General features: G+C 40.3%; 2 protein-coding genes across 2 annotated transcripts; both read right to left on the reverse strand.

The window, feature by feature from the left end:
* Positions 1-23766: 23766 nt before the first annotated feature.
* Positions 23767-24279, reverse strand: LOC138889560 (uncharacterized). Its single transcript, XM_070172886.1, has one exon. It carries the CDS (start codon positions 24277-24279, stop codon positions 23767-23769), a length of 513 nt encoding a protein of 170 aa, XP_070028987.1.
* Positions 24280-24695: 416 nt separating this feature from the next.
* LOC138889561 (uncharacterized) lies at positions 24696-25331 on the reverse strand. Its single transcript, XM_070172887.1, has 2 exons — positions 25266-25331; positions 24696-25151 (listed from the first exon to the last, which is right to left on the reverse strand). The coding sequence occupies exons 1-2, from the start codon at positions 25329-25331 to the stop codon at positions 24696-24698; spliced, it is 522 nt and encodes a 173-aa protein (XP_070028988.1).
* Between the last annotated feature and the right edge of the window lie 46758 nt (positions 25332-72089).

The raw sequence follows: 72089 nt of genomic DNA on the forward strand, positions 1-72089 counted from the left end.
TGGATATATTTTTACATTCAGTGGACGAGCAGTGTCTTGGAAATTGTCCTAACAAACGTGCATTTCCGCTCTACAATGGAGGATGAGTTTATAGCTTTAGACAAGGCCAGTGAATAAGTTGAATGGATCTGGAATATCTTGAAGAAATTTCATCTTAGCCCAACATATTGGCACCTATATGCATACATTATGATGGTCAAGTGACAATAGGAAGGGCCGGGAGCATTATGTATAACAAAATATCTTATCATATATGACGAAGACAACCTTTAGGCAATTACTCTCTAGGGGAATTATCATAATTGACTATGTGAAGTCAAGCGATAATGTGTCGGATCTATTTACAAAGGCCTAACTAGAGAGGTAGCTGAAAGATCATCGAGGGGAATGGGACTATAGAAGAGGACAAGTTATTATGGAGGTAACTCTACCTACAAGACTGGAGATCGCAAGATCTAGGTTCAAAGAGCTAAAACAAAGTCATTAATGACGGTTCAACATTGCCAAATAAAATTTCTTTTTGGTCCATTCTCGTGATGAGATAATGTTCAGTACCAAGGATAAAATGTTAAGGCTTTTTAATGGTTTCTAAGTTTGATACGGGATATATAAAATAGTGTAACTACGGGATAACACATTGAGGAATCACCTACGTAAGTGTGAAGTGTTAGCCGCTTCAAGAAGAGTTTTGTAAGGCCATTTCTCTATGCACTTATGAAACCAGGCGGTGTTCATGGCTGAAATGAACACAACAATGAGAACCAAATATAGTTAAAGGTTGATTGTGTTATGGTTGTCTAGGTATACATAAAAGCTCGACGGTTCAAAGATATAAAATCTACTGATTGACCGAGTATATCTGACATAAGCTCATTACGGAAAGTTCAAAGGGATGCCTACTTATCCATATGCGATTAATCCTTACTTGTGAATCATACAAGTTTTTTGCATATTTTTTAAACATATTTCTATTCCCCATTCATGTGAGGGATTATTAGGTTTCATGAATCGGAAATGGAAGAGGTACCTTTTGAATTGCACCTCTTCATCTCACCCTTTTATTATCTATAAATTTAGAGGCTTAGTCTCATTTTTTATACATAGAAAATCTGGAATCTTCTCCTCTCTTTTCTACATTGTTGCATTATTTTTTCAAATAAATAAAGTCTCAAGCATGATTTGCTCCGTTTATTGAGTTCGCTGCAGTTCTGTAATATCGTGCCAGTATTACAGAATAGTTTTTCCATTCTATACTAGGAGGAAGTAATCCATAACCTTGGGCAATAATGAAGGAATTAAATTCCTTAAGGACATACAAGCAACTTGTGAGCTCGAAAATTATTTTATATTTTGTTTATTGAACTAACATTACTTTACTTCTCTGATTTTTGGTTTCGAGCAAAGATTAACATTATCTATGTCCTAAATTAGTGCCTTACATTGTCAGCTCCCATAACAGTTTCAATATAATCTTCGTTCATCGTATTCCATTCATTACTTTTATCTCAAAATCTCCATGGGATCTTTGGCTGAATCTCCAGCACCAACATCACCATATTAATTAACACTACTAGAAAATGACAAATTTTTGACCGTCAAATCGGCCGAAAATCGAGCTTTTCCGACGGATTACTGACCGAAAAAGGTCGGCCAAAAACACATGGTCGCAAATAATTTACGACTGAATCGGTTGGAAATTTTTCACAGATTTGGTTGCAAATTCAAAAATAAGGACGGGTTTAAATATAAGAGATTTGCGACTGATTCGGTCGGTAAATATCCGACCGATTCGGTTTCAAATTTAAATAATAAAATAAATACATAATTTAAATTTACGACCGAATCGGTCGTCAAATTTGTGAAAAAGTTTACGTAAAAAAATTAAAAACTTATAATTTGCGACCGAATCGGTGCAAATCTGGAAAAAATTTGCAATTGATTTAGTCACAAATCAGCTCCAGATCTGGAAAAAAATAGCAGAATTTTGCTGTATTTTTAACTAAACTAGCTGCCAAATAAAACAACCAATAATCTCAATCGTAGATTCAATCAAATTCTTCGACAACAATCTAAAGCCTAGATTCAACTACCAAATTAATATGAAAAGTGTAACAAAAGCATAATATGAATAATAATTACTACACCAAAAAAATAAAAAAGTACTCCCTCCGGTCCACAATAAGTGACCAATTTGCTTTTTTATTTTGGTCCAAAATAAGTGTCCATTTATATAATCAAGAAAAAAATTCAATTTGTTTTTACAAAATTACCCTTATGTACATATCCCTAAAAAGAATTCTTACTCCTCACGTTAAATATTTAATTAAGGGTAGTTTAGTCATACTATGTATTTGTAAAGAATTTAGTATTTTCTTAATGCGCGTGCCAAAAGTAAATTGGTCACTTATTGTGGACCGGAGGGAGTACATACTAATTTACTCTCTTCTTTCATAGTAAATCGTCCCAAACTTGTTCCACTATTAATTCTTTGTGGCTTTTCGAGTTTTGATAATAAAGATATTGTGAAAAAACAAAAACTACAAATACTAATTTCAGCAAATAATGTGTTTTTCCCTATGAGGTTAAGAAAAAAACGGAACAAAGAAGAAAAAATTGAGGAGACGGGAAAACTGACCGCAAGAAGGGAGAGAGAGAGAGAGGTGTCGCCGGAGAAAGAGGGCTATTGTTGGAGCACCGTGATGTTTGGGAGGGGATTTCCAGCGAGGAGAAAACAAAAAGAGAGAATGAAGAAAGAGAAAGAAAAAATAAAGGGGTCAGGGGTTTTAAAAACAATTGCTGACTAAATCGGTTGAAAATTTTTAAAACAAAATTGACTGATTCGGCCGTAAATGAGGTCAACGAAGTCCGACCTCATTTTAATAAATTTTTGCAACCGAATCGGTCGCAACTTTTAAATTTTTTTTATTTTTTCGACTGAATCGATCGCAAATGAGGCCAACGAAGTCAGACGACCGAATTGGTCGCAATCTTTTTCTTTTTTAATTTTTAATTTTTCCGGCCGAATCGTCGCAAATGCCTTCGTGGTATTTTTCGCCAAATTTTGCGATGGATGTATACGGAATATCCACTGTAAACATTAATAAAAATTGAAAAATATATTTTTATGCCATTTTCGACTGATTCCGTCGAAAATATGACTTCTTTTTTCGGTCGGAATGGGTCGTTTGTTAGTAGTATAACTTTACGTACATAATAAACAGTGCAAAAAATTCAATACATGTAAAAATTAGAACAATAAGTTATGCATATCATGAATAATGAAAAAAACTACTATATTAATATTCATGTCACGATCCAAAATCTACCAGTCGTGATGGCACCTAACCCAACCCGCTAGGTAAGCCAATTAACAATTATCCAATTCCATTTAACTTAATAAAATAATTAAACAACAGAATTATCTAAATCTTATACATTTCCCAAGGACTGGTAGTACAAATCATGAGCTTCTAAAAATAGAGTTTACAAAGCTGTTATGAAGAAAATACATCTTCTGTTGGAAAAGTACATAAATAGACTTTTATAATCTAGGCTATCATGAACAAGAGGCAGCATACAGCAGGAATGCAGGTACACCTTCAAATCCATCAACTAGCGATCGCAGCAACATCAGCATCCAGGATCAGCATGCAATGTGCAGGAAGTGCAGTATGAGTACAACCGACCCCATGTATTCAAAAAGTAACAAACATAACCTCAGGTTGAAAGCAGTGATGAGCTGGTACATAAGTCGGGTCCAACACAAATAACCAACACTAGTTCATACAATATAGAGCAAATAAATAAGGAAATAGCTCAGAAATAAAGTGCTCAGATTTTTCATAATTTTTCGAAAATAGTTTCACTTCTCAAGTATACCAATAAAAGCTCAAATCCTCTACCGAAGTCAAAGCGAACACAATTTTGAGCTTCTTCATCGTTGAGCTTCTTTGAGCTTCTTCATGCTTGTTTAAAGCAGCCATAGCAACGTTGACCTCTCCCCAGCCTTTGGCTGTGGGAGAGCAAAATTTTCAAGCAGATAGGATCAACAATCCCCCTAAATTGACTTATGCAGCAAGTGTTTCAAAAGAAATTGTGCGACAAAACCAAAATATAGTGCTATGTCCAGTCAGATTTGAACACGGAGAACCATTTATTGAATTCACCACAGATGAGGTGAAAGAATTCGTCATAGAGGAAGGTTTACACCAAGCAGTCATCATCAAGTTTTCTTATGGAAAACTAGAACTTCACGATCTCAGAAGAACTTTTTCAAATCAGTTCGATGTGAAAGGATCTTGTAACATCGGGCAGCTGGAGTTTAGACACATACTGGTACGATTTGATCTTTATGATGATTATGTCAATTTTGTTTCCAGATCTACTGGGCACATTAACTCCAAAGGAGATGAGTTCTTCTTCATAACATTTCCTTGGACGATTGGATTCGATCCAAAAGTAGAGACGTCGAAGGCAGTGGTATAGATCTCATTCCCAGAGCTTCCACCAAATTATTTTGCCAAAATATCTTTGATGTCAATTGCATCAACAGTTCGAAAACCTCTAGCTATTGACAAAACGACAAAAGATCTAACAAGGCCAAGTGTTGCGAGGGTCAAGGTGTTGTTGGATCTGTTGGATAAGCATCCAAAAAAATCAAGATTTTAGTCGTCGACAAACTTTCTAGAAAATCTACTGATTTCCACCAAAAGGTTGTGTATGATCATCTTCCAATGTATTTTACAGGTTGTAAGCACCAAGGACATGATGAAAATTCATGTCGATCGATGAAAGGGAGAAATAAATATGCAGAGGAAAAATCAGAGGAAACACATCGAACTGATTTGGACCAAATTTCTACAGAAAAGCTTCAGGGAGATGCAAGGCAATTGTTGAATGCAATAAGAGATGCCAACCACGTGAAAGAGAGTGACAATGTCACTCAGACACAGGGCATGGGCAGTGACACTGCTCCTATTCAGAATACGTTGAAGGGTAAGGCTAATGCTACAGGAACTAGTATGATCCTCACAGGTCAAAAGCAAAACTGTGCATGATGAAGCATGTCAATAATGAGAATGTTGTTCAAAGCAAAACTGGGCATGAGATAATTACATTGAATAATGTAACTCATCAGAATCAGAAGACTAATATTTTGGCACAGGTGGAGATCGAAGATGATCAGACAAACCAGTTTCAAACTATAAACAGATTTGCAGTTCTAGAAATGGAACAATGTGATGCAAATGAAGGAAATCATATGATGGGGAAAGGAGGAACATATGCTCTAAATAACATAGCTAATATGGAGCCAAATGGGAAGGTAATTGTAGCAGCAGATGTTACCAATACAATAACAACTCTTACTGTTAGACACACGGATTATCAAAAGTGACGAAGCAGTTAAATCCAAATGCTACTGCTTTTAAGCTTATTGATAAAGAGAATTTAAACCAATCACAGTCACAACAAGAACCTACTGCACAATGGGCTAATAAGATTTTTGGAAGCAAGTTAGTTACCACTAATCAATCGTGTCAAGATATCCCATCTCAGTCAATGGATACATATAGTATATCTGAACATGTGAATGAGAAAGATAGATTAGCTTTGACTAGCGGCAAACTATGGGAGGATCAAGCAGAAGAAGACTCCGAAGAAGTTCAAATTGAAGAACTCACAAGTTTGATAAATGAGGGGCAAGATTCTAATTTCTACATTGTCTTAGTTTATCATTTTCAAAGCATCATCACTTGTAATAGCATCATAGAGTGTGTTATAAACTCTATGGCGATCATAGAGTACTTGGTACTTTCAAGTTCCTATTTTTTACATGCTTGCTAGAAGATGAGGCTTTATCTTTGCCTCAATAGGATTGGTAAGGTAAGGTTTAGCACGGTTAGTGTTGCCTTGGTCCTATGCCTTTGAAAAATTATCCACACGGCTATGAGATTATATGCCCTCGTGAGACTTTGTCGGCAGCTACACCATGAATCCTCTACATAAGGCTGCCATCATAAGGCAATGTGAGGCGCAGAGGAGTGATTATATAGCCAAGGCATATGGGTAACAATACCTGTGCTATTGTCCCCCTTATTTATACTTTTCCTAATTGTTGTATTTTTATTTTTCTTTTATTAATAAAAAATTGAGCCCTATATGCTTGCCTAGGGGATTGCCAAAAAACAATCGTTAAAAATATGAGTAAGTTTTGGAAATTGTAACTTTTTCCTGAAAATCCTTCCCACAATAGGTAAACATGTTTCATTTCCTTTTTCAAATAACAAGTGTGAAATACTTCTCTATAATGACATATCGATGTATGTCGTACAACATGAGGAAAAATGCATCTCTATGTATGTATGCCATATATATATGCCAATGCCATGTACCTCATAGAAGAATCATGTACTCACACTCTCCGAGTACTCAACCTCACTGCATCCCACTCAACCACTCGGTACTGTATATGTCCCATACGACCCAGGGAAATCCATCTCGGAGCATATACAACATTGACTGTAAGTCGCCCAGTACCAAGGATAAAGGGTAATCCAACCCTGTGGAGAAATCCATCTCCAGGTATCAAGTACTTCGGACACATCCATGCCCAGGTAAATCCATCCCTCAATAATATATAAATGCTCAACCACCCGGTATAATATATGGCCCATGCGGCCTAGGGAAATTCATCCTGGAACATACTCAACAATGACTAGACGTCACTTGGTACCGGGGAAAAAGGAAAATCCATCCATGTGGAGAAATCCATCTCCATATATCAATACTTCGGACAAATCCATGTCCATAGAAATCCATCCATCAATAATATCATCCGCGCTCACCAGAGGTGTGTTACAGACTCTGGAGAGACTCCTACAGCCCAAGCGCTATCATAATCATCAATATAACTATTGCGGCATACATCCCGATCCAATAATTGTCACTCATAACCAAGCTCTCAGCCTCACTCAGTCATCACTCTCCAGTCTCACCCACGGGCTCACAATGTCATGAAAACTTACCCGGAATAATGATATGATGTATCAATAAGCAACAACTGAGACTGAGATATGATATGAATGCATGAATACAACTGAGTACGACATATCAATGAAATCAATGAGATGACAACAAGAAACGACCACTATGGGTCCTAACAATATCAACATAAAGCCTAAACATGATATTTAGCATGATGTACAGCTAAATTATTTTATCACATGGTGAAAAGCACAAATATCAACAAAATGGGCCACTAAACAGTGCCCAGGTAATAACAAAGTCACAACTCATAGGGTGCACGCCCACACGCCCATCACCTAGCATATGTGTCACCTCAACACCAATCACAAAACACATAATTCAGGGTTTTATATCCTCATCACTAAATTTAGAAGAGTTACTTATCTTAGACAGGCCAATTCTGACACCGAGCAAGCCAAGTGATGCTTCAAGAATGCCATCACATGCATAGCGACCTCCGAATGGCTCAACACTAGCCAAAAGCAACTCAAATACATCAAATAAAACACAAGGAAGCAATACAAATGATACAGATCAAATCCGAAGTCAAATCTCAAATCCCTCCAAAAATGGTACTCGTGCCCACGCCTCGAAACTCGACAAAACTCACAAAATCCGACAACCCATTCAATTACGAGTCAAACCATATTGTTTCACTAAAATCGACTCTAAATCGGTGTTTAAAACTCAAAAATTCATATTATGAAATTTTAAGCCAAAACCCCCAATTTCCTCTTTCATTTCATCAACCAATTGCTAAAAATGAAGATACATTCATGAAATATAATCAAAACTGAGTGTAGAACACTTACCCCAATCCTTGTAATGAAAATAACTCCAAATATCGCCTCAATCCGAGTCCCACATTTCAAAATATGAAGGAAGAATAAAACCCTCGATTTTTATAACTCTGCCCAGCACTTTCCGCATTTACGGTACAATTGCCGCATCTGCGGTAAAAGTCCGCTTCTGCGAAAATAACATTGCTAGAAATCCCCTGCACCTGTAGATGTCAAATCCCGCTTCTGCGAAGCCTTACGCACCTGCATTTCCAATTTCCGCATCTGCATGCAGGTGTGCTAATAAATCCACTTCTGCGGTCTTTCTCACCCGGCCACTTCTCGCTTCTGTGACTCCACGAATGCTTATGCGACCATCGCACCTGCGCAAATCAGCCACAGGTGTGGTCATACCAAAACCAGAAACCTTCAGCTATGCAACATGAAATGAAATGATCCGAAATCGATCCGAAACATGCCCGAGCCCCTCGAGACTCCGTCCAAACATACCTGCAAGTCACATAACATCACAAGAACATACTCCAGGCCTCAAAATGCACATGACAACATTGAAACGACAAATCACACCTCAATTCGTAATCATTGAACTTTGAAACTTCAACTTCCACAAGCGATGCCAAAACCTATCAAATCACGTCCGATTGACCTCAAATTTTGCACACAAGTCACATTAGACATTATGGACCTTCCCCAACTTCTGGAATCAAAATCCGACCCCGATATCAAAAAGTCCACTCCCGCTCAAACTTTCCAAAATTCCAAATTTTGTCATTTCAAGCCAAATTCTACCACGGACCTCCAAATCACAATCCATATGCACTCCTAAGTCCAAAATCACCCAACAGAGCTAACGGAACCATAAGAAATCCAATCCGAGGTCAAATACTAAAAGTCAAAACTTGGTCAAACATTTCAAATTTAAAGCTTCTAGCTGAGAATCATTCTTCCAAATCAATCCCGAATAACCTGAAAACCCAAACCGATAATTCACATAAGTCATAATACATCATACGGAGCTACTCATGCCCGAAAACTACTGAGTAAAGTGTAATTGCTCAAAACGACTGGTCGGGTCGTTACATCATTCCCCACTTAAACATATGTTTGTCCTTGAATGTGCCCAGAGTTGTTCCAAAAGCCATCAAATCGCTGTATAATCTTGCTACACGCATACCCGGGGGTGATCCCACGTCACCCTATCCCATATAGGTTTGATAACACAACATGACTGAAATTTCTTAATCAAAACTAACCCATAAGCCTTAGAACCAAATTTTTCACATTCGAAATTTTTTATAAGATCAGAATCTCGCATCTACACATTGTATAAGTCTGAACAAGCTGTATCAAGCCATATCTGTACCCCAAGATGCAATCACATGATATACCACATAATTCAAACACTCATAGCGATAATTCCTAATTGCAGTAGCTACTCAAAACAACCCAATACCGGTAATAAACCTCGCATCTAACAAAACCTCATTCTAACACTTTCATATACTACCAATGATGAAAGAAACATGCCGAAACTAATAACTACTCGTCAGATCAACAAGTTATGGAACTCCCTCTCTTTCGATAGGAACTTAGAAAATTTCTAAGTTGGCTTTTGATATTATTCTTCCAACCACGCTGTAATCAATACCGATAGTATTCATTCTATGTCCAATGACCCCATCTCATCCAACGCGACCACTCTAGCGACATGACCCATTAATACAATCTGAAGCCACAACCCCTGCAATCTGTGCACCAATAATTAACAGTCCAAATGTACTCAAACATGGAAAAAGACATCCAATAAGAGAACCGTCCTGCAAGCTCAATGGGTATCACTAAAACGTAATGCTAAGAACCCATCACACACTGTTGAACCAAAAAACATGAATCTCACGCAATGGATCATACCCCAATACAACTCTGCTACAATGCATGACCCTATCCAAACGCTGGTCCATATTATATACCTCGAGCTGCCTTGCTCAAAATCAATAACCCCGAAAAATTTGACATCAAGCACTCAAAGTGCATTACCATAACGACGGAGAGAAAATAACACAATGCCACCATCCGGAAAGAACATAGCCAACGCGCAATCAATCACGCAATACCAAAATACTCATTTGGCTCAAATTTCCGCTATAAATCCCCAATAGAACCGCACCATGTGTGCATATAAGCAACAGTTCACAACTCCTCGTAATATAGAAGGGTAACTCGCAGATCATTTCAGAACACGAATAAGCTCAACAACAACTAAATGGCACATCCCACAACAATAGCAGTTCGGAGTCAACAAATCCGACCCGGTAGAGCACACACCCATATTAGCCTACCAATGGACCCCAAATCAACTCTGGTCACCCACAATAAATAAATATTCCTCCAAAAGTCCACAATGACTGAATCACAATGCATACTATCTTCTACCCAACCTTGGCTACATTTTCACAGTCCACATCCACGAAATAATCTACTCATGAGAACTCCCAGTCTCCAAATCCATAAAACACACAAATCATCATATCCGATCTCAAATCTACCGCCTGTTTGTCTAAAACTTCTCCACTACATGATAATCCCAGGAGGAATACTTTTATAATTCTTCTGTGCCACAAAGGAAAATTCGAACACCAGCAGTCAATCAAACAAGAGAATGTACAATACCAATGACATATCCATAAATCAAACACATTGCCCCTTCTAAAATGTATACTCTCCTCACGCCATACCAAATAGTAATGCCATTTACCTATTCATATGAAACTGTCCATGCTGCCTAAGAATTTATGACCTTCCTTTCAAAACTGAACCGTGACCTTGCACATACCAAATCACGATCCTACATAGTACACCACATATACCATGACATCCTATGATAGATACGAGAACTTCATAATCCACTCTGAATCACAAGCTACTGCATACTTAATTAGCTAAGAACTTTATATTTGATTCCAACCAGGAGGAAATCACTATACATCACGTGCTCCTCGCGCTAGTAGGAAATGTACACCTCTAACTGTGGTAGAAACCATCAAGAGCTCTCTGAATCCCATTTGCACAAAACCAAATCGTCAGGACTAACTCCTTCTAACTCAACCAAGTTATGCAGGTCATCAAAACCCAAGAGCATTGCCACGAAACGCCTGTAGAAACCCACCACATCATAAGCACCCAAAGAACCGATCATATCCATTACCATGTCAATCCAACCTACTACTAAGCTGTCCTAATTCTCTGAGTTCCTTCTGAATTACGTTCAAATTGATATTTTTCCTTGCTAGTACACTATTATCATTAAATAAAACTTTCCCCACGAACTTTAGCATAAAACCACACCGTCCTAAGGCTCATAAACCGTTTTATTCCTTCTTAATCACCCCTAAAAGTACCACAACCGAGATACTTGCTCTGAAGAGACCTTCTACGAATCTAAAGGCATTACCTTTGCCTTCCTGATACTAATATGTGGAATCTATAATGATATAGAAATGCCACAAGTCCTAACATCCTCCAATATAAATCTCAGTTTCTAGCCAAATACACATCCTGAAGATTCCCAATTTCCACGTATAAATCTTGAATTCATTGGAACCATTCTCGAGAGTCATCCACTTTGCTGAAATCTCAATTAGACTGACCAAATGAACCGAATGACCTGTTCCCCATTAGCACTCCAACACCCAAGGAAGTAACTCCACCTTAATGCAACCAAATAAATTCCTGCTCCATGCATATTACATCTTTCACCAATAACAACTCAAATCATTCCATGATTCTCATATACTCATAAAGCCTAATACAATTCGTACCTAGAAATTTCTTTACTCAAGTCATCCTCGATCTCAACCCTGCAGAACATAGTTCATTCACAAGTATACCTCAAACCGAAACCAATACAACACATAACCGTGAAATAAACTTATCACTACGGACTTCCCCACTTAGTTCAAAGCCAAAGATCCAAACACACCATAACTCCCAATGCCCATACTTTATTATAGCCATAATACCGCAAAGCGATCCAAACTTAAATTGTAACACATATATTTCACTGGTGAAAGTGAACTCCCAACAAACAACATAGGGATCACACAAACCTCAGGACACCCCGCAGGAGATAACCCACCTGCTTTGCCTCAAACTGACCTCTCTCTATACCCTTCCACAGTCATAAACATTACGCAATCACTTAATCTTCCTGCGTCTTAACTCATATCATGACATGAAATCTACTTCACTCCTCAACTAATCAACATGAAAAGATCCTTCAACATACCCATAACTCGGGACTATACATCAAATTAAGATGGAAATCAAGCACCAAATAGATCTTTCTACACTTCAAGCAAACCCTTCTCATCGCATTCAACCATATGAACACTGTCGCGCCCCCTTTTTTCCCTTTTTGACGGGGAAGTCCGGGTTTCGACATTCATGAGGGAAATAACTCGTTTCCTTTTGGGAATTTGGGTAGAGAGTCGCCACCTAACGGATTATGGTGCATTAGGGCACCTAGAGCAATTAACTCATGAACTAGTTTGCATTACCAGAGATTAAGGTAAGGGCTCGAAATAACCTTGAGTGGAAGGTGTTAGGCTCCCCTCGCGGTCCACAACGGTGGGTCCCGACCGAACTTAAACTATGTGAATTAGTTATTTTAACAAATAAATAATTTTAACCCATACTCGCAAATAAAGGCATGTTTTGACATTCTAAGTACATGTATGGTTCAAGTAATGAAAACAAAGAAAAAGGTTTGAAAAATTTGCATATGTAAAGAAAAGTAAATTCATTTAAACAACGGGAGTTGGGAAAGAGGGGTCCTAGGTTGGTTAGTCTACAGGATCATACCCACACAATGCCCGGTAATCACTTCTTAGTGAGGGGCTACACGTGACATTAGTGCGTAGTCATCATATCCTTGTTACCCAATTCCCTCCCCTTGGTCATAGCCTATAGCGTTTTAGCAATCTTGAAAGATATCCTATGCGTGCACTACCCGTCCCTTCCTTGTGGCCCAGGAGGTATTTAGTATGAGCACGTGATTTTTGCCCTATGAGAACTACTCCCAAAAAATTCAAAAAAAATAAAATAAAATGGTGTTGTGTTGTTTGTGATTTATTTGTATTTTGTCTGTACATGTTTATTTCTACTTTAATTAAGAAAAATACAAAAATATGTGTTGCATGTGCATTTAGGATTTAATTTTACAATTTAGGAATTAATTAAACAATCAAGTTTGTTTTACAAAATGAAAAAATCACAAAAATATGTACTTTGCATTTTTTGCATTTAATGTCCGAATTGTGTGATTTTATCTTTATTTGATGTTTAATTTCGTGTGATAATTATTATTAAGAGTTAATATTTTTAGTTAATTGTCGATTTTATAATTTAATTAGGATTTTTAGTTTATTGTTGAAAAGGAAAAAAGAATAAGAAGAGGAAAATTCGGTTGGGCCAATTTGGCCAAGCCCAAATCCAAAAGACCAGCCCATACCCGTCCCAAATCCAGTCCACCTGCGACCAGTCCAGAACGACATCGTTTGGGCATTGTGAGTCTGGACCGTCAATCTCATACGATTAACGATCCAGTTCGTCGCCAGATATATCCAAACGACGTCGTATCTGGCCAATAGATCCAAGCCATTGATTTGTTTTGATCTAACGGTCCCAGGCTTCCCCCATAACCCGGTCCATTTCACCCCGGATAGACCCAGTGTCGTAGCATGGCCAAATGATGTCGTTTCCTATTAGTAAAATGATCCAGGTCGTTGATCGCGATTGATCCAACGGCCAAGATCAAATCCCCACCCCACTATATAAGTCCAAACCATACCCCACCCCTAAGCCAACCCCCCCCTCGCCTCTTCGTCTCTGAGCTTCAGAGACCAAACAGATCCTCCGCCTTCAACCACCGCCCTCCGCCCACCGGAAATCGCCTCACGGCGGTTTCGGTGGTCCAAACAGCCCCAAAATTACACCATGGAACCCCCTCACCATCCTCTTTCTGAATCCCCACTCCATCGCCTTCGAATCATCCCCGAGTTCTTCGAATCTTAGATCGAAGAACTGGCCCTTAACCCTAGTTCATCCAAACAGCCCCAAAATTACACCACAGCTTCCCCTCGACCTCCCCAATCAGAACCCCTAACCCTTATCCCTTGAATCCCAGCCGTTTGCTTCGAATCTTAGATCAAAGGAATCGAACCAAACCCTAATCCGTGCAAATGCCACCAAACTCACACCCTGTGATCTCCTGGACCCCCTCACCATGAATCCTTGATCGACTCTTTTCAAATCATCGTGGGGCAGCTCGGATTCCAGATCGAAGTTAGGCAGGCCAGGTTCCATGAATTTTGGGCCAGAGATTGAGTTTACCCATGTTGTTTTCCTTCGAAAACACATGGTTAAAGTCCGTCTCGGCTTGAAAGTGGGGAGCGCCTCAAGTTTCTTTTTATCGAGTTGTGATTCGGGTAAGTCTTTTACGTCCAGTTTTGATTGTTCACTCTTGCAGTTCCGTTTGTTTACTCTCTCCCTTCCTCCTCTATAAATTGGCATGAATTTCCCATTTGATTTAAGGTCAGTAGTTTAAGGTCCAAATTTGGGCCAGTTGCGAGTTGAATTTGTCAAAAACTAGTCTAATTTGTGTCCGTTTAGTTTGGTTTAAGTTCAGGATACCAATTACTTTGTCATTGTGATTCCTTAATCAGTGATGTTGGCCTGTACCATAAACCTAATGCTTAGGAAATGGTTCATGATTGTTTGAATCTAGACTTGTGCTATTAATCAGGTTTCTTTTCATGACACTTGCTTTGCCTCATCTCTAATTGCAGTCTCATATTGAGAGTAGTTGGGTCTAGTCAAAACTGTTGTGAATTAAAATTTGTTCTATAGTGTATGATTCCCTTTGCTTGCAATTCATGTTGTCGATTACTTGCCTAGTTGGTCATCAGGAGGTCTACTGGTCTTTTCAAATCTGAAGTTTTGTAATCTGTCCAGTTGAGTTAGGAGTTAGTTGTTAGGAATTTGATAGTTTGAATTGGTTATAGCTGAAGGGTTTGGTACAGAGTGAAAGGGTTTGAGGTAGGATAGTAGTTTAGGGCAGTCTAGGAGGGTAATCTAGGAATTGAAAAGTTTAAAAATGGCTAGTTTAAATGTTCTGTCCAGTAGGGTACTAAAGTACCATTAAACTAATGAATGGTTTAAGTGCTAATGGGGAACAAAACATAATGGTAGGGGAAGGTTTAAGGGAAATGGATTAAGAAATAGGTGCCTATAACTATTTGAATTTAAATAAAGGGAAGGACAAGGGATAATGGGAAAAACATACTCTAGTGGGGAACAACTGAATTAAAAGGAGAACAAAACATGTAGTAGTGGGCAGAAAATACTTTCTTAATTAGCTAAGTGCTCCTTAGAGCTGGAAAGGGGCTGAGGTTTGGGTATAAATAGGGGTCTGGACAGAATTAAAGAGGACCCTTTTTAGGCTGGTCTGGCTGTTCTTTTGGGCAAACTTTAGAAGAGAAAAGGTCGGGGAAAATATTAAGTCTAAAAAATCATAAGGGGGCAGTTGAATCTGGAAAAAAAAGCTCAGAGAGCACTGTTTGAGAGCATCTTGAGGTCAGTCTTTGAACAATATTCTAAGAAGTTCAGAGAGTTTTTGAGAGTTGTTTTAAAAAGCAGTCAGTTTTGGAACTAATTTCGAAAGCTTAAAGTCAATTTCTAAGAGTTTAAAAGATCAGTTTTTGTAGTAGAATCTTGGCTTAATTCAAGTTCGGTTGAGTTGATTTGGGTGCTGATTGTTGTTGTGGGGTCTTATAAATTTGTTCGTGCGTTGGTTTGGTTGTGTTTCTGATTCAGAACTGGACTGTTGTGGTATTGTTGTTGTAACTGTTGTTGTATTGCTATTGCTGACCATTCCCTTCTCTATTTCAATTCAGATTCCAGGTACACGGCTGTAACCTTGCCAATTTGTACGCTGAAAAACATGAAGCATGAATATACATGAAGATTTGAAGCTTAAGTTTGATTTAGCTTTTCTATTGATTTGTACATTAAGATACTTCACTCACTAATATCATATAAATGTCTGCTGAATGTGTAACTGGACTGATGCGAACTATTGGATTATTTTTAGCTGAGAATTGTTAAACGAATTAGATGCATGCCCTGTGTCTTAGCCATTTGGTTTGGTTTATTTGGGGCTATTAATGTAAGGTAGCTTGAATCCGTGTTTTGACTACTTATTGAAACTGAAAATTAGGTTTGAAAGCAAACGTAGGCCCTGTCAATACTAAAATACAGGCCCAATGAACGTGTTAGTTGTGCAGTACGTTAGCTTATTTTATTACCTATGAATTGAATTCAAAATTCATGTGTCGCACAATACTATGTCTTTGGGCTTGAAATCTCAACGTAAATGTCAATTGGTTAATTAATTCGTTGAGCTCTTTAAGTTTTGTAGCAATAAATTAGCCTAAGCATAATTTGAATATGAACAGGAGCCCATCAGTTAGTAGTTCATAAGTCTGAATAAAGTTGGTTATTGTCCCGTCTATTACTAATCAGTGAAGTGTATTCGAAGCATTTTGAAACAAGTTTTGCTCAGTAGTTTGGCTTTCATTGACCCGGGCCTAATCCTATAACTGCCCAGTTGCCTTTATAGAGTATAATCCGGGTTGTTTAGAACAAATTGCTAAAAAATGTTTTATTTGTTACCTATTATGTTGTAATTGAACCAAGATTGAGCCATAAGAATTTGGTCCCTTCAAATACATCAATTAATTAGGACCTTTTCTTTATTAGAGACAAAAATAAAAATAGCAAATCATAGTCGCTTTTAGGTTTGCCCTTTAAATAATAAATGAGACGAGTCTCGCCGAACAAAAATACGTAAATTGCGGGGCCCTTAATAAATGGTTAAAATGAAACATTTAGAATTCGGGATGGGCCGCTTAGTGAATTTCACGGCCCTCCCCAAAGATAATAACGCGCTAGTCATTTTAGACGCGCACTTAATAATTTACTTTCTTAAACTCGGGTGCACATTTATGTGACCCAAATCCAAATCTCAACGGAGTCGAAACGTGTCAATAACCACGGGTGCATTGATGTGGCGTGGTTCGAGATGTGTTTTCACGACGTTACAATTCTCGTTAAAAATAATAATAATAAAAGCGGTAAAAAGTTAAAATTTGCACATAGGTCCAACATGTATTAAAATCAGATAAATAAGTCGAACATGACATTTGAGCGACCGTGCTAGAACCACAGAACTCAGGAATGCCTAACACCTTCTCCCGGGTTAACAAAATTCCTTATCCGGATTTCTGGTTCGCGGACTGTAATACAGAGTCAATCTTTTCCTCGATTCGGGATTCAACCGGTGACTTGGGACACCATAAATATCCCAAGTGGCGATTCTAAATTAAATAATAAATCTTGTTTCGATTGTCCTTTAATTGGAAAAACTCCTCTGCGCCCCTGCGGGCGCGGTGAAAAAGGAGGTGTGACATTTAGGACCTCTAATTTAGGTAGTTCTAGACCATCCTAAGGTACTTAAAGGAGAAAAATCTAGGTGTCAACCAAAACAATTAGGATTGCATTAAAGAGGGAACAATTAAAGGCTCATATTTTATCTCCACAAACAGAACAAGTAATTGCACGTCTCACACAATAGTTTTCAGATATTTAAGAGAAGCCCTAGAACAGGATATCTAGGTGAGCAGAGAATATGCAGTACTGAATTTGGACCAAAGTGTCAAGGACTTATTCAGGTTGCCTACTGATTTTAGACCTGTTGAATATGAGCAGTCACAGATAACAGAGCATAGTTTTACAGTTGTAGGATTTTTAATCGCCCTATAGGCTTGCCTGGGCGTATAATAGTGATGTCCTATGAGCATGGTATCTATTCAATAATCAAGAATGCAATGAGATGGTGAACAATTTTAAACGGGCAATTTGGATCCTATAGGCATGCTCTCTAGTAATATTAATTAAGGCAGCGTTGAAAACTTATTAAAGAAACGAACAGATTAGTTAATTAAACAGATTCAGAGTCTACAAACATGAGTTAAAGTTAAACTAAACTGGTTTTAGATCTTATAGGAATGATTTATAATTAAACATAATGCGAAGCAAGCAGAATTTATTTGACCAAAGCTAAATCCCTATAGGCATGATTTCTATTAAAGCTGAATTAGACCCTATAGGCATGGTCTCTACTATTAAAGCTGATTTATATACTATAGGCATGGCTCCTAATTGTGTGAAAGTAAAGCAAGCAGAATTATTTGGACCAAAGTAGATCCTATAGGTATATTATCCAACAAACACATTTTTTTAACCAAATGAACCCCTATAGGCATTTCATCTAACAAAACATATTTGAATTGAAATGTACCCTATAGGCATGTTATCTACCCCAACTTTACCTACAGTATGTGACTACCCACCCTTTTTCACTAATCACCCCAATTTTTGTTTACAATAGTTATTACAGACCAAGAATTGAATATAAATAACATAAATAGAATAGAAGTTAAACTATAGGGAGCCTGAAGCAGGCCCAAAGCAATCCTGGTGTACCAAGCCTTCACTAGTCTCAAATGCCCAAAGTTCCATAGCCCAATTCATGTTTAGGTGTGTCAGAGTTCCCTAAGGACCTCAAGGATCCTGGGCAGTGCTCACACCCAAAATTTCCTCAAACAAAGACTGATTATGTGCAGTGTGGAAGTGCCAGCCCTGATATGCTAGAGTTCAGAGAGATCTCAAGGGTCTTAAAGCAGCATACATACCAGAGATGCAGGACTTAGTAATCTAAGAGTAATGTGAGAGTGCATAATGATTTGAATGAGTCTGGTAAACAGTATAAAGAAAGGTCTTAGGAGTGAATTTTCTGAAAACCTGTACTGGTTTGAGTAAAACAATAGTTGGAAAAGAACAAATTGAAATTAGAATACCAATCCCAGAACAGCTTCAGAAAACACTTGGGCAAACAGACTTCACATAAGGAGAAAGGGGTAGGGGACACCTAGAATGCACCTTAGTGATAGCAAACAAATACACAAATTCCTCAAGAAGTTATGGAATAGAAAAGTTAGTTACAAAGATATGTTAAGAACACATAGGTCTTAGACATGACCAATACACACAACTAGAGTACCTTTGAAAGGGCTAGAGGTCAAAACAGGATTTCATTAGTCAAGTAGAGTAGGTAAGACTTAGATGAACAGACTAAACAGGCACTTCATGAAGCATTCAAAGTTTTAGAGATACTAATCACATATAGAATAAGAAGAATTTAGACATATTGGGTGAGACAGTGAACAAACAATGCAGCTTGGGCATGCTAAACAATATACTAGTTATAGCTTTTAACAGAACAAACTTAAACATGCTGAGTGATACAGTGATTAGGCAGTGTAATCTAAGCATGCTTGTTACACATTAAGCATATGACAGTAGAATAGCAAATAGAACTGGAAATCATAACTAATGAACTACAGCAACAAAGAAAACACATAGTTTTGGTGTGCGAATTGAATAAGGACATACCAGTTAAGGAGAGAATACAGAGTGTAGAGCAGAGATGATACAAATAGCTAGCCTTGACTTACAGCCAGCTGGATTAGTGAGAATTACAACTAACAGAAGAGAATAGAGAGCTTATGAGAGTGTGAGAGTGTAGATGAACTAGTGTTCGTGTGTTTGAAGTGGGAAGTAAAGGAGAGTATATATAACCGTTAAGAGCAAGGAAAATAAGGTAAAGGGAATCAACCCTCCTGCAATTAAGGAAGCCACAGAATCAATTCTACACCAATTAGTGCAATTTTCCCTTAATTAAGGGTAATTAACCAATGGTAAAGGCAGAATACATTTAAGGAAAGAAAATCAAATGAGCAATTAGGGGTAAATAGATAGAATTTTAATTAAGGAAATGATTAGTGAAGAATCAGTAAATATCACAGTTAAGCGAATAAGGTAAAAAAGCTAATCAAGATTGTAAATAAATGAAATAGTCAGGAGTTAGCACATAGGTTTAATAATGCAAATTGATAAATCAAGAATCCAAATCAGTTACTGATTTAAGGAGAAAAGTATAGGCTTACCATGAATAGGCAAAAAAATGAATATAGACACATAGAATCAGTAGAAAAAGTTGAACCAAGGACCTTAGTAGAGGCACATTAGGATAAAAATCACAAGACATCTAATTAGTCTAAAGAAAAATCACAGGAATCAAAGCATAGGGCAAAGTTGGTACATAAGCGACTCAGAAACAAAATGTTGAAAAAAATAGGATTTTTTAGCATAAACAAGTTAGGGTTAAAGCAAACTTCATGAAATCGGTTAAAACACATAAGAAACAGAAGATTAAACACGCAAAATTATCAAGCGTTTTGGAGAAAGAAATTTTCGGGAAACCCTAGTTTGGAAAAACTTAAAGAAGAAAACTGGAAGACGTGTCAACATACAGAGATTCGAACAAATAGAAGTCATAGAAGACAAAAACCTGAAGTATTGTAGTATTTAAAAATTGGTCAGTAGTAGAGGAATAAGAGGAACTTAGAGAAAAATCACAGAAACTTGAAAACATTTCAAGTATACAGAGATTCAAACAGTAGATAGAAAAGAACCCAAAATATAGTGCTAAAATTGGTTAACAAAAAAGAAACAAGAGATCTTTAAAGAAAAGTCCTTGACAAACTCAGAATCATTCCAGATCTACAAATATCGGGACGGATTCATGTCCAAAGATGAGGGTTTTGAGGAGAAAGGGGAGGGGTAAAGAGAATCTGGTTTTGAACCAGAGATTTGAACTGTGGAATTTGAATAGAAATTACTCACAAACCATAGACGAACTCTTGAAGAGCCTTAAACGAGATTTGGACCAGATCTCTTCGAGGTTCTTCCACAAAAACCACATAATCGAACAACCAGGGTGATAGGAGACAAGTAGAGGCTTCGTACAGCCATAGGACGCCATAGATCGGATAAGGATTCAAAGGATTAAGACTGATTTTGGGTGACGACGATTAGGGTTAGGGGTTGGTCTCATAGAGAACCAAAGAGGACAGGATTCAAGGGCGGCTGTATGGAGGAAATGATTAGGGGTTAGGGGGTCGTTTGATTAAAAAAGGTAAGTATTGATGTGGACTATTGATCTAAAGGATCAACGGCTACGATTTGATAGGGATCTTGGGTCGGGTAGGTGCAGATTGGGCTTGGGTGAATTGGGATGGTATTAAAGGGGTATTGGAATGGTATTAAAGGGATATTGGGCTGGTTAATTTCAAGACAAAATTGAAAATAGAAGAGGCTATTTATTAAATACCCCAAACAATTGATTAAAAAATAATTTATAAAATAATTACTAATTATAAAAAATAAATTTCATGTGTAGAAATATTTTTAAATAGTTATATAGTGTTTAAAAATGCAAATGACTAATTTCTGGTAAAAATAATACGAAAAATATGTGCATGGGCTATAATTGCAAGGTTATTGCAATTATAGCCAAAAGGTGTCAATTTAGCTATTTATGAAATAATTTGGACTCAATAGGACCTATAATAGTAATATAAAATCAAGACGTGTTCTAAATTCATTTTTGATGCGATTTTGCAATTATTTATATGAAAAAAAATATTAACATAAATTATTTTAAGGGTATAAAAATTATGGGAAAATACCCATTGATGTAAATGCATGGTTTAAAGGTATATATGCATTTCAAAAATATTATAAGGAAAAATTGGGTATCAACAGCTGCCCCTCTTTACCCGGGAATGATGAAAGAGTTTTCGGGTAAAGAAATGATGGCCAATTTTGACCGGATGGGGTGTTTTGAAAGATAGAGGCCGGACTTGGTCTTTAAGCTGCCTATATATCCCTAGTTTTACAGGAATCAGGCCATGTGTAGTTCTCGATTCATTGGCAGAATATACTGATGAAGTCATTACGAGAATGGACACGAGATTTCAGAATGGATGTAAGAGTGGATATAGCGAATGGTCCCGGTTTCAGATAGTTGAAGGAATTGGAGCGAGGCCGCTCCTACTAGGATAGCGGTTGCTTTCTGATCATCTACAGATAAAGAGACGCTGAATCTGTATTTATGCAAAAAATTAAACATGATGCAGATTCCCTTTAGACCATGAAAGTTGTCTTCGAACGATTTAAGGATGACGTCCTCAGACCATGATGTCCTGGGCCATGAATTGTTTGGTGAGGGATTCGCAGGCCATGAAATGATGTTCTCGGGCGATGAAGATGGTGCCTCCAAACCATGACGCCTTTGAATAATGATATGCAAATTCGAGAGATCCTCAGGCCATGGCATGGTGTCTTCCAGCTATGAGGATGATGCCTTTTAGACTATGACGCCTTTGGATAGGTTGGCGATATTTCAGCCCATGAGATGATGTTAACAAGACAAGGCTTAGTCTTGTGAAATGAAGGGCTGAGCTTAGCCCGATTGAAAAGCAAATAGACGGTACCGGAATAGAGCACTATTTATGTAAGGAGGGGCAGTGCTTAGTGGAGGCAGGGATTAGACTCATGCAGATACGGAGGCAGGGATTAGCCTTATGTAAGTATGGAGGCAGGGATTAGCCTCATGCAAGTATGGAGGTAGGGATTAGCCTCATGCAAACGTGGAGGCAGGGATTAGCCTCATGCAAATAGGGAGGCAGGGATTAGCCTCATGCATATGGAGGCAAGGATTAGCCTCATGAAAATATAGAGAAGAGGATTATCCTCATGCAAATAGAGAGGCAGGGATTAGCCTCATGCAGGTACGGAGGCAAGGATTAGCCTCAAGCAAATAGGGAGGCAGGGATAAGCCTCATACGGATATGGTGTCAGGGATTAACCTCACGCAGGTATGGAGGCAAGGATTAGCCTCATGCAAGTATGGAGGCAAGGATTAGCCTCATGCAAGTATGGAGGCAGGGATTAGCCTAATGCAAATATGGAGGCAGGGATTAGCCTCATGCAAATATGGAGGCAGGGATTAGCCTCATGCAAATATGGAGGCAGGGATTAGCCTCATGCAGGTACGGAGGTAAGGATTAGCCTCATGCAGATATGGAGTCAAGAATTAGCCTCATGCAAATATGGAGGCAAGGATTAGCCTCATGCAAATATGGAGGCAGGGATTAGCCTCATGCCAGTATGCGGGACAGGGCTTAGTCCCATGCGAAGATCAAGTAGCAAATAAGAATAGTATATGTCTTAGCTGGAGATATATTAGGTGTCTGATGGCTTGATTGATAGTGATCTTGTTACGTGTCTATATTTGTGGACGCTATTGCTAGGTCAAATGTGTCTGCGTTCAAAGAAAATATTGTAAGTTTTGTTAAAAGGAGGTTGGTTCATGCTTTTGTCCGCTAGCCTTACTTTGCTCCGTTCTGGAGGCCTTTTCGAATTTCCCTGGGTAACACCTGACTGTTACTGAAATAGAGTTTTCGAAAATATGCAATTATTGATAAAAATAGAGTCATTTTAGAAACATATTGATATATCAAGTGATTTTTAAATGAACTAGTGACTGTAACACATTTCAGAGACATTGCAGCTTTCTCATGTTAGAATTTTGAGGATCCTCCTCAATATTCTGCCCCAGTTTGGTAGATGATCCTTCGGCTATTTGTGGGTGATGAGCCTTGTTGAACCTTCTCTCAAAATTCTGCCCCAATTTCTTAACCGATTTCTGACCGTCTAGTATATGTTGTCATTGGCTGGACTTGCTCCGGAATTTTGAGGGTCCTCCTCAAAATTCTGCCCCAGTTTCTAATTTTGGGGGAAATGGAAATTTTATTATGATATGACCGAACCCATAAGGCTACCTACGTATCCCCTCTTAAATGGGAATCAGGTCAAGCATAGTTCAATTACATCATATGAGAAAAATGTAAATAATCTAAGCATAGTATATCTTGACTGCGTTTGAATTGATTCGTTTTGGCCAGATTTCTTGATCCATCTCTGCGAGTATGAGTGTTCCTCCTGTTAGCACCTTGTGAACCATGTAAGGACCTTGCCAGTTGGGAGAGAATTTCCCTTTGGCTTCATCGTGGGGTGGGAAGATCTTCTTCAGCACTAGCTGTCCTAGTGCAAATTGTCGTAGTTTGACCCTTTTGTTGAAAGCTCTGGATATTCTGTTTTGGTAAAGCTGACTATGACATACTGCGTTCATTCTTTTTCCATCTATGAGGGCCAATTGTTCATAGCGGCTCCTTATCCATTCTACATCGCTGATTTTAGCTTCCTGTATAATTCTTAAAGAAGGAATCTCTACCTCGGCTGGGATGACAGCCTCGGTACTATAAACTAGCATGTAAGGGGTTTCCCTGGTTGATGTGCGAACCATGGTGCGGTATCCCAACAGAGCAAAAGGAAGCTTCTTATGCCATTGTTTATGGTTTTCTACCATCTTCCTTAGTATCTTCTTGATATTTTTGTTAGCGGCTTCTACGGCTCCATTCATCTGAGGTCTATAGGTTGTGGAATTCTTGTGTTTGATTTTAAAAGTTTCACACATGGCTTTCATCAGATCATTGTTGATATTGGCGGCATTATCGGTAACAATGGACTCGGGTACTCCGAATCGGCAAACAATACGATCTTTGACAAAGTTTGCGATGACTTTCTTGGTTAAGGCTTTGTATGACATAACCTCTACACATTTGTGAAGTAACCAATGGCTATTAGAATAAACATGTGCCCGTTTGAAGCCGTGGGCTCGATAGGACCGATGGCATCCATTCCCCAAGTGGCGAATGGCCAATGTGAACTTGTGGCATTGAGCTCATTTGGTGGCACCTTTATCATATCGGCGTGCACTTGGCATTAGTAGCATTTGCGGACATACTGGACACAATCTGTCTCCATGGTCATCCAAAAGTAACCGGCCCTAAGTATATTCTTATCCAAGACAAAACCATTCATGTGCGGGCCACAGGTCCCAGCATGTACGTCTTTAAGTAGTTTAGAAGCCTCCTTTGCATCGACACATCTTAGCAATCCCAAATCAGGAGTTCTCCTGTACAAGTTTCCTCCACTGTGGTAGAAGTGATTGGACAATCTCCGGAGTGTACATTTCTGAGTGTGGTTCCTATGCTCTGGATATTCCCCTTTCGCCAAATAATCCTTGATGTCATGGAACCAAGGCTTTCCATCTGTCTCTTCCTCGTGAGTACAGTAAGCTGGTTGTTTATGGTTTCTCACTGGGATGGGATCAATGAAATTCTTATCTGGATTTTGTATCATGGATGGAAAAGTGGCCAATGCATCGTCAAACTCATTCTGAATTTTGGGCACATGTCAGAACTCTATCTTCATGAACCTCTTTCTCAATTCCTGCACATGGTACAGATATGGCAATATCATGGAATTTTTGGTGGCCCATTCTCCATGTACCTGGTGCACGAGCAAATCTGAATCACCAATTACCAGCAGCTCCTGAATATTCATGTCGACTGCCATGTTGAGTCCTAGTATGCAGGCTTCATATTCTGCCATGTTGTTGGTGTAGGGAAATATGAGTTTAGTAGATACCAGATAATGTTGACCTGTTTCTGATACGAAAATTGCTCCAATGCCCACTCCTTTGAAATTTGCAGCTCCGTCAAAGAACGTCCTCCAACCATCGTATGCTTTGGTAATGTCCTCTCTTACGAATGATACCTCTTCATTAGGAAAATACATTTCCAAAGGTTCATATTCTCCTCCCACCAGATTTTCAACAAGATGATCCATCAATGCTTGCCCTTTGACTGTCTTTTGAGTTACGTAGACGATATCAAACTCACTCAACAGTATCTGCCACTTGGCTAGCTTCCCAATTGGCATGGGTTTCTGAAATATATAGTTCAAAGGGTCCATCCTGGATATGAGGTATGTAGTATAGGCAAAGAAGTAATGCATCAACTTCTAGGTCGTCTAGGTCAAAGCACAGCAAGTGCGCTCTAGCAGAGAGTACTGTGCTTCGTAAGGTGTGAACTTCTTACTCAAGTAATATATGGCTTGCTCTTTTCTACCTGTATCATAATGTTGTCCCAGAACACATCCGAAGGCTCCGTATAATACAGATAGATAGAGTATCAAAGGCTGTCCTGGTTCTGGCGAGACCAAGACTAGTGGTGTGGATAGGTACTCCTTGATTTTGTCGAAAGCTTTCTGACAATCCTCACTCCAGCTTGTTTCGGCATCTTTCCTCAGCATCTTGAAGATGGGTTCACATATAATTGTGGACTGTGCTATGAAGCGACTGATATAGTTGAGACGTCCTAGGAAGCTCATCATGTCCGTTTTGCTCCTAGGAGGCAGTAATTTCTGAATTGCCTTGACTTTAGACGGATCCAGCTCGATCCCTCGACGACTGACAATGAATCCCAGTAACTTTCCTACAGGGACCCCGAATGCACACTATGTAGGGTTCAGTTTCAAGTTGTACCTCCTAAACTTGTCAAAGAACTTTCTCAAGTCTGCTATGTGATCTACGGCCTTCTTGGATTTGATAATGACATCGTCCACATACACCTCTATTTATTTGTGTATGATATCATGGAAGGTGGTTGTCATGGATCTCATGTAAGTATCCCCAACATTCTTTAGACCAAATGGCATCATCTTGTAGTAGTATACCGCTCATGGTGTAATAAAAGCGGTCTTCTCCGCGTCTTCTTCGTCCATCCAGATCTGGTGATAACTCGCGAAGCAATCTACAAAGGATTGGAGTTCATGCTTTCTGCAATTGTCGATCAAGATGTGTATATTCGGCAGTGGGAAGTCGTCCTTGGGACTAGCTCTATTTAAATCCCGACAATCAACACATACTCTGACTTTCTCATCTTTCTTCGGAACTGGCAAAATGTTGGCTAACCAAGTTGGGTACTCAACCACCGTGAGAACTTTGGCTTTGATCTGCTTAGTAACTTCCTCCTTGATTTTCAAGCTCATATCTGGTTTGAATTTTCTGAGTTTTTGCTTTACCGGCGTACACATGGGATTAGTAGGCAACTTGTGAGCCACTATGGACGTGCTCAAACTAGTCTTGTCATCATATAACCATGCGAAAATGTCCTCATATTCCTTTAGAAAATGGAAGTACTCCTCTTTATCTGTCTGCGATAAGTGAATACTGATGCGAGTCTCCTTGACGGTCTCGGCATCCCCCAAATTTACTGCTTCGGTTTCGTCCAGGTTGGACTTAGGATTATTCTCAAAGTTTTCAACTTCCCTCACAACTTCCTCAGGTATCTCATCTTCTTCATCTGAATCACTATTCTCATGTTGCGTTGCCTCGTTACATATCACAGTCATTGGTTCATCGGGAAAAGTAACAATAACGTTGTAGAAAGAAAAATATGAAAGATAATAATAAATAATAAAGAGCAATGCATTTGATTAATACTTAAAATATCCAAACGAGTACGGCTCGATGAATCGAGCATTTATTTTGAAACAAGTGAATCTTAAAACAAAATTACTGAAAATCTTAAATGCCTAAAAAGGCTATAGGAATAAAATCTGCCAAGCTACCTAGGGACTCGGCAGACCCGAGATGGTGTGGTGGTCTAGTTCCTGAGAACGGCTCCCTTCTCCACAGTCTGAATAGTGAGGCCTTCTTCCTCCTCCTCAATTATTGTACTATAGTCCATGTCTTCATCCTCCAAGAACAGATTCCTCAGCCTCGCTAATGCTTCTTCTTCTGCAGTTACCTATATTGTGTTAGCTTGGTGAAAAGTTTGATCCAGATGCGGCACCGGTTTCTCGAGAGGGTCATAAGGTCCGCACCATGGAGTCATCCAATCATCATACTCCTGCCATGTATACTAATATCCGAGCTCGAAGGTAGTACCATGACGCTTCAGCTGTATCGGCCTAGTAATACCCTAGAGATGCTTTCCAAGCCCTTTGTCGGGTTCATACCCGGGCCATGCCAGTATGCTTTTTATTTTGCTACTCCACCATTTGTCCTTTTCAACGGCATTGACACGTTCGATGTGATGATAGATTTCTCCTCCTAACATTCTTCTGTTTCTAATAACCGGGATGGTTTGACTGGTGTAAATAGGGTTACACCCATCTCTGTGAATGATCACTTCCTGATGGTTCCATTTGAAATTCACGGCTTAATGTAGTATGGAAGTCACGACACCGGCAGCATGTATCCATGGCTGGCCTAACAGAAGATTGTATGAGGCTGATAAGTCGAGCACCTGAAATTCAACGTCAAACCAAGTTGGCCCCATCTGTAGACAAAGGTTAATTTCCCCAATCATGGCCCATTGGGACCCATTGAAAGCTTTCATATTCATGCTCCATGCCCGTATTTCATGGAAACCTTTGCCCAGTCTTCTCGGAGTATCCAATGGACAAATAGTGAGGCTTGAACCTCCATCAATCAAGACCCTGGCAATGAACTTGTCTTTAAATTGCACTGTGATATGCAATGCTCTGTTGTGATTCAACCCTTCAGGTGGCAACTCATCTTCGTGGAAGATTATCTTATGACTTTCCAGCACCTGCCCTACCATATTGGCCATCTCTCCACAGGTGATATTGTTGGGCACGCAGGCTTCACTCAACACCTTCATCAAAGTATTCTTATGTGCCTCTGAATTTTGCAACAGTTATAGTATGGATATCTGAGCTGGGGTTTTGTTCAAATGATCAATGACGGAATATTCCCGTACTTGCACTTTCCTCCAAAGGTCATATGGTCCTATTTCAATGACAGGCTGCTTGGTAGCAGCTTCCTTACTTGGTCCTTCCAAGTGTTTAGGTGTATAGATTCTCCCGGTCCTGGTCATTCCTTGCGCAGCATCGGATTCCTCCATCTTTGACTTCTTTTTTCCCCTAGCCTCAGCAACATAATCCCAGGGTATTGCTTTTGAGTCGAAAGGAGGTGTGGTTGATACTGTCACCGTGAAAGGTGTGTCCACTTTCACTTCAAATGGAACAGGGGTAGCTACAGGCGGAGCTACCTCTACCTTAAATAGAACTGATGCATTTATCTCAACTTCGAGCGACGACTGAGTCTGTACTACAATGGGAGTAAGTATGACCGCAAGCCATGGAACTTCAATAGAAATTACTCACAAACCATGGACGAACTCTTGAAGAGCCTTGAATAAGATCTGGACCAGTTCTCTTCGAGGTTCTTCCACAAAAACCACATAATCGAACAACCAGGGGGATAAGAGACAAGTAGAGGCTTCGTACAGCCATAGGACGCCATAGATCGGACAGGGATTCAAAGCATTAGGGCTGATTTTAGGTGATGGCGATTAGAGTTAGGGGTTGGTCTCAGAGAAAACCAGAGAGGAGGGGATTCAAGGGTGGCTATATGGAGGAAATGATTAAGGTTTAGGGGGTCGTTTGATTAAAAAAGGTAAGTATTGATGCGAACCGCCACGATTTGATGGGGATCTTTGGTCGGGTAGGTGCAGATTGGGCTTCGGTGAATTGGGCTGGTATTAAAGGGGTATTGGGCTGGTTAATTACAAGACAAAATTGAAAATAGAAAAGGCTATTTATTAAATACCTTAAACAATTGATTAAAAAATAATTTGTAAAATAATTACTAATTATAAAAAATAAATTTCATGCGTAGAAATATTTTAAAATAGTTATTTAGTGTTTAAAAATGCAAATGACTAATTTCTGGTAAAAATAATATAAAAAATGTGTGCATGGGCTATAATTGCAAATATTTTGCAATTATAGCCAAAAGGTGTCAATTTGGCTATTTATGAAATAATTTGGACCCAATAGGACCTATAATAGTAATATTAAATCAAGACATATTCTAAATTCATTTGTGATGCAATTTTGCAATTATTTATATGAAGAAAAATATTAAAATAAATTATTTTAAGGGTATAAAAATTATGGGAAAATACCCATTGATGCTAATGCATGGTTTTAAAGGTATATATGCATTTCAAAAATATTATAGGAAAAAATTGTGTATCAACAAACACATCTCGCAGTCACATCATACTCATCATGTAGCCATCCAAACACAAATTCTACTAATAGGGACACTACCAGACATATAAATCCAAAAGCACGTGCTCACACAATCAACACCTCTATGCTCAAACCACAGTCAAAACCCGGCCTCAAGTCCTCTAGACTGGCCCATCATCATCATATTGAAATCACATCTCGCACCTCTTCCATGGAATCACAAGCCGTCGATGTATAGCTGATACCGAGCGCTCATATGCGCATACGAATGCGTGGAAGGAATTCAAAGAGTTACGCTTCAAGCTGAATCAATGTCGCACGATAAGGAAAGAAAGATGGGAAGTATATCCTAATATCTTGTAGCCTCTCGAAGATACATATGGACATCATCATACCGATCCACAAGACTCTACTAGACACTTGCTCATAACTTGTAGAACCTATGAACCTGGAGCTCTGATACCAATCTATCACAACCCAAAATCTACTAGTCATGATGGCACCTAACCCAACCCGCTAGGTAAGCCAATTAACAATTATCCAATTTTATTTAACTTAATAAAATAATTAAACAACAGAATTATCTAAATCGTATACATTTCCCAAGGACTAGTAGTACAAATCATGAGCTTGTAAGAATAGAGTTTACAAAGTTGTTATGAAGAAAATACATCTTCTGTTTGAAAAGTACATAAACAGAAATTTATAATCTAGGCTACCATGAACAAGAGGCAGCATACATCAGGAATGCAGGTACGCCTTCAAATCCATCAACCAACAATCATAGCAACATTAGCATCCGGGATCTGCACGCAATGTGCAGGTAGTGCAGTATGAGCACAACCAACCTCATGTACTCAAAAAGTAACAAACCTAACCTCATGTTGAAAGCAGTGACGAGCTGGTACATAGGTCAGGTCCAACACAAATAACCAACAGTAGTTCATACAGTGTATAGCAAATCAATAAAGAAACAGCTCAGAAATAAAGTGCTCAGCTGTTTCATAATTTTCCGAAAACAGTTCCACTTTTCAAGTATACCAATGAAACAGTTCCGAAAACAGTTCCACTGACCAACCTGACGGTCTAGAATAGCCACCGGCTCCTCCTCATAAGACAAGTCCTTGTCCAACGGGACAGTGTTGAAGTCTAACACGTGGGATGGATCGTCGTGATACTTCCGGAGCATGGACACATGAAAAACTGGATGCACGGCTGATAAGCTCGGCGGCAATGCAAGTCTATAAGCCATCCCTCCCACTCGATCAAGAACCTCAAATGGGCCAATGAACCTAGGGCTAAGCTTGCCCTTCTTCCCAAATCTCATCACGCCCTTCATAGGCGACACTCGGAGCAATACCCGCTCACCGACCATAAAAGTCACATCTCGAACCTTGCGGTCTGCGTAACTTTTTTGCCTGGACAGAGTTGTACGAAGCCTATCCTGAATAATCCTGACCTTGTCCCAAGCCTCCTGAACCAGATCCGTACCCAACGACAGAGCCTCTCCCGGCTCAAACCATCCAACCGGAGACCGATACCACCTACCATATAAGGCCTCATAAGGAGCCATCTGGATACTCGACTGGTAGCTATTGTTGTAGGCAAACTCTGCTAAAGGCAAAAACTGATCCCACGAGCCTCCAAAGTCAATGACACAAGCTCGGAGCATATCCTCCAAAATCTGAATAGTCCGCTCGGACTGCCCGTCCATCTGAGGATGAAAATGTTGTGCTCAACTCAACCTATGTACCCAACTCTCGCTGAACTGCTCTCCATAAATGGGAGGTAAACTGCGTACCTCGGTCCGAAATAATAGATACAGGCACACCATGAAGACGAACAATCTCCCGGATATAGATCTCAGCTAACCTCTCGGATAAATAGGAGACTGCCAAAGGAATGAAATGCGCTAACTTGGTCAGCCTATTAACAATGACCCATACTGCGTCGAACTTCCTCCGAGTCTGCGGGAGTCCAACAACGAAGTCTATAGTGATCTGCTCCTACTTCCACTCAGGAAGCTCAATCCTCTAAAACAAACCACCATGTCTCTGATGCTCATACTTAACCTGCTGACAATTCAAACACCGAGCCACATATACAACAATATCCTTCTTCATTCTACACCACCAATAATGCTGCCGCAAATCCTGGTACATCTTCACGGCGCCCGGATGAATAGAGTACCGGGACCTATGGGCCTTTCCTAAAATCAACTCTCGGAGTCCATCCACATTAGGCACACAAACTCGACCCTACAATCTCAAAACTCCATCATCATCTAAGGTGACCTGCATGGCACCTCCGTGCTGCAACATGTATCTAAGGACACACAAATGGGGATCATCATACTACCGATCACGGATACGCTCCAATAAAGAAGAATGAGTAACCGTGCAAGCTAATACCCGACTAGGATCAGAAATATCCAACCTCACGAACCGATTGGCCAAAGCCTAAACATCCAAAGCAAACGGCCTCTCACCGACCGAGGTATAAGCAAGACTGCCCACACTGGCTGACTTCCTACTTAAAGCATCGGCCACCACATTGGCCTTCCCCGGGTGATATAAGATAGTGATATCATAATCCTTCAACAACTCCAACCATCTCCTCTACCTCAAATTCAACTCCTTTTGCTTGAACAAATACTGAAGACTCTTGTGATCGGTGAACACCTCACATGCCACGCCATATAGATAATGCCTTTAAATCTTCAATGTATGAACAATGGCTGCCAACTCTAAATCATGAACCGGATAGTTCTTCTCATAAATCTTCAACTGCCACGAAGCATAGGCAATAACCTTACCATCATACATCAACACTACACCAAGCCCAACGCGAGAAGCATCACAATAAACTGTATAAGGCCCTGAACCTGTGGGCAAAACCAACAATGGTGCCGTAGTCAGAGCTGTCTTGAGCTTCTGAAAGCTCACCTCACACTCGTCCAACCATCTGAACTGGGCACCCTTTTGGGTCAACCTGGTCATCGGGGCTGCAATAGATAAAAACTCCTCCACGAACCGACGGTAGTAGCCTGGCAATCCTAAGAAACTCCGAATCTCTGTAGTTGATGCTAGTCTAGGCCAGTTCTTGACTGCCTCAATCTTCTTCGAATCAACCTGAATACCCTCTACTGATACAACATGACCCAGGAATGCAACTGAACTTAACCAGAACTCACACTTCGAAAACTTAACATATAGCTGACTATCCCTCAGAGTCTGAAGAACCACCCTAAGATGTTGCTCGTGCTCTTCCCGACTACGGGAGTATATCAAAATATCGTCAATTAAGACTATCACGAACGAGTCTAAATAAGGCCTGAACACTCGGTTCATCAAATCCATAAAAGTTGTTGGGGCATTTGTCAACCCGAATTACATAACCAAGAACTCATAATGCTCGTACCGAGTGCGGAAAGCTGTCCTAGGGACATCGGATGCCCTAATCCTCAACTGATGGTAGCCAGATCTCAATTCAATCTTCGAAAATACCTTGGCACCCTGAAGCTGATCAAACAAATCATCAATCCTCGGCAGTGGATACTTATTCTTGATTGTAACCTTGTTCAACTGCCGGTAATCAATACACATTCTCATTGATCCATCTTTCTTCTTAACAAACAACACCGGCGCACCCCAAGGAGAAACACTCGGCCTAATGAAACCCTTCTCAAGCAAGTCTTGCAACTTCTCCTTCAACTCTTTCAACTCAAGTGGGGCCATACGATACGGCGGGATAGTAATGGGCTGAGTGCCCAGAGCCAAATCAATGCAAAAGTCAATATCCCTGTCGGGTGGCATAGCTGGCAGGTCTGAAGGAAATACATCAGGGAACTCACGAACAACAGGCATAGAATCAATAGATGAAACCTCAACATTGGAATCACGAACATAAGCCAAATAGGCCAAACACCCCTTCTCAACCATGCGTCGAGCCTTCACATAAGAGATAACACTATAGGTAGTATGACCAGGAATCCCTCTCTACTCTAAATGAGGCATACCCGGTAAAGCTAAGGTCATAGTTTTGGTATGACAGTCCAAGATAGCGTGGTAAGGTGATAACCAATCCATACCCAATATAACATCTAAATCAACCATGTCTAGAAGCAACAAATCTACACGAGTCTCAAGACCCTCAATCTCTACAATATAAGAACGATGGACTTGATCAACCACAATAGAATCACCCACCGGTGTAGACACATATACAGGAACACTCAATGAATCACTAGGCATGACCAGATACGGTGCAAAATAAGATGACACATACGAGTATATAGACCCTGGATCAAATAACACTGAGGCATCTATATCACAAACCAGAACTGTACCTGTAATAACTACATCTGAAGCCTCAGGCCCGGGTCTGGCTGGGAGAGCATAACATTGGGGCTGGGCCCTACTACCCTGAACTATCTCTCTGGGACTGCCTGCTGCTAGTTGACCTCCACCTCTGGTGGCCTGAGCTCCACCTATAGCACCTCTACCTCCACCTCAAGCACCTCTACCCCCACCTTTAGCTGGATGGGCGACCTGTGGAGCACCTGGTGCCTGAACCATAGCACGGGAACCCTGATGCGGAGAACTGCTCGCAGCTCGAGGGCAATACCTAGCAATATGCCTTGTGTCGCTGCAAGCAAAACAAGCCCTCGGCTACTAGGGCTGACGACCCTGGAAACTCTGAAGCGGCAGTGCACTGATAGGTGCTGGTGGTGCACTGAATGACTTCTGATCAGAATACTGCATCGGAGGTCCACGGCTACCTGAAGCACCGTGAGAAACCTGAAGAGCTGACTGAAAGGTCCTAGGAGGATGGCCTCTACCATATGAATCTCTACCTCCAGACGAGGGACCACTGAATCTGCCTGAATGATGGGGCCTCTTATCCGACCCATGACCACCTCCCTGCGACAGAACCATCTCAACTCTGCGGGCCACATTGGCCGCCTCCTGGAAAGATATCCCACTCCAAGTCTCCCTAGCCATCTTAACACGAATCGGCTGAATAAGACCTCCTCACCCTCTCTCTCTCTCTCTCTCTCAGTAGGAAGTATGACAAGGGCATGGCGAGCTAAGTCGATGAACCTGGTCTCATACTGGGTAACCGTCATGGAACCCTTCTAGAGGCGCTCAAACTACCTCTGATAGGCCTCTCTTTGAGTAATGGGGATAAACTTCTCCAGAAACAACACTGAAAACTGTTCCTAAGTCAAGGCTGGCAATCCGGGTAGTCTAGCCAAGAAATAACCTCTCCACCAAGCCTTGGCGGATCCAGACAAGCGAAATGTAGCAAAATCGACCCCATTGGTCTCAATAATACCCATGCTCCTGAGAACCTCATGGAAGCTATATAGATAATCCTGGGGGTCCTCAGAAAAAGCACCGCTGAAAGTAGAAGTGAAGAGCTTGGTGAACCTATCTAGCCTCCACAAAGCATCGGCAGACATAGTTGCTCTATCACCGGTATGAGCTTCTACACTCGGCTGAACTGCTCCAACTGGTTGAACCGCTGGAGTCTGAATTTGGGGAGCTACCTACTCCGGAGTACGTGTAGCAGGAGTCTGAGCCCCTCCTCCAGCTTGAGAAGTGGCTGGTGCTACCGAAAGTAAGCCTGCACGGGTGACACTCTCCATGAGGCCCACTAATCGGACCATAGCATCCTGAAGAGCTAAGGTAGCTATAAACCCCTCTAGGACCTGAGCTGGGCACACCAGAACTGCTGGGGCAGAACCTCCTCCTCAAAATCAACCTAAGGCTCCGCCATTGGTGCTGTTGCCCGGGGCTGAGCTCTGCGAAATTAGAAATCTTAACCCTTTTGTTTTAATCCTTTTTATAACATACATTAACAAGCGATGAACATTTAAATAACAGCAGAATATGAGATTAAGCGGAAGTCTTAGATAAAATGAACCAAAATAACAAGAAACTCCACATATGCCTCTACCTAGAAACTAGTGTCACAACATTCAGACTACTAAGATCACTACCCACAACTATTTGAAAGAAAGAAAACACCGTCTATCTCTGATACAAAAGATAACAGAACATAATAAGAGATAGAGGAGAAGTCGGGCCTGCGGATGCCTGCAAGGCTACCTTGGTATCTCGGTGGACTGAAGGTTCCCCTACTGCTGCTGACCAAGTGCTGCTCTGGTATATGCACAGAGTGCAGAGTGTAGCATCAGCACAACCGACCCCACGTGCTGGTAAATGTCTGGCCTAACAACGGCGAGGTAGTGACGAGGCTAGAACCAGACTCCAGATAAACCTGTGCAGTTATATATATATATATATATATATATATAGCGGAAAGATAAACGGAAACATACAATTAAAGCTGGGAAGGGGAAACATGCTTCGGAGATAGCTGATAAAACAAAATCTCAAGAGAATTATAAGGAAACCAAAATTTAACTTCTAACACGGATAAGGAAAATAAAGGCAGATTTCGATTTCAGTTCACATCTTGTTGCAGACGTGTAACCCTGTCCCATTTCTCATATCTTGTGGCATGCGTACCACCCGCTCCCAGTTCACTATATCTCGTAGTAGGCGTACCACCCGCTCCCATTTCATTTAAATCCTGTGGTAGGCGTACCACCCGCTCCCATTTCATCATGTCTTCTGGTAGGCGTACCACCTGCTCCCATTTCATTAAATCTTGTGGTAGGCATACCACCCGCTCCCATTTCATTAAATCTTGTGGTAGACGTACCACCCGCTCCCATTTCCTTAAATCTTGTGGTAGGCGTACCACTCGCTCCTAATTCATTAATTCTTATGGTAGGCGTACCACCAGCTCCCATTTCATTAAATATTTTAGTAGGCGTACCACCCGCTCCCATTTACAAGACAACACCAAATCACAAGGAATCCTGGCAAGGGAACTAAGCAATATAATAACTTCCCGGCAAGGGAACAATAATATCAAAGTAAACATCACATCAAGGGAGAATCAGCTATAACCAATCTTAACTCAACTTCTACTCAGCTCAATTCATACCAATACTCAATCATAAATAAAGTCCACGATAAATAAACTAAATCCTTGCTCAATATCGAGAATCATCGATTAAGGCGTCTGTAGTATCATTTAAGAACACAACAACTATCAATTTAAAACTCATGGTCACGCTCGAAACCAACGTATAGATACTCACCACCATGCTTATACGTCGTACTCGACAAGAAGCAATTAGCAAATAGGACACAACTCCTAATCCCTCAAGCTAAGGTTAAACCAAACACTTACCTTAAACTTCCACGGCCAACTCAATCCCCAATTACCGCCTTTCCTTTCGAATTCGGCTCCAAATCAATTGTATCTATACATAAATGACTTAATAACATCAATAAATGCTAAACAATGTGACTCCAATGCCTAATTATAGCTTTCCAATCATTCTTCCCAAAAACCCAAATATCGACCCCGGGCCCGCTTGGTCAAAACACGAAGTTTGGACCAAAATCAAATCACCCATTCACCCATAAGCTCGAATATATAATTTTTTTTTAAATCCGACCACAAAACAAGGTCTAAATCACAAATAATCAAAAAGCCCTAACTCTACCCAAATACCCAATTTTCTACCTTTACTTCCATGATTCAAGCCTAGAAATCTAGTAGATGTTGATGAAGATGGAAGAAAACGAGTTAAAGATTACTTACCCAAGAAGTTTTGGGGAAGAAGTGCTTCAAGGATCGCCTAAGAGCTTTGGGAAAGAAGAAGTTTTGGAAAATTTTATAAAATCCCGTAATGCTACTGTTTCTGGTTATTTAAAATTTAACTGGGCGAATTTGTCCTATGCGATCGCAGAAAAAGGAGTGTGATCGCATAGAATAAATGGGACAGGGCTCTGCGATCGCGAATTACACTATGTGATCCCATAGAGGAAGTAATGAAGGTTGGGTTAACATACTGCGATCGCAGAGGAAATAATGCGATCGCGTAGAGCAAAATATAGGACCTCTCAGGCTTAACAATATGCGATCGTGGGAGGCACTATGCGATCGCATAGAACAAACTGAACCCCTGAAAATTTACATTATGCGATCGCGGACATAGCTATGGAATCGCATAGCACAAAAGACTGGACACCAGCAGACAGCAGTTCTGCAATTTTTCCTAAGTTCGAAACTTCCCAAAACACATCTGAAACACACCCGAACCCTTGGGGCTCCTAACCAAACAAACGTACTAACTCAACAACATCATACGAACTTATCTGTGCAATCAAATTGCCAAAATAACATCACGAACATCGAATTAAACCTCAAAATCCAAGAATTTTCTCAAACTTCATAAAGCATGAACTTTATCAATTTAGGTCTGAATCACGTCAAACAACGTCTGTTTTTCACCAAATTTTACAAAAACATCTTAAATCATATATAAGACATGTACCGGGCACAGGAACCAAAATACGGCCCCAATACCAACACGTTCTAATTAAATTTCATTTTAAATTTCCTTAAACAATTTTAGAAAATAATTTTCTTTAAAAATTCTATTCTCGGGCTTGGGACCTCGGAATTCGATTCCAGGCATACGCCCAAGTCCCATATTTTCTTACGGACCCTCCGGGACCGTCAAATCACGGGTCCGGGTCCATTTACCCAAAACGTTAACCGAAGTCAAATTAATTCATTTTATAACCAAATTTATCATTTTTTACAGATTTTCATATTTAAGCTTTCCGGTTACACGCCAGGACTGCGCACGCAATTTGAGGCGACTCTAAACAAGGTTTTCAAGCCCTGAGAACACATAATTCAATTTAAAAATAAGTGATGACATGTTGGGTCATCACATTGTCCACCTCTAAAACAACCGTTCGTCCTCGAATGGACATAAAAAGGAAGTACCTGAGTCAGGGAAACGATGTGGATAACAGCTCCGCATATTAGACTCGGACTCCCAGGTCGATGCCTCAGGAGGCTGACCTCTCCACTGAACACGAACAGAAGGAAAACTCTTCGATCTCAACTGATGAACCTGCCGGTCTAGAATAGCCACCGGCTCCTCCTCATAAGACAATACCTTGTCCAACTAGACAGTGTTGAAGTCTAACACGTGGGATGGATCGCTGTGATACTTCTGGAGCATGGACACATGAAACACTGGATGCACGGCTGATAAGCTCGATGGCAATGCAAGTCTATAAGCCACCCCTCCCACTAGATCAAGAACCTCAAATAAGCCAATGAACCTAGGGCTAAGCTTGCCCTTCTTCCCAAATCTCATCACGCCCTTCATAGGCGACACTCGGAGCAATACCCGCTCACCGACCATAAAAGTCACATCGAACCTTGCGGTCTGCGTAACTTTTTTGCCTGGACAGTGTTGTACGAAGCCTATCCAGAATAATCCTGACCTTGTCCCAAGCCTCCTGAACCAGATCTGTACCCAACAACCGAGCCTCTCCCGGCTCAAACCATCCAACCGGAGACCGATACCACCTACCATATAAGGCCTCATAAGGAGCCATCTGGATACTCGACTGGTAGCTATTATTGTAGGCAAACTCTGCTAAAGGCAAAAACTGATCCCACGAGCCTCCAAAGTCAATGACACAAGCTCGGAGCATATCCTCCAAAATCTAATAGTCCGCTCGGAATGCCCGTCCATCTGAGGATGAAATGTTGTGCTCAACTCAATATGTGTACCCAACTCTCGCTGAACTGCTCTCCAGAAATGGGAGGTAAACTACGTATCTCGATCCGAAATGATAAACACAGGCACACCATGAAGACGAACAATCTCCCGGATATAGATCTCACCTAACCTCTCGGGTGAATAGGAGACTGCCACATGAATGAAATGCGCTAACTTGGTCAGCCTATCAACAATGACCCATACTGCGCCGAACTTCCTCCGAGTCTGCGGGAGTCCAACAACGAAGTCCATAGTGATCTGCTCCTACTTCCACTCGGGAAGCTCAATCCTCTAAAACAAACTACCAGGTCTCTGATGCTCATACTTAACCTTCTGACAATTCAAACACCGAGCAACATATGCAACAATATCCTTCTTCATTCTACGCCACCAATAATGCTGCCGCAAATCCTGGTACATCTTTGCGGCGCCCGGATGAATAGAGTACCGGGAGCTATGGGCCTCTCCTAAAATTAACTCTCGGAGTCCATCCACATTAGGCACACAAACTCGACCCTACAATCTCAATACTCCATCATCATCTAAGGTGACCTGCTTGGCACCTCCGTGCTGCACCATGTCTCTAAGGACACACAAATGGGGATCATCATACTACCAATCACGAATACGCTCCAATAAAGAAGAACGAGCAACCGTGCAAGCTAATACCCGACTAGGCTCAGAAATATCCAACCTCACGAACCGATTGGCCAAATCCTGAACATCCAAAGCAAACGGCCTCTCACCGACCAGGATATAAGCAAGACTGCCCATACTGGCTGACTTCCTACTTAAAGCATCGGCCACCCACATTGGCCTTCCCCGGGTGATATAAGATAGTGATATCATAATCCTTCAACAACTCCAACCATCTCCTCTTCCTCAAATTCAACTCCTTTTGCTTGAACAAATACTGAAGACTCTTGTGATCGGTGAACACCTCACATGCCACGCCATATAGATAATGCCTCCAAATCTTCAATGTATGAACAATGGCTATCAACTCTAAATCATGAACCGGATAGTTCTTCTCATGAATCTTCAACTGCCGCGAAGCATAGGCAATAACCTTACCATCCTATATCAACACTGCACCAAGCCCAACGCGAAAAGCGTCACAATAAACTATATAAGGCCCTGAACCTGTGGGCAAAACCAACACCGGTGTCGTAGTCAGAGCTGTCTTGAGCTTCTGAAAGCTCGCCTCACACTCATCTGACCATCTGAACTGGGCACCCTTTTGGGTCAACCTGATCATCGGGGCTGCAATAGATAAAAAACCCTACACGAACCGACGGTAGTAGCCTGCCAATCCCAAGAAACTTCGAATATCTGTAGTTGATGCTAGTCTAGGCCAGTTCTTGACTACCTCAATCTTCTTCGGATCAACCTGAATACCCTCTACTGATATAACATGACCTAGGAATGCAACTGAACTCAACCAGAACTCACACTTTGAAAACTTAGCATATAGCTGACTATCCCTCAGAGTCTGAAGAACCACCCTGAGATACTACTCGTGCTCTTCCTGACTGCGGGAGTATATCAAAATATCGTCAATTAAGACTATCACGAACGAGTCTAAATAAGGCCTGAACACTCGGTTCATCAAATCCATAAAAGTTGTCGGGGCATTTGTCAACCCGAATTACATAACCAAGAACTCATAATGCTCGTACCGAGTGCGGAAAGCTGTCCTAGGGACATCGGATGCCCTAATCCTCAACTGATGGTAGCCAGACTCAAGTCAATCTTCGAAAATAACTTGGCACCCTGAAGCTGATCAAACAAATCATCAATCCTCGGCAGTGGATACTTATTCTTGATTGTAACCTTGTTTAATTGCCGGTAATCAATACACATTCTCATTGATCCATCTTTCTTCTTAACAAACAACACTGGCGCACCCCAAGGCGAAACACTCGGCCTAATGAAACCCTTCCCAAGCAAGTCTTGCAACTTCTCCTTCAACTCTTTCAACTCAAGTGGGGCCATACGATACGGCGGGATAGAAATGGGCTGAGTGCCCCGAGCCAAATCAATGCAAAAGTCAATATCCCTGTCCGGTGGCATACCCGGCAGGTCTGAAGGAAATACCTCAAGGAACTCACGAACAACAGGCACAAAATCAATACTTGAAACCTCAGCATTGGAATCACGAACATAAGCCAAATAGGCCAAACACCCCTTCTTGACCATGCACCGAGCCTTCACATAAGAGATAACACCACAGGTAGTATGACCAGGAGTCCCTCTCCACTCTAAACGAGGCATACCCGGTAAAGCTAAGGTCACAGTTTTGGCATTACAATCCAAGATAGCATGGTAAGGTGATAACCAGTCCATCCCCAATATAATATCTAAATCAACCACGTCTAGAAGCAACAAATCTACACGAGTCTCAAGACCCTCAATCACTACAATACAAGAACAATGGACTTGATCAAGCACAATAGAATCACCCACCGGTGTAGACACATAAACAGGAACACTCAATGAATCACTAGGCATGACCAGATACGGTACAAAATAAGATAACACATACGAGTATATAGACTCTGGATCAAATAACACTAAGGCATTTCTATCACAAACCAGAACCGTACCTGAAATAACTGCATTTGAAGCCTCAGCCTCGGGTCTGGCTGGGAGAGCATAACATCGGTGTTGGGCCCCACCACCCTGAACTACCTCTTTGGGACGGCCTGCAGCTATCTGACCTCCACCTCTTGCGGCCTGAGCTCCACCTCTAGCACCTCTACCTCCACCTCTAGCTGGCTGGACGGCCTGTGGAACACCTGGTGCTTGAACCATAGCACGGGAACCCTGATGCAAAGAACTACTCGGTGCTCGAGGGCAATACCTAGCAATGTGCCTCGTGTCGCTGCAAGTAAAATAAGCCCTCGGCTGCTGGGGCTGACGACCCTGGAAACTCTAAAGTGGCGGTGCACTGATAGGTGTTGGTGGTGCACTGAAGGACTTCTGATCAGAATACTGCATCGGAGGTCCACTGCTACCTGAAGCACCATGAGAAACCTGAAGAGCTGACTGAAAGGGCCTAGGAGGATGGCCTCAACCATATGAATCTCTACCTCCAGACGATATACTACTGAATCTGCCTGAATGACGGGGCCTCTTATCCGACCCATGACCACCTCCCTGCTACAGAACCATCTCAACTCTGCGGGCCACATTGGCCGCCTCCTAGAAAGATATCTCACTCCCAGTCTCCCTAGCCATCTGAACACGAATCGGCTGAATAAGACCATCAATAAACCTCCTCACCCTCTCTCTCAGTAGGAAGTATGACAAGGGCATGGCAAGCTAAGTCGATGAACCTGGTCTCATACAGGGTAACCGTTATGGAACCCTGCTGGAGGCACTCAAACTGCCTTCGATAGGCCTCTCTCTGAGTAATGGGGAGAAACTTCTCCAGAAACAATACTGAAAACTGCTCCCAAGTCAAGGCTGGCGATCCAGCTGGTCTAGCCAAGCAATAACCTCTCCACCAAGTCCTGGCGGATCCAGACAAGCGAAATGTAGCAAAATCGACCCCATTGGACCATGTTCCTGAGAACCTCGTGGCAGCTGTATAGATAATCCTAGGGGTCCTCAGAAGAAGCACCGCTGAAAGTAGAAGTGAAGAGCTTGGTGAACCTATCCAGCCTCCAGAAAGCATCGGCAGACATAGTTGCTCCATCATCGGTCTGAGCTACAACACCCGGCTGAACTGCTCCAACTGGCTGAACCGCTGGAGTCTAAATCTGGGGAGCTACCTGCTCCGAAGTGCATGTAGCAGGAGTCTGAGCCCCTCTTCCAGCCTGAGAAGTGGCTGGTGCTACCGAAAGCAAGCCTGCCCGGGTGACACTCTCCATGAGGCCCACTAACCGGACTAGAGCATCCTGAAGAACTAGGGTAGCTATAAACCCCTCTGGGACCTGAGCTGGGCACACAAGAACTACTCGGGCCGGAACCTCCTCCTCAAAATCAATCTGAGGCTCTGCCACTGGTGCTGCTGCTCGGGGCAGAACTGCTGAGCGGTAGATAAAGAAGCGCATGTTCTCGCCATCTGCGAAAGAACAGAGTAGAAGTTCAATTAGCATTTGAGAAACAAAACCGCACGACAGGAAAGAACAAATGTGAAGTTTTTCCTAACTCTGTAGCCTCTAGGGGATAAATACAGACATTTACGTACTGATTTCTCAGACTCTACTGAGTTTGTCCGTGAATTGTGAGACCTATGTAACCTAGAGCTCTGATACTAACTTGTCACGACCCGGATTTTTCCACACTCGGGAGTCGTGATGGCGCCTACTCGTAGAAGCTAGGCAAGCCGCGAAATTAGAAATCTTAACCCTTTTGTTTTAATCCTTTTTATAACATACATTAACAAGTGATGAACATTTAAATAACAGCGGAATATGAGATTAAGCGGAAGTCTTAGATAAAATGAACCAAAATAACAAGAAACTCCACATATGCCTCTACCTAGAAACTAGTGTCACAACATTCACGGACTACTAAGATCACTACCCACAACAGTTTTGAAAGAAAGAAAACACTGTCTGTCTTGGATACAAAAGATAACAGAACATAATAAGAGATAGAGGAGACGACGGGCCTGCGGACGCCTGCAAAGCTACCTTGGTGTCTCAGTGGACTGAAGGTCGGCTCCCCTACTGCTGCTGACCAAGTGCTGCTCCGGTATCTGCACAAAGTGCAGAGTGTAGCATCAGCACAACTGGCCCCATGTGTTGGTAAGTGTATGGCCTAACCTCGGCGAGGTAGTGACGAGGCTAGGACCAGACTCCAGATAAACCTATGCAGTTATATATATATATATATATATATATATATATATATATATATATATATATATATATATATATACAGCAGAAAGATAAACAGAAACATACAATTAAAGCTGGGAAGGGGAAACATGCTTCGAGGATAGCAGATAAAACAGAATCTCAAGAGAATTATAAAGAAACCAAAATTTAACTTCTAACACAGATAAGGAAAATAAAGGCAGATTTCGCTTTCAGTTCACAACTTGTTGTTGGCGTGCAACCCGGTCCCATTTCTCATATCTTGTGGCAGGCGTACCACCTGCTCCCAGTTCACTATCTCGTGGTAGGCGTACCACCTGCTCCTATTTCATTAAATCTTGTGGTAGGCGTACCACCCGCTCCTATTTACAAGCCAACACCAAATCACAAGGAATCCCGGCAAGGGAACAAAGCAATATAATAACTTCCCGGTAAGGGAATAATAATATCAAAATAAACATCCCGGCAAGGGAGAATCAGCTATAACCAATCTTAACTCAACTTCTACTCAGCTCAATTCATACCAATACTCAATCATAGATAAAGTCCACGATAAATAAACTAAATCCTTGCTCAATATCGAGAATCGTCGATTAAGGCATCCGTAGTATCATTTAAGAACACAACAACTATCAATTTAAGACTCACGATCATGCTCAACACCAACGTATAGATATTCACCACCATGCGTATACGTCGTACTCGATAAGAAACAATTAGCAAATAGGACACAACTCCTAATCCCTCAAGCTAAGGTTAGACCGAACACTTACCTCAAACTTCCACGGCCAACTCAATCCTCAATTACCGTCTTTCCTTTCGAATTCGGCTCCAAATCAATTGTATCTATACATAAATGACTTCATAACATCAATAAGCTAAACAATGCGAATCCAATGCCTAATTATAGCTTTCCAATCATTATTCCCAAAAACCCAAAAATCGACCCCGGGCCCGCTTGGTCAAAACACGAGGTTCGGACCAAAATCAAATCACCCATTCACCTACGAGCCCGAATATATAATTTGTTTTCAAATCCGACCACAAAACGAGGTCTAAATCACAAATAATCAAAAAGCCCTAACTCTACCCAAATACCCAATTTTCTACCTTTACTTCCATGATTCAAGCCTAGAAATCTAGATGTTGATGAAGATGGAAGAAAACGAGTTAAAGATTACTTACCCAAGAAGTTTTGGTGAAGAAGTGCTTCAAGGATCGCCTTAGAGCTTTGGGGAAGAAGAAGTTTGGGAAAATTTTATAAAATCCCGTAATGCTACTGTTTCTGATTTTTTAAAATTTAACTGGGCGAATTATCCTATGCAATCGTGGACAAAGGAGTGCGATCGCATAGAGTAAATGGGACAGGGCTCTGCGATCGCGAATAACACTATGCATTGCATAGAGGAAGTAATGAAGGTCGGGCTAACACACTGCGATCGTAGAGGAAATAATGTGATCACGTAGAGCAAAATATAGGACCTTTCAGGCTTAACACTATGCGATCGCGGGAGGCACTAAGCGATCCCATAGAACAAACTGAACCCCTAAAAATTTACATTATGCGATCGCGGACATTGCTATGCGATCTCATAGCACAAAAGACTGGACACCAGCAGACAGCAGTTCTGCAATTTTTCCTAAGTTCGAAACTTCCCGAAACACATCCGAAATACACTCGAATCCTCGGGGCTCCTAACCAAACACACGTACTAACTCAACAACATCATACAAACTTATCTGTGCGATCAAATCGCCAAAATAACATCACGAACATCGAATTAAACCTCAAAATCCAAGAATTTTCTCAAACTTCATAAAGCATGAACTTTAGCAATTTAGGTCCAAATCACGTCAAACGACGTCTGTTTTTCACCAAATTTTACAAAAACAACTTAAATCTTATATAAGACTTATACCGGGCGCCGGAATCAAAATACGGGTCCGATACCAACACGTACTAATCAAATTTCATTTCAAATTTTCTTAAACAATTTTAGAAAATAATTTTCTTTAAAAATTCATTTCTCGGGCTTGGGACCTCGGAATTCGATTCCGGGCATACGCCCAACTCCCATATTTTCCTACCGGTCCGGGTCAATTTACCCAAAATATTGACCGAAGTCAAATTAACTCATTTTATAACTAAATTTTATTATTTTTTACAGATTTTCATATTTAAGCTTTCTGGATACGCGCCTGAACTGCATACGCAAATCGAGGCGACTCTAAACGAGGTTTTCAAGTCCTCAGAACACAGAATTCAATTTAAAAATAAGTGATGACCTGTTGGGTCATCACACCGAGTCCCACATCTCAAAATATGAAGGAAGAAAAAAACCCGCGATTTTTATAAATCTGCCCGGCACTTTCTGCATTTGATGTACAATTGCCGCATCTACGACCACCGCATCTACGATAAAACTCCACTTCTGCAAAAATAACATTGCCATAAATCCCGCACCTGCGGATCCCAAATATCGCTTCTGCAAAGCCTTACGCACCTGCGTTTCCAAATTTCGCGTCTGCGCGCACGCAGGTGCGCTTATAAATCCGCTTCTGCGATCTTCCTCACCCGGCCACTTCTCGCTTCTGCAACTCCACGAACACTTTTAAACCATCGCACCTGCGCAAACCAGCCGCAGGTGCGGTCATACCAGAACCATAAACTTCAACTATGCAACATGAAATGAAATGATCCAAAATTGATCTGAAACACGCCCGAGCCCCTCGGGACCCTGTCCAAACATACCAGCAAGTCACATAACATCACACGAACCTACTCAAGGCCTCAAAACGTACATGACAACATCAAAACGATGAATCACACCTCAATTCGAAATCATTGAACTATTAAACTTCAACTTCTATAACCGATGCCAAAACCTATCAAATCAGGGTCCGATTAACCTCAAATTTTTCACACAGGTCACATTAGATATTACGGACCTGTTCCAACTTCCGGAATCAAAATTCGACCCCGATATCAAAAAACTCACTCCCGGTTAAACTTTTCAAAATTCCAACTTTCGCCATTTCAAGCCAAATTCCACCACGGACCTCTAAATCACAATCTGAATACGCTCCTAAGCCCAAAATTACCAACGAAACTAACGGAACCATCAAAAATCCAATCTGAGGTCAAATACTAAAGTCAAAACTTGGTCGAACCTTTCAAATTTAAAGCTTCTAGCTGAGAATCATTCTTCCAAATCAATCCGGAATAACTTGAAAGCCCAAATCGATAATTCAGATAAGTCATAATACATCATACGGAGCTACTCATGCCCGAAGCGAAATGCAATTGCTCAAAACGATCGATCGGGTCGTTACAATTCATGATGCAGCAAATATATTAAATTATTGTACCAATAATATACAATAGATATGCAATTCTGTAAGAAAATAAAACCTGGCGATATCTGTGAGATACTAATTGAAAGGACTTAGTAGGCGTTTGGACATAAGAATTGTAAAATTCAAAAAAATGGTGATTTTTTTCCAAGTGAAAATGGTATTTGAAATTTAGAGTTGTGTTTGGACATAAATTTCAGTTTGGGTTGTTTTTGAAGTTTTGTGAGTGATTTGAGTGAAAATTTTGAAAAACAGCTTTTTGCAGTTTTTCAAATTTTCGAAAATGTTCAAAATGCATCTTCAAGTGAAAATTGAAAATTTTATGAACAAACATTGATTTCGAAAAAAAGTAAAAAAAAAAAAAATTGGAAAAATCTTCCATCAAATTTTATGTCCAAACAGGCACTTAGTGTGCTATCACACTCAGTCTGGAGCTGAAAGGACAGTATGCAAAAGCTATTTGATAGGCAAGCAGTTGGTTATACATAATGGAACATATGCAGCTACTGATGACCTCTTTGCTTGGAAATGGAAATCTTATGAAAAGAGATCATGCTGGAACAACACATTGTCTTTGGAATTCTGGATTGCTTCAAATCAGTAGTGTTATTGTCTGGAATCCATATTAGCCTTGTCCATTGAAATCTTGTTCAATGGAATGTATACTCTGGCGCTTGGTGAGAGCATTAGAGGTGCTACTTGATATTTGTCCTTTGGTTTTTGGATTCACTTACACTAGTTGAAGTTGGAAGCATTTATCCTTCTACTTTATAACAGCTAGCTCATTAGAATTAGTTTTATTATTCATAGTTGTAGCTACTAGTATAGTACTTCTTTTATTATTTTTTTTACTTTTTTTTTTTTAGTTTGGACCTCTTGTAAGCTTTGGACCCAAATTTTCGGAATTATATATATATATATATATATATATATATATATATATATATATATATATATATATATGTTAGCCACTAGACAATTTTTCTAGTGGTATATTTGCTTTAAAAAAAAAAAGAAACTGATTGAAATATTTAATGTGACTGTACAAATATAAGTAATATGCATGTCAACAATTAAGTTCCATTTATTTACTTGAAACGAATTTATACTAGGAATAAAGAAAGATGGTAACCATTCGTTGGATCTGCATGTGGAAACAAATAACATGTGGAAATAACAGAAAGAATTTATTATTTTTGTAGAAAGAAGAGGAGGGAAGGTGTGAAAATATCCCATGATTCATGTATTCTATCTGGTCAATAATTTTGTACATAATCTTTACAATATGCTATTAGTGTTAAAAAAATTGTCATTTATGACATAAATACAGATATTATTTTATTAAACTCCACCGTGTAGTTTCCTCATTAATTGTCGGCCACGGGCCGATCCAGGCCCAATCTTTGTTAAGCCTCTAGGACGGCGAGCTAACTTGGGTTGGACTTATAAGATTCAATTTCAAATAAATTTAAAAATCCTAACTCAATTCTAAACAAATACTGAGGTCTAAGCTAGATTGGGTTGGCGTACGGGCCAAGCCCATTTTGACAGGTCTATATTATTTGGGGTTTTGACATAGTTACCCACAAAAATAAAACTATTTACCCTTATCTACTCATTTATTTTTCTATCCATAAACTAATTACATTTCCTATCCATAGTAGTTTTGTGGGGAATTTTTTCTTTATTTCCAATTCTTTTTTATTTCTATGCTTCTTTTCTTTTTTTTTCTTTTTTTTTTCTTTTCTCCTTTTCTTTTTTCTCGTTTTCTTCTTATATTTTTCTTTTTTCCTTTTCTAATTTGATTTACTTTCTTTTTTTATATTCTTTTTCTTTTCATAATCTAATTTTATTTATTGTTTTCACTATTTTTTATTATTCTTTTTTTTATACTATTACTAAAAAAATCAAATTGTCTACCAACTAATTGTAGCTAATATTATAATATTACTAAAAAGAATCAAATTGTCTACCAAGTAATTGTATCTAATACAACCAAACAATATTAACTAACATATGATACCAGTATAGTATATAGCTATACCAACAGGGTATACAATTGTACGCAAAGAGTTAAAAAAAAATAATTCAATTATTAAACTGAAGTAATATTAATTGTCAATAAAAAATTTAAAAAATTCTAAAAGTATCTAATTGTAAGAGTATACCGTTACATTATATAGTATACTATAATATATTATTTTGCATTTTCAATTTGCCCCCTCGCGCTAGGTAAAAGCTTAAAGCAAATTAAAAGGGAAAAGGCAAGTGAATTTACGGGTAATAAGTATACTATTATAGTATATTGAATATTATTACAGCATATTGTTACAGTATATTGCATATTATTGCAGTATACTATAATAATATATTGTATATTATAATAGTATACTATTGCAGTATAACTATATACACCTGTAGTATATTGTATACTGTAGCGGTATACTGTTAAGTAACTGTGTTCTTCTTTGATTATCACAATATACCATTGCAGTATATTGTAAACTATAATAGTATACTGTTGCAGTATAGCTATATACTCCTACAACATATTGTATACAATATATGACATTATATGAATGTAACAAATTAAACAACCTTGGGATATATTAAGTTATAAGTTGATGAGTAAAGGACCTCACATACATGTAAATAAAAGAAAAGGTTAGTTAGCAAACGGAAAGGGATTGGGGTCAAGAAAAGTTATGTGGCAGTTGGTGGCTATATAAGAATTTAACTATGGATCTTTGAAATTTAATAACAAACAAGCAGATAAGAGAATTAAATAACCCATTAAATATCTGTAAATGGGTCTCGTGGCTTAAGGGATGGGTTGTGAGTAGGCGGGTAATTTGTTTTGATCGTTTAGACAGTTTACGTAATTATTTTAAGAATGGCTAGAAACGGGTAATATAAATGGCCGACGTAGGCATTTTGTGTAGTTTCCTCATATTTTTACGAGAGAACTTCATTTATAGCCCATCGGGCAAAATAAATTTCATCTGGTAGCCCACAAATTGACTCATGCAAGTCATAGCCCAAAAATAAAATAAGTGCTAGCTGAAAACTTTATTAATTCCCTCGCCAGAAATCCAGCCAGCCAACTATGACCATGACTGCTCCTCTCGCTCAATCATCAAACAACAAGTTGAACGACTCCTTCCTTTGTCTTTAACCTAATTGCGGGTCGAACCCAGCTTTCAAAAAAAAAATCACAACCCCCAAATACTATTGTCAATTGCACAAATCGTCACAAATACATAAATTAAAAATCCCATCCAATCAAAAGATTGCCTTAATGGCTTCAATTGCATATTCGACTTGAAATAGTCGGCCTTCAGGAGAGAAAGTGTTAACACCTCTATCGTACTCACTTCTTCAAACCAAGAAACAAATTTCAGTCAGATTTGAAAAGGAAAACAGTATCACGAATATACCCTAGGTAATGTTACCTTGTGAGAAACATCTTCGATGCAGTTTTGACAACTCTTCTTCAACTGAGTACTAATGGCTTCAATTACTAAGAAGCATTTCTGCAAAAGCAAATATAATTACACTAATGTTCACTTTCTAACTGATGCTGGGTCCCTTTTGCTTGTGAGTAGAAAAAAATAGGATCTTTTAACGTCTAATTTTGAGTTTTGTGGCGACAAGTAAAAGTCCAGATCTTCTTATTTCGGCAGCGGTGTAGCATAAGGCTCAACCTTGTCTTCTTCTATGATTTTTTCTTATAGTTTCTGTGAATATGTAGATAATATTTTGAAGATTTTTGGCTAAAAATTTAAAACTCTGGCGATCTTGTTACCATTTTTGGCGACTGTGAGGCCTTGGACGTTGGTGGTTGGTTTTTCAATGAGAGGAAGAACAGAGGAGATGATTATGCATAAAGTTGAAATATCTACAAAACATACTGTTATTATACAAAAATTATACAAAATAGACTGTCACTATACAATTTATATACAAAATAGACTGTCATTATACAATTTATATACAAATAGAGTGTCACTATACAAAATATATACAAAAATAGAATGTCACTATACAAAAAATATACTAAATAGACTGTCATTATACAAAATATACTATCACTATATAAAAATATACTAAATAGACTGTCACTATACAATTTATATATAATTAGCTCTCACTATACAAAATATATACAAAATAGACTGTCACTATACAAAATAGACTGTTACTATACAAAAGATATACAAAATAGACTGTCACTATACAAATAGACTGTTTCTATACAAAAACTTATACAAATAGACTGTCATTATGCAAAAAATATACAAAAATAATCTGTTATTATACAAAAAATATACAAAAATACTTATCATATCCAGAAGTACATTTAAAAGGCCAAAAAAAGGTTGCTATATTGAGCTAGGTGAGGGTCAAATTTGCGACCTTCAGCTTAGGAAATAGGCACTCTAACCACTAAGCTACAAGCACTTATGTTGTTGTGTTTATTCATTTCGGCTACTATATGCAATACGTTTGGGCCGAAGGGCCATTTTTTATAAGTAGGACAAAACATGGGCTATTAAAATTTTGAGGGGCCATAGAGGATAGTTTTCTCTATTTTTATTTCTAGGTATAATTTTGCTCTCACTGTCCTCTATCCACAAAGCAAACTGCATTTTATAATCGATTGATAAAGTGAACTAATGTTCTTTTCTTCTTCTTATCATGATGATAATAGCATGATTAAGATTCCGTATAGAAACCTTTGGCGAGACGACTTTTTACACAGACATGCCATCAACATCACAATTTTCTTCATCAACATCACAATTCTCTTCGGCACAAACTTAGCAAAGAATTTAAGTTCTATACACCTATCATTGTAATAAATATTTGTACATTTAAATCATGTAAAAAGTAAGTACACAAAATAATGTAACTAGCCTGTTATAAACAGGTCAAATTACGCAAATAATGAAAAAATTTACACTATCAATATAAACTTAAATCTCTCACAAAATTTGAGTAGCCAAGCACGAGCCAAATAGCTGGCCAGCTTCCGTATTTATTTTTTTAACCGGTATACATATATTATACATTGATCATACAAAGTAACTATAATGAGCAAAATCGATGGATTTGAAATCCAACAAAACAAAGATTATAAAGGAGCAGAGGGTGGCAGCCTAGGAAGAAAGCTTCCGTGAACTTAGCCGCACCATTTAATAATCAAGCATTATTCTTAATTTTCAAATTTTGGGATAGTCATGAATAGGTAATAGATCAAATTCTGAACATACATTGCACACTGTTCCATGGCAGGTATCACATTGCTTATCTTGATTCGTTGAGTACAGTCTGTTTTCTTATATTAGCAAGGAAGTTTGGAGAATCTTGTCTGGTGCTTGTAGGGATGGCAATGGGGCGGGGAGGGGGTGGGGATGGGATATTGTTTGATGCCGGGCGGGGTGGGGTTATTCTTATGCAGTTGTGGGGCAGGTTAAAACAGTTTTTAAAAAATTTAAAGTGGGGCGGGCAGGTTGTGAGTTTAATGCGGGTTGGCTTTGAATTTTGATCTTTTCCGAAACAAAATGATCATCCCAACTACAATTTTACATTCTTATTAACTAGCAAATTGTGATGACCCTATAGGTCATTTCGAGTTCTAACCCTTATTTCAGTGTTTCGAGACCTCGATTAGCTCCGTTTAGTTTCAATTTGTGTGCGCAGTTTGTGTCTTTTTCCGGAAAGTTTTAATGTGAAAAATTGAAGAAAACATGAATTTTAGCTTTAAAAATGATCTGAGTTGACTACGGTTAATATTTTATGTAAACGACCCCGGATCGGTATTTTGACGATTTTGGTAGATCTGTATCGTGATTTTAGACTATGGCGTATGCCCGGAATTGAATTCAGAATCCCTAACTTGATTTGGCCTTATTAGTTGAAAACTAGTAATTTGAAAGTTTAAAGATTTCTGAAGTTTGACAGTAGGTTGACTTCATAGATACCGGGTTCGGATTCAGTTCCGAAACTTGTTATATGTTCATTTTATTATTTAAAACTTGTTTGCAAAATTTGGTGCAAAGCGAAGTTGATTTGATAGGATTCGGATGCTCGGTTGTGAATTTAAAAGTTCTTGAGTTTCTTTGAAAATTTCATGCATTTTGATGTTCGATTCGTAATTCTAGGTGTTATTTTGGTATTTTGATCATGCGACTGAGTTTGAATGATATTATTACACTTGTGTGCATTTTTGATTTGTAGCCCGAGGGGCTCGGATGAGTTTCGGATAGGCTATGGGTCATTTTTGGACTTAGAGTTCCAGGCTTCAACTAATTTTCTGGTGTCTCGTGCAATGTGCTTTGCAATCGTGAAGCCTCTCTCGCGATCGTGAAGGGGAACCTGGGCTGGGGAGGAATTCCTTCATCGCGAATGCGAGGAGCTGGTCGCAAACGCAAAGTAGTGGGGGAGGGGGGTGGTATACCCTTTGGGAACGTGACCTTCCTCACGCGAACGCATAAGGTTAGGGAGGAACCTGGGCGAGCTGGTCAGTTACTCTTCGCGAACGCGTTCGTTGGATCGCAAATGCAAAGGCAGGGGGACTAACCCTTTGCGAACGCGTAGAGTGGCTCGCGAACGCGATGGCCTTTGGCCACTGCTGCTTCGCAATCACGTCAGGTCCTTTGCATACGCGAAGAAGATCTGACAGCAGTGATTAAAACAGTCCAAAAATCGGGATTTGTCCTATTTCTCACTATTTTAAAGTTTGAGCTCGGCCTAGAGGCGATTTTGAAGAGGCTTTTCATCCCAACTTCATAGATTAGTAGATTTTAACTTGTTTTCTTACATTTTCATAAACACTCATTGATTTTAACATTTAATCTACGCTTTTTCATGGTAGAAATTAGGAATTTATGTAAAAATTGGGGATTTTAAGAAATTGAGATTTTGACCTCAAACTGAAGTTGGATTTCGAAACTAATCACACAACTCGGCTCGTAGGTTAATGGTTAATTGGATTTTGGTCTGAATCTCGGGTTTTGACCAAGTGTACCCGGGGTTGACTTTTGTTGATTTTTTTCAAAATTAATGATTGAATCTTTTTCACTCGTGGTAATTTCTAAAGCTTATTATGAATTATTTGAACTATATTTAATTTAGTTGATTTGATTGGTTTGGAGGCTACTCTAGAGAAAAAGCTGCAGTTGAGCATTGATTTGGTTGTAGAGTGAGTAAGTGTCGTGGTTAACCTTGACTTGGGGGATTATGGCTTGTTGGTCTATTTGCTACGTATTTTATATGTGGGGACAACTTATATGTGAGGTGATGAGTACCTATGCGTTGTCATTGGGTTAAAGCATATGGGATGAAATTGTTCTTTGTATTATATTATTTCGTGAATTATTCGGATTTATATTATTGCATGGTGAGGACGAGAGTAAAAGCACGAAGAGTGATATTGTGCCATTACATCCATGATATTATATGGTGAGTACGAGAGTAAAATCACGAAAGGTGATGTCGTGCCATTACATTCATATTATTGCATGGTGAGGACGAGAGTAAAAACACGAAGGGTGATGCCGTGCCATTATATTCATGATATTTCATGGTGAGGACGAGAGTAAAAGTACGAAGGGTGATGCCATGCAATTATATTCATGATATTGCATGGGTAAGAATAAAAGCACGAAGGATGATGACGTGCCATTTTTATATAATTGATTTAATTGATTTCCGATTTTGGTGATTTACTTGGTTATTTGTTGCTTAATTCGGAAGATGTTATTTCGTGATTTCGTACTTCTTGTGTTTATTATATCTTCTCCTTTTCGCATGTTGTCACGGCCTAATTTCTCTTATAGGTCGTGATGGCACCAAACGTTATAGCTAGGCAAGTCTACAGTGAATTAACTCTGTGATCCTTTCTTTTAAAGATTTAAAATAGTTGATTTTTAGTTTGTGCATAAATAAAAAGTAAGAATTTGATAAAAATGAAAGATCAAGATTTTTAAAGCAAGTGAAATAAGCATAATAACCCAAAACTATCAAGTGTCTACTAGCATGAACCACAAAGACTTGGTGTCACAAGTGTATGAGCAACTAGTAGAATATACAAAAGAATACTAGTCTACTATTTGAAGTGAAATAGACAAAAAATACAAGAAAAGAAAGACTCCGGCTGCTGCAAAACGGGCTCAGAAGGGCAGCTCACCGCAAAGTCTTGGGAATCAGGGATGCGCGTCGTACTGATACTAGATGCACCTACCTCAGATCCTGCACATTTAGTACAGAAGTGTAGCGTGAGTACATAAACAACATATACTGTGACGATCCGGCCAGTCGTCTCATGAGTTACCGCTCCATTTTCCCATTTTTGCTTCTTTACGCTTTGTTTATCCGTGTTATGTGGTATCGGGTTGGTCGGATCGAATCCGGAATGATTTCGGTAAGGTTTGAGACACTTAGTCTCTTTTGAGGAAGCTTAAGTTGGAAAAGTCAACCGGCTATTGACTTATGTGTTAGAGGGCTCGGATGTGAGTTCCGATGGTTTGGTTAGCTTCGGGAGGTGATTTGGGATTTAGGAACGTGATCGGAATGAGTTTTGGAGGTACGGAGTAGATTTAGGCTTGAATTAGCGAAGTTGATATTTTGGCGATTTTTGGTTGGTAGGTGAGATTTTGATATAGGAGTCGGAATGGAATTTCGAGAGTTGCAGTAGTTCAGTTGTATCATTTGGGATGTGTGTACAAAATTTCAGGTCATTCGGGCGTGGTTTGGTTGGTTTTTTATCAAAAGCGTAATTCGGAAGATTTTGGAAATTTAGGCTTGAATCCGATGTGTTTTGGTTGATTTGATGTTGTTTGAGATATTTTGAAGATTGGAATAAGTTTGAATAAGGTTTTAGGATATGTTGGTGCTTTTGGTTGAGGTCCCGGGGGCCTCGGGGTGATTTCGGATGGTTGGCGGGGAGTTTGGATTTTGAAGGATGCTGCTGATTTGCTGCTTCTGGTATTTCCGCACCTGCGGCTTGGGGACCGCAGGTGCGATGCCGCATATGTGGAGGAGTGGTCGCAGAAGCGGAAACGGGTGATGTTGGCAGGAACCGCAGATGCGGTTGTGGGACCGCACCTATGAAGGCGCAGGTGCGGAATGTGGATCGCAGATGCGATTTTGGCCGTTAAGCGAAGAGCCGCAGAAGCGGTTTGTTAGACACATATGCGGTACCGTAGAAGCGGTTATAGGGCCGCAGATGTGAAAATGTCTGGGCAGAAGGTATAAATTGTGTCCTTCGCGTTTTTGAGCCATTTTCACCATTACTAATTCGGCTTGGGAGCATTTTGGACGTTTTTGAAGAGGTATTTCAGGGGAACTTCATTAAGGTAAGGATTTTAGACCTAAAACTCATTCATATGCTATTATTTCACGGATTAGAGCTATAATTCATGGAAATTAAGGGTTAAAAATTGAGGAAACTAGGGCTTGGGAACTTAGACCTTTGCTTGAGGATTTGAAGGACCATTTGAGGTCGGATTTCAGAACTTTTTATATGTATGAACTCGTGGGGAGATAAAGAACATATTGATGTAAAAATTATCGAATTCCGAGACGTGGGCCCGAGGTCAGGTTTTGGTAATTTCGGGATTTGTGTCGTATATTGATTGTTTTCGTTTAGCTTCGTTCCCTTAGCATATTTTGACGCCGTGATTCTAATTTTTGATAGATTCGACACGAGTGGAGGCCGATTCGAGGGGCAAAGGCATTGCGAGCTAGATATTTGACCGGAGTGAGGTGAGTAATGATTGTAAATGTTGTTCTAAGGGTATGAAACCCCGGATTTGCATATCGTTGTGTTATATTGAGGTGACGCACACGCTTGATGACGAGTGTGGGGTTGTGCACTATTGGGGATTGTGACTTAGTCCGTCCCGAATGACTATTTTACCGCTTATTTGACTAAAAACTATTTGCTATCATCATGTTTTGGACTGAATGCCATATTTGGGCCTCATGCCAACTATTTGAACCCTTAGGAGATTTTTACTGATATTTCCTCACTATTTTGACTTTACACTTGTACTCAGTCATGTTATATTCTACTGTTTTCATAGCTCAGTCATGTCAACTCTACTTTAACACTTAAAATGATATTTTGGGCTGAGCATCATGTTTTACTGTTGCCTGAATGGTTTGTGAGAATTTTGACTGAGTAAGGCTGAGGACCTATGTTGTGAGGAAACACCTGATTATAGTTATGAGGCCGAGGGCCTGAGATTTGTATGCCACAAGGTGGCTTGTTGATATGAGGCCGAGAGCCTATGTGATTATGCCACGAGATGGCTTGATATTGCGTTTGGGCCGTAAGGGACCCCTCTAGGAGTCTGCACAACCCCAGTAAGCGCGGGTACCCATTGTGATAGGAGATTGAGCCCGAGGGGCTTGTATTGTTCTAAGATGTTGCCCGAGGGGAGGATTTGTTGATACTGTGCCGAGGGGCGTACCTTTATGTGTTTATTTTTTCTTAATTGCATGTCAATTACCTTCTTAATTGTTAAAAAGGTTTTCATGAAGTTAAATTTGAGTTAAAGGATTTTTACCTATCTTTCATTGGTTTACTATTTTAAATGGTTTTACTGCTTCATTATAGCATGCCTTGTGCCTTACGTGATTTCCTGCTTTCAGTCTTTATTTATGATTATTACTCACTAAGTTAGAGTACTCACTTTACTCCCTGCACCTTGTGTGCAGATTCAGGCATATCTGGTCCCGCTCCCGAGTGTTGATCATTTCCAGCTCAGGCGGATCCGAGGAGTCTCTAGGTAGTTGTTGGCGTTCATAGCCCGGAGCTCTTCCCTATCTTATTTCTTCATGTTCTTAGTTTCTGTATTAAACTATGTGGTGTGATTTAGAGTATTCCAGATTGTTTAGATGCTCATGACTAGTGACACCCCAGTATCGGGTTGTGTTGGGTTGTATTCCGCAAATTATGCTATTATCTGTTAACTTTGGATTATCTTATCATGCTTTAGATTTATTTCTTATGGCTTAACTGTTAATAATTGGAAATGGGAAGTGTCGGCTAGCCTTGTCTTCACGAGAGGCGCCATCACGATCGGGTCCGGGTTTAGGGTCATGACAAGTTGGTATCAGAGCCTAGGTTACATAGGTCTCACGAGTCATGAGCAGGTTTAGTAGAGTCTCGCGGATCGGTACGAAGACGTCTGTATTTATCCTCGAGAGGCTGCAGAACCTTTAGGAAAAAAACTTTATATTCTTGTCGTGCGACTTTGTTGATCCGAGTACTAAACTCATGTTGTTCTATTCTCTCACAGATGGTGAGGACACGTGCTACTGGCCAAGATGGACGGCCACAGTACACCAGCTGTGGCCACTAGAGGCCGAGGATGTGGTCTTGGTCGCGGTAGGGGAAGAGGTGTGACCCGTACAACAGCTAGGGCAGCACCTACAAATCTACCAGCTGCCCCAGTTCAGGATTAGGTCCCAGTTATGGGCTCTCTAGTAGCACCAGCTCAGGCATCAGTTATGCCCATTGTGATTCCGAGTCTTCAAGAGGCCTTGGCTTAGATTTTATCAGTTTGCACTGGCCTAGCCCAGGCGGTTTCAGCCACTACAGTCGCAGCTACTTCTCAGGCCGGGGGAGGCAATCAGACTCCCTCCGCTCGCACACCTAAGCAGGTCGTGTAGGGACTTCAGACACCGGGGGTACATCCAGCCCAGCCGGTTGCAGCTGCTCAGGACTATGTAGTTCCTTCCATGCCAGAGGATGAGCAGCATAGATTGGAGAGGTTTGGTAGGCTTCAGCCTCCGACCTTCAGTGGTGCAGAGGGCGAGGATGTCCAGGGCTTCTTGGATAAGTGTCAGAGGATGCTTCATACAGGGGTATTCTGGAGACCAGTGGGGTCTCTTTCACTACTTTTCAGTTTTCTGGAGCTGCCTTCACTTGGTGGGAGACTTTTGAGAGGCGTAGGCCTGTTGGTGCAACACCCCTTACCTGGCAGCAGTTCTCTGTTCTCTTTCTAGAGAAGTATATGTCACAGTCCCATAGAGAGGAGCTACGTAGGGAGTTTGAGTGGTTGCGTCAGGGAGAGATGACCGTGACGCGGTATGAGATGAGGTTATATGAGTTAGCTCGGCATGCTATTTGGTTGGTTCCGACAGATAGAGAGAGGATTAAGAGGTTTGTTGATGTCCTCACTTATCAGCTTCGCATTCTCATAACCATGGAGAGGGTGATTGGTGCTACCTTTGAGGAGGTTGTAGACATTGCTGGGAGATTGAGTCTGCTCGTCGCCAGGAGCGCGAGGAGAGGGAGGACAAGAGGCCTCGAGGATCTGGTAATTACAGTGGTACTCCTTCGAGAGGCCAGTTTCAGCACGGTAGAGATCGTCCATTCAGGCATGCTCAGCCAGCTCGCCTAGGTTATCATGGGGCGTCATCGGGTCATGGTTCTCACGGTTCTCATCAGGGCCAGTCATCACTTAGTTCCCTTTCAGCTCAGAGTTCATCCCGTGCTCCATCAGTTCAGGGCTTTTCTATACTAGGTGCATCCTCTAGTCACTCCGGTGCGAGGGGCTCCCTTCAGTCCTCTTCTCCAGCACCTAAAAGTTGTTATGAGTGTGGTAAGATGGGTCATATGTGGAGGCAGTGCCCTCATTGTCTTGCGAGTTCATCTCAGCAGAGGGGTCAGTCATCGACTTCAGCGCCAGTTACTTTACCACCACCCTCCCAGTCAGCTAGGGGTGGAGGTTAGTCAGCTAAGGGTCGCCCCAGAGGGGGAGGTCGATCAGGTAACGGTCAGGCCTGTTTCAATGCACTTCCAGGAAGACCCGATGCTATTGCTTCAGATGTTGTCATTACAGGTATTGTTTCGGTCTGCCACAGAGATGCCTCTGTATTATTTGATCCTGGTTCCACCTTTTCTTATGTGTCATCATACTTTGCTCGTTATTTGGGTACGCCCCGTAAGTTTCTTGCTTCACTTGTTCATGTATCTACCCCGGTGGGCGATACTATTGTTGTAGACCATGTGTATCGATCGTGTGTGGTGACTATTGGGGGTCTGGAGACCCATGTGGACCTTTTATTACTGTGTATGGTGGATTTCGATGTCATTTTGAGCATGGATTGGCTATCTCTGTGTTGTGATATTCTGGACTATCATGCTAAGATAGTCACATTGGCTATACCGGGTGTGCCACGGATTGAGTGGTGAGGTTTGACTAATTATGTTCCCAGTAAAGTGATCTCATTCTTGAAAGCCTAGCGTATGGTTGGGAAGGGTTGTCTTTCGTATCTAGCCTTTGTGAGGGATGTCGGTCCTAAGACTCCCAGTATTGATTCTGTTCTAGTTGTGAGGGATTTTCCCAATGTGTTTCCTGCAGACCTGCCGGACATGCCACCGGACAGAGATATTGATTTATGTATTGACTTGGTGCCGGTCACTCAGCCCATTTCTATTCCGCCATATCATATGGCACCAGCAGTTGAAGGAGTTAAAGGAGCAGCTTCAGGAACTCCTTGAAAAGGGGTTCATTCGGCCTAGTGTGTCACCTTGGGGTGCGCCGGTTCTATTTGTGAAGAAGAAGGATGGCACTATGAGGATATGCATTGATTATAGGCAATTGAACAAGGTAACAATTAAGAACAAGTATCATTTGCCTCGCATTGATGATTTATTCGACCAGCTTCAGGGAGCGAGAGTGTTCTCCAAGATTGATCTCCGTTCAGGTTATCACCAGTTGAAGATCTGGGACTCGGATATTCTTAAGACAGCTTTCAGGACCCGATATGGTCATTATGAATTCTTGGTGATGTCTTTTGGGCTGACCAATGCCCCAGCAGCGTTCATGCATTTGATGAACAGCGTGTTTCGACCTTATCTCGATTCATTTGTCATAGTCTTCATTGATGATATTTTGGTGTATTCGCGTAGTCAGGAGGAGCCCGCGAAGCATTTCAGAGTTGTGTTGTAGAGATTGAGGGAGGAGAAGCTTTATGCAAAATTCTCCAAGTGTAAGTTTTGGCTCAATTTTGTGGCTTTCTTGGGGCACGTGGTGTCCAGCGAGGGTATTCAGGTTAATCCGAAGAAGATAGAGGCTATTCAGAGTTGGCCCAGACCTTCCTCAACCACCGAGATTCGCAGCTTTCTTGGTTTGGCAGGCTATTATCGCCGGTTTGTATAGGGATTCTCATATATCGCAGAGCCCTTGACCAAGTTGACTCAAAAGGGTGCTTCATTTGTATGGTCGGACGAGTGTGAGGAGAGCTTTCAGAAGCTCAAGACAGCTTTGACTACGGCTCTAGTGTTAGTTTTGCCATCAGCTTCAGGTTCATATATCGTGTATTGTGATGCTTCGAGAGTTGGTATTGGTTGTGTATTGATGCAGGAGGGTAGAGTTATTGCTTATGCTTCTCGTCAGTTGAAGCCCCATGAGAAGAACTACCCCGTTCATGATTTGGAGTTGGCTGCCATTGTACACGCGTTGAAGATTTGGAGGCATTACTTGCATGGTGTGTCTTGTGAGGTGTTTACTGATCATCGTAGCCTCCAGCACTTGTTCAAGCAGAAGGATCTTAATTTGAGGCAGCGGAGATGGTTAGAGTTACTAAAGGATTATGATATCACTATATTGTACCATCCGGGAAAGGCCAATGTGGTGGCCAATGCCTTGAGCCGAAAGGCAGTGAGTATGAGAAGTTTGGCATATATTCCAGTTGAGGAGAGACCTCTTGCGGTTGATGTTCAGGCCTTGGCCAATCGGTTCGTGAGGTTAGATATTTCAGAGCCTAGTTGGGTATTTTCTTGTGTGGTTTCTCGGTCTTCCTTATATGATCGCATCAGAGAGCGCCAGTATGATGATTCACATTTGATTGTCCTTAAGGACAGAGTTCAGCACAATGATGCCATAGATGTGACCAATAGTGATGATGGGGTGTTGAGGATGCAGGGCCAGATTTGTGTGCCCAAAGTGGATGGGCTTCGGGAGTTGATTCTGGAGGAGGCACATAGCTCGCAGTATTCCATTCATCTGGGTGCCGCGAAGATGTATCAGGATTTGAGGCAGCAGTATTGGTGGAGGATAATGAATAAAGACATTGTAGGATTTGTAGCTCGGTGTCTCAATTATCAGCAGGTGAAATATGAACATCAAAAACCAGGTGGCTTGCTTCAGCGGATGGATATTAAAGAGTGGAAGTGGGAGAGGATCACTATGGACTTTATAGTTGGACTTCCACGAACTTTGAAGAAGTTCGATGCTATTTGGGTGATTGTGGATCGGCTGACCAAGTCCGCGCACTTCATTCCTGTATGTACTACCTATTTTTCAGAGCGGTTGGCAGAGATCTATATTCGGGAGATTGTTCGTTTGCATGGTGTCCCAGTTTCCATCATTTCAGATAGGGGCACTCAGTTCACTTCGCAATTTTGGAGGTTTGTGCAGCAAGAGTTGGGTACTCAGGTCGAGTTGAGAACATATTTTCACCCTCAGACGGACGGGCAGTCCGAGCGCACTATTCAGATATTGGAGGACATGTTACGTGCTTGTGTCATTGATTTTGGAGGGTCATGGGATCAGTTTCTACCACTTGCAGAGTTTGCTTATAACAACAGCTACCATTCGAGTATTCAGATGGCTCCATATGAGGCTTTGTACGGGAGGCGGTGTAGATCTCCAGTTGTTGGTTCGAGCCCGGTGAGGCTAGGCTATTGGGGACAGACTTGGTGCAGGATGCTTTAAAAAAGGTGAAGGTGATTCAGGAGAGGCTTCGTACAACGTAGTCGAGGCAAAAGAGTTATGCTGATAGGAAGGTTCGAGATATGTCCTACATGGTTGGAAGAAGGTTCTGTTGAAGGTTTTGCACATGAAGGGTGTTATATGATTTGGGAAGAAAGGTAAAATGAGTCCTCGGTTCATTGGGCCTTTTGAGGTGCTTCGGAGGATTGGGGAGGTGACTTATGAGCTTGCTTTGCCACCCAGCTTGTCGAGTGTGCATCCGGTATTTCATGTTTCTATGTTGTGGAAGTATATTAGGGATCCGTCTCATGTTCTGAATTTAGCACGGTTTAGTTGGATGGTGATTTGACTTATGATGTGGAGCAAACAGCTATTTTGGAGCGTCAGGTTTGAAAGTTGAGGTCAAAGGATACAGCTTCAGTGAAAGTGCAGTGGAGAGGTTGGCCCGTGGAGGAGGCTACCTGGGAGACCGAGCGGAAGATGCAGAGCAGATATCCTCACCTGTTTGAGGCTTTAGGTATGTTTCTTGACTCGTTCGAGGACGAACGTTTATTTAAGTTGGGGAGAATATGGCGACCTGGCCAGTCGTTTCATGCGTTACCGCTCTGTTTCCCCCATTTCTGCTTCTTTATGCTTTGTTTATACTTGTTATGTGGTATCTGGTTGGTCGGATCGAATCCGGAATGATTTTGGTAAGGTTTGAGACACTTAGTCTCTTTTGAGGAAGCTTAAGTTAGAAAAGTTAACCAGCTATTGACTTATGTGTTAGAGGGCTTGGATGTGAGTTTCGATGGTTCGGTTAGCTTCGGGAGGTGATTTGGGACTTAGGAACTTGATCAGAATGAGTTTTGGAGGTTCGGAGTAGATTTAGGCTTGAATTGGCGAAGTTTATATTTTGGCAATTTCCGGTTGGTAGGCGAGATTTTGATATAGGGGTCGGAATAGAATTTTGAGAGTTGCAGTAGTTCTGTTGTGTCATTTGGGATGTATGTGCAAAATTTCAAGTCATTCGGACGTGGTTGGGTTGGGTTTTTGATCAAAAGCGTAATTCGGAAGATTTTGGAAAGTTAGGCTTGAGTCCGATGTGTTTTGGTTGATTTGATGTTGTTTGAGGTGTTTTGAAGATTAGAATAAGTTTGAATAAGGTTTTAGGATATGTTGATGCTTTTGGTTGAGGTTCGGGGGGCCTCGGGGTGATTTCGGATGGTTGGCGGGGAGTTTGGATTTTGAAGGATGCTGCAGATTTGCTGCTTCTGGTATTTCCGCACCTGCAGCTTGGGGACCGTAGGTGCGATGCCGCATATGCAGAGGAGTGGTCGCAGAAGCGGAAATGAGTGATGTTGGCAGGAACCGTAGATACGGTTGTGGGACCGCACCTACGAAGGTGCGGGTGCGGAATGTGGATCGCAGATGCAATTTTGGCCGTTAAGTGAAGAACCGTAGAAGCGGTTTGTTGGACGCATATGCGGTACCGCAGAAGCAGTTTGTTGGACGCATATGCGGTACCACAGAAGCGGTTATAGGGCCGCAGATGCGAAAATGTTTGGGCAGAAGGTATAAATTGTGTCCTTTGCGATTTTGAGCTATTTTCACCATTTCTAATTCGGCTTGGGAGCATTTTGGACGATTTTGAAGTGGGATTTCAGGGGAACTTCATTGAGGTAAGGATTTTGGACCTAAAACTCGTTCATATGCTATTATTTAACGGATTAGAACTATAATTCATAGAAATTAAGGGTTAAAAATTGGGGAAACTAGGGTTTGGGAACTTATACTTTTGCTTGAGGATTTGAAGGACCATTTGAGGTCGGATTTGAGAACTTTTGATATGTATGAACTCATGGGGAGATAAGGAACCTATTGATGTAAAAATTATCAAATTCCAAGACGTGGGCGAGGGGATCGGGTTTTGGTAATTTCAGGATTTATGTCGTATATTGATTATTTTCGCTTGGGCTTCGTTCCCTTAGCATATTTTCACGCCATGATTCTGATTTTTGATAGATTCGAGGCGAGTGGAGGCCGATTCGAGGGGCAAAGGCGTCGCGTCTAGAGATTTGACCGGAGTGAGGTGAGTAATGATTGTAAATGATGTTCTGAGGGTATGAAACCCGGATTTGCACATCGTTGTGCTATATTGAGGTGACGCACACGCTTGATGACGAGCGTGGGATTGTGACTTAATCTGTCCCGAATGACTATTTTACCGCGTATTTGACTGAAAACTATTTGCTATCATCATGTTTTGGGCTGAATGCCATATTTGGGCCTCGTGCCAACTATTTGAACCCTTAGGGGATTTTTACTGATATTTCCTTACTGTTTTGACTTTACACTTGTTCTCAATCATGCTATATTCTATTATTTTCATAACTCAGCCATGTCTACTCTGCTTTAACACTTAAAATGATATTTTAAATGATATTTTGGGCTGAGCATCATGTTTTACTGTTGCCCGAATGGCTTGTGAGAATTTTGACTGAGTAAGGCTGAGGGCCTATGTTGTGAAGAAACACCTGAATATAGTTATGAGGCCGATGGCTTGAGATTTGTAAGCCAAGAGCCTATGTGATTATGCCACGAGATGGCTTGATATTGCGTTTGGGCCGTAAGAGGCCCCTCCAGCAGTCTGCACACCCCCAGTGAGCACGGATACCCATTGTGATGTGAGATTGAGCTCGAAGGGCTGGTATTGTTCTGAGATGTTGCTCGAGGGGCGGATTTGTTGATACTGTGCCAAGGGGCGAACCTTTATGTGTTTATCTTTTCTTAATTGCCTGTCAATTACCTGCTTAATTGTTGAAAAATCTTTTCATGAAGTTAAATTTGAGTTAAAGGATTTTTACCTATCTTTCACTGGTTTACTGTTTTAAATGGTTTTATTGCTTCATTATAGCATGCCTTGTGTCTTACTTGATTTCCTGATTTTAGTATTTATTTATGATTATTACTCACTAAGTTGGAGTACTCCCTTTACTTCTTGCACCCTATGTGCAGATTCAGGCGTATCTGGTCTCGCTCCCGAGTGCTGATCATTTCCAGCTCAGGCGGATCCGAGGAGTCTCTAGGTAGTTGTTGGCATTCACAGCCCGAAGCTCTTCCCTATCTTATTTCTTCGTGTTCTTAGTTTCTGTATTAAACTCTGTAGTTTGATTTAGAGTATTCCAGATTGTTTAGATGCTCATGACTAGTGACACCCCGGTATCAGGCTGTGTTGGGTTGTATTCCGCAAATTATGCTATTATCTGTTAATTTTGGATTATCTTATCGTACTTTAGATTTGTTTCTTATGGCTTAACTGTTAATAATTAGAAATGGGAAGTGTCGGTTGGCCTTGTCTTCACAAGAGGCGCCATCACAACCGGGTTCGGGTTTAGGGTCGTGACATATATCCAGTAAGTATCCAGTCTAACCTCGAAGAAGTAGTGACGAGGGGTCGACTCTGACACTTACTATAGGCTAAAAGTAAAATATCAAAATTTTAACTAAGCATGGATTACATAATATAGCTGAAAACTCAATTACCGAAAATAATAAACATTCCTTTTACTAATAGAAATCCCCAAATTTATTTCCATCATTTAACAATTTATATCTCAAGCCAAAGAAGCAATATCAATTATTATTAGTTCCAAAGATTTATTTCGCGCAATTCATGTCGAAGTCGTACGGCCCGATCCAACATAAAAATATTTAAATTGTACATTGTCGAGGGTCGAACGGCACGAACCATAGATGCATCTATCTGCTACCGAGACGTTCGGCCCGCTCCACAAAAGAGAAAATACTTTATAACAGTCGATTTAAGATTTATTAAGAGGCTGATATTTAAAGAAACACCGATTCTCAATAACAATCAAGTGGCCCGCCCAAGAATTCACGCAAATGAAATTTAACCTTTTACCATTCCTTTATCAAATTCCAACATGATTTAAGCAATTAAGTTAACAGCTAGGGTGCAAACATCGTAAATATAGCATGGTATGGGTCCTAGACTACCCGGACATAAGCATATTAGTACTTACATACGTACCCTCGTCACCTCATGCGTACGTAGCCTCCACAAGTAGAAGCATATTTTAATCTATTCACCTATGGGGTTAATTCTCTCTTACAAGGTTAGAAAAGAGACTTACCTCGTCTCCAAGCCTACTTTCCTGTCCAAGATTGTGCTCTAACCCTCAATTCGGTGCGAACAATCCAAAACTAGTCAAATGGTATATAAATTAGTCAATACATGTTCAAAATTTTATATCCTAACTATCAAAGTGATTTCCCAATATTATTTGAAGAATCCCTAAGATTCACCCCCAGGCTCACGTGCCGGATTTCAGAAATTTTTTAAGAAAGTTAATCATATCCTCATGAACTCAAATATATGAATTTCACTAAATTCTATAACAAATTTTGTGGTTAAATACTATTTTTATCAAAACCCTAGGTTTTCACCTAAACCCATGATTTTTATTAATTTACATATTATAATCTACCCAGAAACTATGTATTTAACTCACACGGTGTAGAAACTACTTACCTCAAAGTGTTAGGTAAAAACCGTTCTCTATGAGCTCCAAAAATCGCCCAATAAATGAGTTTGAAATGCCTAAGTCTTTGACTCAGATGAAGTATTTTGCCTCTAGCGTTTTTCGCACCTGCAGTTCCTTGGCCGCATTTACAGTGCTTAATCCACTTCTGCGGAGGTCTTCAAGCCCAGTGAGGGCCGCTTCTGCAGACGGGATCCCACTTTTGCGTGTCCCTCCATTGCACCAGTGGGCTCACATGTGCGGGCACACCAGAACTGGAGCACCAGCAACCCTCTTTGAGTTCTAACTCAACTCGCGCGTCGTTCGAATGGCATCCGGGGCCCCCAAGGCCCCTTCCATACATACCAACAAGTTTGAAATTATAAAATGGACTCACCCGCACCCTTGGAACACATAAAACAACATTAAAACTAAGAATCACACCCCCAAACCAATTGAATAAAAAATATGAACTTTAAGTTCTTCACTTGCTCCAAACGCGCCGAAACATACTTAAACTACTCTGATGACGCTAAATTTTGCGTGCAAGTCTTAAATGACATTACAAAATTATTACCGGTTTCAGAATTCCATTTGGACCCGATACCACCAAAACATACTCCAAACCAAATTTAAAGAACTTTAAAACCTTCAAAGAGCCAACTTTAACTATTAGGCGCCGAAACTCTCCCAAGTTATCCAAAACTCGATCCGAACATACACCCAAGTTTGAAATCATCATACGAACCTATTGGAACCGTCAAATCCCGATTTCGAGGTTGTTTGCTCAAAACATTGACTGAATTCAAACTTAGCCTTTTTAGCCAACCTTAAGGAACCAAGTGTTCTGATTTCAACCCGAACTCTTCCAAATCTCGAACTAAGTATCACCGTAAGTCATAAAACAGTAAAAGTACAAAGCATTATTTAGGGGAATGGGATTATAGAAAGCAAAACGGCCGATTGGGTCGTTACACATGTCCTCTTCCAGTTAGTATTTTATCATTCTTCTTGTTATTTTGCTTCTTTATATACACTTGTACATGTTTATTTACGTAGATGTCTTGTCATAACCTCGTCACTACCTCGTCGAGATTAGGCTCAACACTTATAAAGTACATTAGGTCGGTTATACTCATACTACACTTCTGCACTTCTTGTATAGATACTAGTATTGGTCCCAGTCGTGCTTGAGGTGCGTCAGCTCGGATCACTTTCATACTGAAACTTGAGGTAGATCTGCTGGCATTCGAAAACCTAGAAGTCCCCTTCCATTTCCTACTTTTACTGTTTATCGCTTTCGAATAGTTGTATTTATTTCAAACTATGGTTGTAGACTTCTAGTTGCTCGTGTACTCGTGACTCCGGATTTCTGGGAGTAGTTATTATCACGTAGGTTATATTAGCACTATGTTAGATTTGGAATTTATTTCTCGTTGAATATCATCTTGTTTTTAACTGTTAAAATTGGTTAATTAATTATTTCACGTCGGTTTGCCTAGCAAGTGGATGTTAGGTGTCATCACGACCCCGAGGTTGGGATTTCGGGTCATGACACAAGTTAACTTTTGGTTTATGTTCAAGAAAAGCATTTTTGTTTTTGCATCTTGTAATTATTTTATTTTCATTAATGTTTTGGTATTTAAAACAACAACTATATTAGAGTGTTCATATCGGAAAATGTGACAATGAAATATATTATGAACTGTTAAAAAAGATGGTTTATAAAGCTTCTAAGATTTATTTTGTTTCACCTCTATTTTGCTGATAGTAATTAAATATTCCTAATCAAGGATGAACGCAAAACTGAAAATGTATTATGCATATAGCTACCGATTGGATGATAATATCTTGTCTCTCTTATTTCATGGATAATGCATGGTTAGCTTTATACATTTGAAAAATTATGTCACTACTAATGAGATCAATTGGTAGGGCATGTAATTTCACACTATGACAAAGAGAAAAAATATAAGTACTTGAATAATATTGATCTCTCCATTTTTAAGAATAATAAAATGTCATACTAGTTTGTTTTAATAAAAAAAACTTAAGTGGGGCAAGACGGGTTGAAAATAGAAAAAATAGCAATGCGGGGCGGGGCGGGTTGAAATCACCCACCCCACTGTCATACTGCTGGTCTGCTCAACATCTACCTTGGCAGGACTAAGAGAACTGATCTTTCTGTTTCAGCTTTAGTAAAAGAGTTTAAGTTATACATAGTTTACTAGCACAAAACTTGTCTTCGTCAGAAAGGTCAAGTCCTTTAATGCAGCTTAGCAGCATCACTAACTGCTGCTGAATGATAGTGTTGGATATTGAGGTTGGATTTCGGGTTGCTCCATGTGGGCTAACCCGACCCATCTAAAAAAGATAAGGTAAAAGAAAGTTACTCAAAAAAAATACCATACACAATTAAATAGTGATGGGGTTAATCAGTTTTTGAATGTAGACTCATGGGCCACCGACCATGTGAGTCGCGATAGAGAATCGTTTATAGAGTTTCGTCGAGTTCCACCTGGATCAAAGCATGTATATGTGGGAAATAATGCAAAGCTTGAAGTCAAAAAGATAGGCACTTGCAGAATGGACATGCGTGGTGGCCGATCTTTGATGTTGTATGACGTCCTATATGTTCCAGAGATTCGACGAAACTTAGTCTCTGTATCTATTCTTCTAGATTCTTCTAGGTTGAAATCACCCGCCCCACTGCCATACTGCTAGTCTGCTCAACATCTACCTTGGCAGGACTAAGAGAACTGATCTTTCTGTTTCAGCTTTAGTAAAAGAGTTTAAGTTATACATAGTTTACTGGCACAAAACTTGTCTTCGTCAGAAATGTCAAGTCCTTTAATGCAGCTTAGCAGCATCACTAACTGCTGCTGAATGATAGTGTTGGATATTAAGTTTGGATCTCGGGTTGTTCTATGTGAGCTGACCCGACCTATCTAAAAAAGATAAGGTAAAAGAAAGTTACTCAAAAAAAATACCATACACAGTTAAATATGATTGGGTTAATCAGTTTTTGAATGTGGGTTAACTTCTCTTTTATATATATCACATAAGTTTCCTTCTTCTCACATAAGAAAGAGAAAAACAGAAACTTCCTTCTTCTTCCAAAAAACCACACAAGGATAAAAGATACTTAGTTCGTGAAATTCTAACTTTATTTCTAAGAGATTCAAAGTTCGACTTGGGGCAATTCTTTTGATGGTGAGTTCAATAATCTCCACTGCGTAAAAAGGGTACACAACTTGTTGTTCTCGCCCCTCGGTTTGTTATAACAATGGTATCAGAGCAGTGTTATTTGTATCCTGGTTCGATTGCCTCCATGAAAAATATTGGGTTGGAAGTATCCCTCATTTACTATCTGTTGATATTTTTTTGCTAATTGTGGTTGGGGGAGATGGCCATGTTAGAACGACATAAAATTGTTAATTATGTATTGTTGCTTTTGTCACTCAAACATGGTATATTTAATTAGGATTGCAAATTTCCTTAGGTGCACGGCTCTTTAACCATTTATGTGGTTAATTTAGAATACCAATTGAAAGGAATCATCAATAATGTTTCCCATATGTTTGAACAGAAGTCACAAGATGTTTTAGAAGCCCACGTTGGCTTTTATGCCTTCGTGGCTTTGTTCTTGAAACTGCTACGTTTTCTATTTGATAATTTATTGAATGCTTTAATGTCAGGCATTGGCTTGTTACTGAATCACATATTTAACTTATAATTTAATTGAGCAGTGCATTCTTTTCCAGTAGATAACTCTTGTTTTCTTAATATTAAAATAAGTTTAGTTTTAATCCCTCAATTAATATCCTTCTACAAGTAATTGTGATATGTGTTGTCACATTGAATGGTAGTAGTCATTCTCATTGTTTCTTTGGTCCTATTTCAGATATTCCTGAACAGGGACAAGTTCGAATTACTCCAAGTGGGAGTTCTCGAAGTCAAGGAAGGGGACAACGTAGAAGGATACGTCGTCGCAAGACTTATTTCTATAATGATTTAGACTCGGATCCTGAAGTCATCAGGAATGTTCCAAGGGCGAGGCAAAATGAATTAAGGGATCGAAGGGCTGAACGAAGGGAAGGAGAAAAGAAATTTAGAGAGTTCAAGGAATTTAAAATAGGCCATGATGCTTC

Source organism: Nicotiana sylvestris, chromosome 4, assembly GCF_000393655.2.
Source record: "Nicotiana sylvestris chromosome 4, ASM39365v2, whole genome shotgun sequence".
In the NCBI taxonomy this organism is placed as follows: domain Eukaryota; kingdom Viridiplantae; phylum Streptophyta; class Magnoliopsida; order Solanales; family Solanaceae; genus Nicotiana; species Nicotiana sylvestris.

What these genes read in the sequence shown, in the direction of transcription:
- LOC138889560 (XM_070172886.1), bottom strand. Translation starts at nt 24,279, where the DNA reads ATGGTAGAAAACCATAAACAATGGCATAAGAAGCTTCCTTTTGCTCTG.
- LOC138889561 (XM_070172887.1), bottom strand. Translation starts at nt 25,331, where the DNA reads ATGGCAGTCGACATGAATATTCAGGAGCTGCTGGTAATTGGTGATTCA. An exon ending in CAGATTTGCTCGTGCACCAG is followed by an intron (nt 25,152 to 25,265) that starts GTACATGGAGAA and finishes CCCAAAATTCAG; the next exon opens with AATGAGTTTGACGATGCATT.